Consider the following 63,326-nt stretch of genomic DNA (forward strand, 5'->3'; position numbering starts at 1 on the left):
ATACTTTTAACAAACAATAATCTAATCAAAAAAATATACATACACATCTTATTACACTTTTATGAAACCCTAAGTGCTACTAACAACCTTAATGCAAAATATGTTTACATTGTGCTGCACACAGCCACTTACCATGGCACGTCTCTCCAAAATGGTGCCTGCTACGGTTACCGCTGTGCATTTATACTGCACCTGAGAGAGGGCGCTATTGAGCCAATAATAACAAAAAAATAAACAATCACACAAGCAAGTGGAATAACAATAAAAACTCCGTTACATTCCCCCCTGCTAAATTCCACTTGCAAAATAAAAAAAATGACCATCAAAAACACCAGGTACATATATTCAACTCAAAACCCACACAACCATTATTCCACACATGTCTGGCTCCCAGATGCTGTCCACATAGTGAGATTCTTAAACTAAAATTCACAGTCAAAATACCCAGTAAAAAAAACTACTCTCCAACGAGTCAGTGGAAGAAGAAGTTGGCCAGACCTCATCAACACACACAGGGAATAATATGCCTGTAACATATTACATAAACATAATGACTGCAAACTGTACCCCACACAAAAATCAACATCGAGAGACATGATGTAAAACCCACCACACACAGACAGGAATATGGAAATAGAACAAAAACATTACCCCTAAGAAAGAGAAAAAAAAAACCTTCACAAATGAGATAAACCACCCCCTATCCTACAGATAATCCCTAAGCTCTAATCCCTAGTCACTGTTTTCTGTTGCATGATCTCAATCAACCTAGAAACCGGTTTAAACAACCTCCCCGCTCTGGACCTAAAATGACCGCTAGCTCCCCCATTCCCCGCTGTAGCTACCGAACAATGTGAAGCAGCGTCAGATAAACTTCGGGTCTCAATGCATGCAAGGGAGTCTAAAGAGTCAGTAACAACGGTCGGTCTGAGTACAGAATCAGTCGGACAACCACTTTGTGTCAGTGGTGCACCGTTAGACGAAACGGTTCGTAAAGATCCATGAGACTGCTCAACATCATGCGTCTCAAGGTCGGTGATGGACCCGAGAAAGATGGGAGGCACATCAGGCTGGTGGACAGTCACGGTTTCCCCAGGACGAGTAGACACCTCCACATCTGCCTGACTGGAGACTTCAGATGGAATGATGGACACCCACATCCTGGTCCTATACTCCACAGAGTCCACAGAAACACCAGTAACATCCTCAGGTCCCTCAGCTGTGTCAGCAGAACTTGACAGTGACGAAACGTCCATGTCGCACTGAGGCGCAATGTCAGGAAAAGGCAGGAAATTTACTGGCATAATGAGGTTACGATGGACAACCTTCTCCTGACCAGTAGAGGTATGTTGGATCTTGAAGGTGTGGCTCTCGGCATGTTTTCCAATCACAACATAGATGGCATCCTCCCAGCGGTCTGCAACCTTTCTTTTACCACGCTCCCCTTTGTTCGACAGCAACACACGATCGCCGACTTCCACAGGAGCTCCACGAACCTTTCTGTTGTAGAGGTCAGTGTGCCGCTGCAACTGTTTGGAGGCTGTAGCCTGAGCAATGGCCATGGCATCCATTAAATCCTTGCGCAGAGACAAGACATATCGGTCGTAGTCCGCAACCTCAGGGTTGTCAAGGACTGAACTGAAGATGGTGTCCACAGGAAGTCTCGGCACTCTGCCAAACATCAACAGAAAAGGTGCATAGCCGGTAGTTTCATGAACTGTACAGTTGTATGCAAATGTGAGAGACTTGAGCGCTGCAGGCCACCTTTGCTTTGCTCTGCGAGGAAGAGCACGGATCATGTTGCCCAAAGTCCGGTTCATACGCTCACAAGAGCCATTACCCATTGGGTGATAAGGCGTCGTATGGGACTTTTGTACACCTGCCACACTCAGCAACTCAGCAATCAAAGCACTCTCGAAATTCTTCCCCTGGTCTGAATGCAAGCGCTTGGGAAATCCGTAGATTGAGAAATAGTTATGCCACAGTTGATGTGCAACAGCTTTTGCAGTCTGATTCGGACACAAGAAAGCTTGAGCCATCTTCGTGAAATGATCCGTGATGACAAGCACATCCAAAGACCTATTGTCAGAGTCCTCAGCCGTCCAGAAATCGATACATACAAGCTCAAGGGGCTCCGATGTTCTGATGTTTTCCAATGGTGCTCTGGCTTCAGGTTCAGGTGATTTGCTCACGACACAACGTCGGCAACACTTCACATACTCTGCCACGTCCTTACTCAGTCCCAGCCAGTGGAATCTCTGTTTTGCAAGATACAGTGTACGTCGTTGCCCCTGGTGGCCGGCTTCATCATGGACACCACTCAACACCTTGGAGCGCAGCGAAGATGGAACGACGTACAAGTAAGACTTGTTTCTAGTCACAGTGTTCTTTACCACACGATACAACACACCATTCCTTATTGTGAGTTTGTCCCAACCTTTCAACAGCTTGATGGCCTCAATCGGCTCATTAGCACGTTCCCTCCTTGACGGTCTACGTCCTCTCTCCACATAGAACAACACTCGTCCAAGAACACCGTCCTTCCGCTGCTCTTCCGCCAAAACATCCACTGAGAGCACACCAGCGCTGGCACATTCAGATGTCAAGACAGACTGAGAAAACTGAGGTAACAAGAGAGCATGGGGACAAACACTGGAGTCTTGCTGGCGACAGGCCTGGAGAACAGCTGCTACCTCCTGTGAAGACAAAACACCTGCCCGAGCAACCACTGCAGACTGAGAGGCAACAGCCTGGCACTCCTCAGTTGGTCTGTCAATTGGTTGCACAGACCAACGGAAAGCCTCCTGTACCCCGTCAGTGCACACCGCAGCAGCTTCGGCCAGCAAGTCTGCATAAGGCACTCTAGTTAGTCGATGTGAAGCGCTGGTCTGCACAAAGGGTTCCCTGCTCAAAGCGTCAGCAACCACGTTCTTGGGTCCAGGTATGTACTTGATGCCAAACTGGAAGGGAGCCAACTTAGCAATCCACCGCTGCTCGCATGCATCCATTCTAGCCTTAGAAAGTATATATGTCAGGGGATTATTATCTGTCCAGACCGTAAATTGATTACCCCTAAGCCAATGATGAAACTTATCACACACTGCCCACTTTAAGGCGAAAAACTCTAACCTATGTGCAGGATATCTGGACTGTGCGTAACTGAGCGACTTACTAGCGAAGGCAATCGGTCTGGCAGTCGACCCTCCAGCAGGAACCTGTGACAGCACAGCACCTAGACCATTACTTGACGCATCCACCGACAGCAGAAAGGGCTCGTTGAAGTCTGGGTGAGCTAAGGGGACTTGTTCCAACAAGGCTAATTTCAACAGCTGGAAAGCCTGTCTGCACTCATCTGTCCAATCAGACGCACTGAGCTTCCTCTGAACTTGGCGATGCTTTCTACCTGACCCACGAGGACGTTTGTTCCCTGAAGTGAGCCCGAACAAAGGTTTAGCTACAGAAGAACAGTTCTCGATGAATTGTTGGTAGAAAACTACCATGCCAAGGAAGGACCGGATCTTTCTCGGAGAAGGAATGTCTGTGCCTTGCTCCATAAGGTCGGCTTCAGTCAAGGAGGTGATGGCCGCCACCTTATCCGGATCAGTCTTTATTCCATCAGCACTAACAACATGCCCAAGGAATCTCACAGATCTCTGCAGGAAGTGACACTTTTTCGGGGCCAACTTGAGGTTATGAGCTTTGAGTCGATGAAAGACCATCTCCAGCCGTTCCAGAGCCAACTCTTCTGTGGGGGCAAACACCAGCACATCATCCAGATAGCACAGCAAACTGAGAAAGTTCTGGTCTCCAAAGATCCCCAGCATCATCCTCATAAAGGTCGCAGGGCTATTGCATAACCCTTGGGGCATCCGATTGTATTCATACAATCCAAAAGGCGACGTAAAAGCGGTGTACTTCCGGTCATCTTCGTGCACCTCCACGTTGTAGTAACCGGAAGTGAGGTCCATTGTCGAGAAGAAGGCGTTGCCTCCCAGGGCAGCCAAAGCATCAGCCGGATGAGGGAGTGGGTGAGCATCCTTGATTGTTCGTGCATTGAGCCAGCGAAAGTCATTGCAGATACGCATATCACCAGACTTCTTCCAAACCAACACCAAGGGTGATGCAAACTCACTGCTGGATTTCCTGATTATTTCTCTTTCCTCCATTTCATCCAACACTTGTCTGAGTTTTTCATACTGAGTCGGTGGCACTCGTCGACATGGCAGCCGAAAAGGTTTGTCATCCACAACCCTGATACGATGCAAATGGCCTGTAACTTTGCCACAATCCAACTTCGCTCTTGAGAAGACTGACTGAAACTTGGCAACAAGATTCACCAACCTCTCTTTGCAGGCAGGAGAAACTGCACAATCATCAATGTTAATGTCAGACAACCCTAAATCATCCAGAATTGAATGAAGTGGATCAATAGAACAACTAGGCTTTATCTGAGGTGGGTGGTCAGGCAGGCTGGACACATCCGTTGTTAGACTGTGGATCTCGTGGCCAGAAGCTGCGTCGCTCATCGACAATTGCACATTCTGTCGTACACCAGACCAGATGTCACTGTTATCATTAGCTTCACTGAAGGTTTCTACTGCCACACATGAATACACATCAGCAAGTTTGGCATTTCGTCTCACTGTCACAGTTTTGTCAGACGGATTAATCACCTTCAGAGGCAACCAGCCATCCTCTCTTAGCAACGCTACAGTCCGTCCCACTATAACTGATCTTGGTCTTGCTCTCGAGCTTGTAGGCTCCAGCATGACTGTACTGCCAACTGTTGATGCACTCACTTGCTGCAGCTTGCCCCAGACCAGATGCTCAGTCATGGGTTCAAGCGTGACAGCTCTCTTCACTTTCACAGTGCCAATTTTATCAACAATGTCCACCGTCTGATCCACAACCTCGGTCATTAAACTCAACAGATGTTCCTCTGAACTGCTGTTTGCACCTGTTGTTGCAGAGCTGAAGCCCAAAAGACCCTTCTCCATCTTCAGATGCTTGGCCAGATACCTCATGAGATTGCTGCCGATAATGAAATCGTCACTTTGACCATCGACTACCAGTGTTGGCACAATTACTTGACAGCCATAAGCCTCCACTTCCAGGTCACACAAACCAGATGGCACTGTCTTTGAGCCACCACAACCAATTAGAACAACATCGGTTGGCTTCAAGGTTGGTGTCTTCAACACATCTCGCTGCAGTAATAGAGGCATCACACCAGAGCTCAGCGTGCAAGCCATTGAACCACTATCAAGCATAGCTCTGACTGTCACTTTCCCACCCAAGGATACATTCTCATAGAACAGTTCATCGTGTGGTTTCAATCTTTGAATGTTTTGGAGGACAGGTGTGCGTCCGAGCTCTCTCTCTTCACACACACTCTGGTAAACCGACTCCAAATCATCCTCATCAATCTCTGGGGGATCACATCCAGGCCTAACATTTGCCCCCTCCACATGCAGGCCATCTAGTTTCCCATTTGCTGAGCTGCAGGATTCAAGACCCCGTCCTTTGAGATCGTAGCTCTGGGACATCCAACACGAGTGTGACCAGGCGCATAGCAGACAAAGCACAGTCGATCGGACCTACAATGGTAATGAGTAGTGTGTCCAGTATCTCCACAAACGTCACAAGGCGAAAACACTCTTGCTTTAGCCTTTTGATCCTGATGAGGTCGTCCATCCACCCTTCTGAATGACCTTGTATGTTGTGGCTGCTGCTCCAGAACACGCTCCAGCCTGGCTACGAGTCGGTCGAGACGATCAGCAGAGGACTCAGTCTGACGCTCTGGAGGTGGGGCTGAAACAGGTGTTGCCTGGACAAACTCGTTAATGTCAAGTTTTGTCGTATGTTGCACACAGGAGCTCACTTCATGCTGCAGAGGAGTCATGGTCGTCATCACTCTCAACTGTGGAGTCTGTTTCCTGTCCCTGTTATGTTCAACTAGTCGTTCATGCACTTCAGCCACCGTCCATTGCTGTATTGGTTTGCATTTAAACATGAGCGACAACTCTTGGTCAGGACAATTACGTATGAACATGGTCGTCAAGTCACGTGACAGACTATCAAATGTCTTATTCTGTCTCCTCAGACAGTCCTCAGTCATCTCCATAGCTCTGTTTAACCTTAGCCAGTAGTCAAAGGGGCATTCACCTGGGCCGGGCAACGTTGCATAGAAGTCAGCAAGGGGCATACCAGAAGAGACTGTGTCACTGAAGTGCTGCTTGAGTATTTCAAACACTGGGTCAGGCCCACCCGCTAAGGACAATGATGGCTTACTACGTATGCCCACCTTCACGACCTCGCGCGCCCTCCCCATGAGCTTACTCAGCACCTCCTCCGCCTGCGCTGTCACTGGGATCCCCTTCTTCTTCATGTACGTCACCATCATAGCTTCCCACTCTCGAACTGCGTGAGCGTCATGTCCGTCCCCCTTAAAACTAACAGGTTCTTTGATCTCAGATCTGACTACAACGTTCAATAGCGACGAGTCCGCCACTGCATTCCCCGCAGTCCCACTAATACTAGGCCCCAACCCATAGCCTAAGCGTGACTCAATTGAAGATGCTATACTTTCACCTATAGAAAGTCCAATCTGGGCAGCCATGCCTGCCAAAAAGTTTTCATTTGTACTCCCTTCCTCTAATGTTGGCATTTGGGAGCCATTCTGGAAGGCCTCACCAGTCGTGTCATCAACAGTCACTAAATCCTCAAAAATAGGTTTAGGAGTAGAAGAATGGGGGGTAAACAAAACTCTGCTCCTACCCCTCCCAAATGCTGGTATTGGAGTAAAAGTAACCGACCCTCTCCCCCTACCAAACACATTACTACCCTCCATGACCTCGGAAGAATAAAACAAAACAAATCACTGCAAAAAAAATATAGTGACCAAAAGACAGGTGAAACTTGACAAAAAAAAATCGAGAAAAAAATAAATAAATAAATGCAATACAAAATCGAGCCAATAGCAGCTTAATTACAGAGACACTCTAAATTAACCACTAAACTCAGTAAGTGAATAAACTCAACACTTACTCTATTAAATATTCACCCATTCTACACCCTGCATAACACAGAGCGCACATTCATTAAACCAAACAAAATAAACAAACACCTTAGCGTCTCTACAGCCAAACCTGACTCAATACCACCATCTCCTGGCCAAAGGAGGCAGGCGCAGGTCAGTTCACTGCCACTGTCACTCCGCGTCGACGGCTCTGTCGCGTGACGATCGAAATCCAGGTGATAGACGGAGCCCTCCCGCCGCGATGAAGTAGAAGCTCGGGTCACGGCACCAATGTAACCGCATTCATTTGGCTGGTTCAATAAACCCCTCGACTCTGCGTTGTGTAAAAAGTAAGGAGCGGGAGGCTTGCTGGTCTTTTCACGTGGCTATTTATTATCACGGCAAGTCCGTCTGAACGGGAACAGAATAAATGCTGGTCATTCGTTTGGCTCGCACACAGACAGCACACATGGCACGTCTCTCCAAAATGGTTACAAGTTTATAAAAACATTTGTACAAAAATATAATGTACCTGAACGGGAACAGAATAAATGCTGGTCATTCGTTTGGCTCGCACACAGACAGCACACTATAAAACAAAATCAACACGAGGCGAGTTAGCTAGCTCGTTGCCATGGTAACTCGACATCTCAAAGAAAATACTTTTAACAAACAATAATCTAATCAAAAAAATATACATACACATCTTATTACACTTTTATGAAACCCTAAGTGCTACTAACAACCTTAATGCAAAATATGTTTACATTGTGCTGCACACAGCCACTTACCATGGCACGTCTCTCCAAAATGGTGCCTGCTACGGTTACCGCTGTGCATTTATACTGCACCTGAGAGAGGGCGCTATTGAGCCAATAATAACAAAAAAATAAACAATCACACAAGCAAGTGGAATAACAATAAAAACTCCGTTACACTTAGGGGTCAGTACTTTATGTAAATGTCATTAAAATAACTTTTGTTGTTTGAACAAATACGAGAGGGTCGATTTGTCCCGTAGAGAGTGGTTCACACGAAACACATAATCAACTACTGAATTTACAACATGAACCGTTACACTGTCCCCCCCTTACTGAATCCCTCGCCCCGAGGGATCACAAACAAAGTCCCTGAGGCGACCCGGGGGCCTTTTCCGTCTCCAGGGCCGAGTCGTCACCCCTGGCTATGCGCTGGGTCTCCGCCAGTGTAACAGGGACATGGCAGAAGTTGTCCCGAGTGAGTCCAGCCCACCACCCTTGCAGACTCAATGGTGTCATCTGCTTTTGGAGGGAGTGGAGCCAGGTTCCCCCGTCTGTGTTGCTGGGCTCCGCCGTCCGTACACGGGGCAATGCGGGACACAGGGGCAAGGGTCTGCATCGTCCCGTCTACGCAGACCCTGGGCCGTTTCCCTGATCATCAGCCCGCCTAGGGCACCTCACGCTGATGTGGCCAACCTGGATTCACTTGAACCGCAGATCTCACAGCAGGTCCACCGCCATTGTGGTCACATCCTGCGGGCCCTCCAATAATCTCCCTCTCCAACGCCAGCTCCAGCGCCTCCTGCAGAGTGCGGGGGTGCGCCAGCTGGGTCTGAACACGCAGCTCCCTGGGTGTTATGGCACGAACACCACCGCACCACCTCCGCACCACCCAGCCAGCCCTTTGGGTTTGGGTGCGCGTGCGTGCGTGTGCATGCTGCTATGTTGGTGTCAGACGGATGGACCACTCGGACCATCCAACCAACTCGCCCTCCTATCTAAAGTGCATGTTTTGATGATTGTGGGAGGAAGCCGGATTACCCGTGAACCCACACCTCAAGGGAAGAACATGCAAACTCCCCATAGAGGCCCCCCTGGAACACAAGGCCCCAGAGAGTTCTTTTAAATTTTTGGTTTGAAAGAGCCTCTACTTATAACCTAGGTTGGCTTGTTCTGTGACGTCAAGAGTCACGTCATTAATCAGCCTGCAGAAAGCCTCTGTACAGTCTTAACACGTTGTGACGTCACGCTCCGGCTCCAGTATGGTCTAAAACCGATGGGAGGTGGTGCACACATAAAGGTGCTCCTAAGTTGTGACATCACTAAAGCAGTCCACATTTCAATGCTTTAATGAGCCAAACTTAAAGAAAGCTTGTGGTGAACGATCAGCTACTTAGAGGAGCTTACCCATATTATAGAAGATTATTATTAATACTGTGAGCCATATCGATAAGTGAGATGCTATTATTTGACGGCATCTTATAATGATGTGTCTGAACCTAATGATGTTTCTCACAGACTGGGAGGGGCTAAGAGAGTTTAGTGCAAATCAAATAAATGTCTTTAAAATAATAAACAACAACATAACATCAAACACGACTGCAAGATGTGCTCCAAATTATTTAGACTGGCTGTGAATCATATTTTGTTGAGCATGAATGGGTGACCTGTGTATAGTCACTGAACTATTTCACAGTGAGGGCAATAAACTGATGAAGTAAATAAACAAAGTATAGAGAATAAATTCATGTGTAACCTCCTGCCTGATAAGAGGGGGACACGTTCTGTCCTTAACAATGTCCGAACATCAACAGAACTTTCCATATCTTTCATTATTCATACATTGGCACACCTGGCTCCACCTAGTGTTACATTTCTGAATTACAAACAAAATATTCAAAGCAAACAGATTTCTCAAACCGAGATAAATGAACAAGTAAAGCCCAATTAGCTCCAAACAGTATTATCTATCTATCTGTAAATATCTCTTTAGCCTATGTTTCTATAGGCTATATGTTGGTTTGCATATTTTGTACCTGTGCTTCCATGCGCGTGTATCTGTGCTTACACGTACAGCTATTTGGTTGGATGGTCGGATTCGTCCGTGCGCGCGCACGCACACACACACGCACACACACACACACGCACACACACACGCACGCACACGCTGCACTCTATGTTGGTGTCCGATAGACGGACGAATCCAACCACCCAACCAGCCCTGTGTGTTTGGGTGCGCGTGTGTGTTTCGTCTGGTTGGTTACATGGTCGGATTCGTTTGTCCGCCTACACACACAAGCTGCAGGCTGCAAGTTATGTTGGTGTCAGACAGATGGACCACTCGGACCATCCAACCAACAAGCCCTGTGTGTGTGTTTGTGCAGGCTGGTTGGTCTGACGGTCGGATTCATCTGTCCGTCGCACACCAACATAGCCTGCAGCCTGCAGCGTGTGTGTAGGCTCCAGGCTGCAGGTTATGTTGGTGTCAGAGGGACGAACTACTCCGACCATCCAACCAACTAGCCCTCCTATCTAAAGTGCATGTTTTGATGATTGTGGGAGGAAACCCACGCCTCAAGGGAAGAACATGCAAACTCCCCATAGAGGCCCTGACCCCCTGCAACTCAAGGCCCCAGAGAGTTCTTTTTAATTTTTGGTTTGAAAGAGCCTCTACTTATAACCTCGGTTGGCTCGTTGTCAAGAGTCACGTAATTAATTAGCTGCGCGTGCAGAAAGCCTCTGTACAGTCTAAACACGTTGTGACGTCACGCTCCGGCTCCAATATGGTCTAAAACCGATGGGAGGTGGTGAAGTAAACAAACAAAGTATAGATAATAAATACATGTGTAACCTCCTGCCTGATAAGAGGGGGACACGTTCTGTCCTTAACAATGTCCGAACATCAACAGAACTTTCCATATCTTTCATTATTCATACATTGGCACACCTGGCTCCACCTACTGTTAAAGTTCTGAATTACAAACAAAATATTCAAAGCAAACAGATTTCTCAAACCGAGATAAATGAACAAGTAAAGCCCAATTAGCTCCAAACAGTATTATCTATCTATCTTTGTAAATATCTCTTTAGTCTATGTTTCTATAGGCTATATGTTGGTTTGCATATTTTGCCCATGTGCTTGCGTGCGCGTGTATCTGTGCTTACACGTGTATTTGGTTGGATGGTCGGATTCGTCCGTGCGCGCGCGCAGACACGCACACGCTGCACGCTGTGTTGGACTTGCGGTCAACGACAGATGAACGAATCCAGACATGCGTGAAGTTGGCCCCCACCCCACGCAAAACTTCGGGGTCAGGTACCTGATTTTTGTCGTCTCCTTGGTTTGACTTGTCAGTTAACAGGTGGACGGAACAGGACGGGCTTTCTTGTAGTCGTGATGCAATGATGGAAATAAAACTGTTTTAATAACAATAATAATATTAAAATAAAGATACGGTGAAAAACCAATTCAGTATACATAAATAATTATTTTTTTAAAAATAAATAAAATATAAATAGAACTACAAAAGGTTTTGAACTCACAGTGACAAAAATAAAATAAAAAAGCTGGAAAAAAAACTTTGAATAAGAAATGATGAGTTAAAAAAGTAAAATGACGTGATGAAATCAAAAATAAATATACGGAATTTATTATTAATGTATAAAAGAATAAAAGGAAACTAAAATAGTCAATAAAAGGATAAACTCAAACGGAAATCAAAGTGTGCCAATGTCACTACTTGTACGAATTCTTTTCTGACTTAAGGGGGTTCTGGTCCTCAACTGGTGAGTGGGGCCCGAAAGTGGCTCATGACCATGGACTCTAAAATGACCCATGAGTGGATGGCAGGAATGTCCATATCGCGAGTGGCTCCTGTTTTCTTTCATTAACGAGTTAATTTCTTGAGGAAAAAAACCCAGATTTGACTTAATGCATGAAAGCCGGAGTGTCAACCCAGAGATAAATTATAATAATAATAAAAACAGGAATGTAGCGGTCACAGGAGAACACTGTACGTTTGTCTGCTTAGGGGTCAGTACTTTATGTAAATGTCATTAAAATAACTTTTGTTGTTTGAACAAATACGAGAGGGTCGATTTGTCCCGTAGAGAGTGGTTCACACGAAACACATAATCAACTACTGAATTTACAACATGAACCGTTACACTGTCCCCCCCTTACTGAATCCCTCGCCCCGAGGGATCACAAACAAAGTCCCTGAGGCGACCCGGGGGCCTTTTCCGTCTCCAGGGCCGAGTCGTCACCCCTGGCTATGCGCTGGGTCTCCGCCAGTGTAACAGGGACATGGCAGAAGTTGTCCCGAGTGAGTCCAGCCCACCACCCTTGCAGACTCAATGGTGTCATCTGCTTTTGGAGGGAGTGGAGCCAGGTTCCCCCGTCTGTGTTGCTGGGCTCCGCCGTCCGTACACGGGGCAATGCGGGACACAGGGGCAAGGGTCTGCATCGTCCCGTCTACGCAGACCCTGGGCCGTTTCCCTGATCATCAGCCCGCCTAGGGCACCTCACGCTGATGTGGCCAACCTGGATTCACTTGAACCGCAGATCTCACAGCAGGTCCACCGCCATTGTGGTCACATCCTGCGGGCCCTCCAATAATCTCCCTCTCCAACGCCAGCTCCAGCGCCTCCTGCAGAGTGCGGGGGTGCGCCAGCTGGGTCTGAACACGCAGCTCCCTGGGTGTTATGGCACGAACACCACCGCACCACCTCCGCACCACCCAGCCAGCCCTTTGGGTTTGGGTGCGCGTGCGTGCGTGTGCATGCTGCTATGTTGGTGTCAGACGGATGGACCACTCGGACCATCCAACCAACTCGCCCTCCTATCTAAAGTGCATGTTTTGATGATTGTGGGAGGAAGCCGGATTACCCGTGAACCCACACCTCAAGGGAAGAACATGCAAACTCCCCATAGAGGCCCCCCTGGAACACAAGGCCCCAGAGAGTTCTTTTAAATTTTTGGTTTGAAAGAGCCTCTACTTATAACCTAGGTTGGCTTGTTCTGTGACGTCAAGAGTCACGTCATTAATCAGCCTGCAGAAAGCCTCTGTACAGTCTCAACACGTTGTGACGTCACGCTCCGGCTCCAGTATGGTCTAAAACCGATGGGAGGTGGTGCACACATAAAGGTGCTCCTAAGTTGTGACATCACTAAAGCAGTCCACATTTCAATGCTTTAATGAGCCAAACTTAAAGAAAGCTTGTGGTGAACGATCAGCTACTTAGAGGAGCTTACCCATATTATAGAAGATTATTATTAATACTGTGAGCCATATCGATAAGTGAGATGCTATTATTTGACGGCATCTTATAATGATGTGTCTGAACCTAATGATGTTTCTCACAGACTGGGAGGGGCTAAGAGAGTTTAGTGCAAATCAAATAAATGTCTTTAAAATAATAAACAACAACATAACATCAAACACGACTGCAAGATGTGCTCCAAATTATTTAGACTGGCTGTGAATCATATTTTGTTGAGCATGAATGGGTGACCTGTGTATAGTCACTGAACTATTTCACAGTGAGGGCAATAAACTGATGAAGTAAACAAACAAAGTATAGATAATAAATACATGTGTAACCTCCTGCCTGATAAGAGGGGGACACGTTCTGTCCTTAACAATGTCCGAACATCAACAGAACTTTCCATATCTTTCATTATTCATACATTGGCACACCTGGCTCCACCTAGTGTTAAATTTCTGAATTACAAAGAAAATATTCAAAGCAAACAGATTTCTCAAACCGAGATAAATGAACAAGTAAAGCCCAATTAGCTCCAAACAGTATTATCTATCTATCTTTGTAAATATCTCTTTAGCCTATGTTTCTATAGGCTATATGTTGGTTTGCATATTTTGTACCTGTGCTTGCGTGCGCGTGTATCTGTGCTTACACGTACATTTATTTGGTTGGATGTTCGGATTCGTCCGTGCGCGCGCGCGCACACGCACACGCTGCACGCTGTGTTGGACTTGCGGTCAACGACAGATGAACGAATCCAACCATCCAACCAGACATGCGTGAAGTTGGCCCCCACCCCACGCAAAACTTCGGGGTCAGGTACCTGATTTTTGTCGTCTCCTTGGTTTGACTTGTCAGTTAACAGGTGGACGGAACAGGACGGGCTTTCTTGTAGTCGTGATGCAATGATGGAAATAAAACTGTTTTAATAACAATAATAATATTAAAATAAAGATACGGTGAAAAACCAATTCAGTATACATAAATAATTATTTTTTTAAAATTAAATATAATATAAATAGAACTACAAAAGGTTTTGAACTCACAGTGACAAAAATAAAATAAAAAAGCTGGAAAAAAAACTTTGAATAAGAAATGATGAGTTAAAAAAGTAAAATGACGTGATGAAATAAAAAATAAATATACGGAATTTATTATTAATGTATAAAAGAATATAAGGAAACTAAAATAGTCAATAAAAGGATAAACTCAAACGGAAATCAAAGTGTGCCAATGTCACTACTTGTACGAATTCTTTTCTGACTTAAGGGGGTTCTGGTCCTCAACTGGTGAGTGGGGCCCGAAAGTGGCTCATGACCATGGACTGTAAAATGACCCATGAGTGGATGGCAGGAATGTCCATATCGCGAGTGGCTCCTGTTTTCTTTCATTAACGAGTTAATTTCTTGAGGAAAAAAACCCAGATTTGACTTAATGCATGAAAGCCGGAGTGTCAACCCAGAGATAAATTATAATAATAATAAAAACAGGAATGTAGCGGTCACAGGAGAACACTGTACGTTTGTCTGCTTAGGGGTCAGTACTTTATGTAAATGTCATTAAAATAACTTTTGTTGTTTGAACAAATACGAGAGGGTCGATTTGTCCCGTAGAGAGTGGTTCACATGAAGCACATAATCAACTACTGACTTTACAACATGAACCGTTACACTGTCCCCCCCTTACTGAATCCCTCGCCCCGAGGGATCACAAACAAAGTCCCTGAGGCGACCCGGGGGCCTTTTCCGTCTCCAGGGCCGAGTCGTCACCCCTGGCTATGTGCTGGGTCTCCGCCAGTGTAACAGGGACATGGCAGAAGTTGTCCCGAGTGAGTCCAGCCCACCAACCTTGCAGACTCAATGGTGTCATCTGCTTTTGGAGGGAGTGGAGCCAGGTTCCCCCGTCTGTGTTGCTGGGCTCCGCCGTCCGTACACGGGGCAATGCGGGACACAGGGGCAAGGGTCTGCATCGTCCCGTCTACGCAGACCCTGGGCCGTTTCCCTGATCATCAGCCCGCCTAGGGCACCTCACGCTGATGTGGCCAACCTGGATTCACTTGAACCGCAGATCTCACAGCAGGTCCACCGCCATTGTGGTCACATCCTGCGGGCCCTCCAATAATCTCCCTCTCCAACGCCAGCTCCAGCGCCTCCTGCAGAGTGCGGGGGTGCGCCAGCTGGGTCTGAACACGCAGCTCCCTGGGTGTTATGGCACGAACACCACCGCACCACCTCCGCACCACCCAGCCAGCCCTTTGGGTTTGGGTGCGCGTGCGTGCGTGTGCATGCTGCTATGTTGGTGTCAGACGGATGGACCACTCGGACCATCCAACCAACTCGCCCTCCTATCTAAAGTGCATGTTTTGATGATTGTGGGAGGAAGCCGGATTACCCGTGAACCCACACCTCAAGGGAAGAACATGCAAACTCCCCATAGAGGCCCCCCTGGAACACAAGGCCCCACAGAGTTATTTTAAATATTTGGTTTGAAAGAGCCTCTACTTATAACCTAGGTTGGCTTGTTCTGTGACGTCAAGAGTCACGTCATTAATCAGCCTGCAGAAAGCCTCTGTACAGTCTCAACACGTTGTGACGTCACGCTCCGGCTCCAGTATGGTCTAAAACCGATGGGAGGTGGTGCACACATAAAGGTGCTCCTAAGTTGTGACATCACTAAAGCAGTCCACATTTCAATGCTTTAATGAGCCAAACTTAAAGAAAGCTTGTGGTGAACGATCAGCTACTTAGAGGAGCTTACCCATATTATAGAAGATTATTATTAATACTGTGAGCCATATCGATAAGTGAGATGCTATTATTTGACGGCATCTTATAATGATGTGTCTGAACCTAATGATGTTTCTCACAGACTGGGAGGGGCTAAGAGAGTTTAGTGCAAATCAAATAAATGTCTTTAAAATAATAAACAACAACATAACATCAAACACGACTGCAAGATGTGCTCCAAATTATTTAGACTGGCTGTGAATCATATTTTGTTGAGCATGAATGGGTGACCTGTGTATAGTCACTGAACTATTTCACAGTGAGGGCAATAAACTGATGAAGTAAACAAACAAAGTATAGATAATAAATACATGTGTAACCTCCTGCCTGATAAGAGGGGGACACGTTCTGTCCTTAACAATGTCCGAACATCAACAGAACTTTCCATATCTTTCATTATTCATACATTGGCACACCTGGCTCCACCTAGTGTTACATTTCTGAATTACAAACAAAATATTCAAAGCAAACAGATTTCTCAAACCGAGATAAATGAACAAGTAAAGCCCAATTAGCTCCAAACAGTATTATCTATCTATCTTTGTAAATATCTCTTTAGCCTATGTTTCTATAGGCTATATGTTGGTTTGCATATTTTGTACCTGTGCTTGCGTGCGCGTGTATCTGTGCTTACACGTACATTTATTTGGTTGGATGTTCGGATTCGTCCGTGCGCGCGCGCGCACACGCACACGCTGCACGCTGTGTTGGACTTGCGGTCAACGACAGATGAACGAATCCAACCATCCAACCAGACATGCGTGAAGTTGGCCCCCACCCCACGCAAAACTTCGGGGTCAGGTACCTGATTTTTGTCGTCTCCTTGGTTTGACTTGTCAGTTAACAGGTGGACGGAACAGGACGGGCTTTCTTGTAGTCGTGATGCAATGATGGAAATAAGACTGTTTTAATAACAATAATAATATTAAAATAAAGATACGGTGAAAAACCAATTCAGTATACATAAATAATTATTTTTTTAAAATTAAATAAAATATAAATAGAACTACAAAAGGTTTTGAACTCACAGTGACAAAAATAAAATAAAAAAGCTAGAAAAAAAACTTTGAATAAGAAATGATGAGTTAAAAAAGTAAAATGACGTGATGAAATAAAAAATAAATATACGGAATTTATTATTAATGTATAAAAGAATATAAGGAAACTAAAATAGTCAATAAAAGGATAAACTCAAACGGAAATCAAAGTGTGCCAATGTCACTACTTGTACGAATTCTTTTCTGACTTAAGGGGGTTCTGGTCCTCAACTGGTGAGTGGGGCCCGAAAGTGGCTCATGACCATGGACTGTAAAATGACCCATGAGTGGATGGCAGGAATGTCCATATCGCGAGTGGCTCCTGTTTTCTTTCATTAACGAGTTAATTTCTTGAGGAAAAAAACCCAGATTTGACTTAATGCATGAAAGCCGGAGTGTCAACCCAGAGATAAATTATAATAATAATAAAAACAGGAATGTAGCGGTCACAGGAGAACACTGTACGTTTGTCTGCTTAGGGGTCAGTACTTTATGTAAATGTCATTAAAATAACTTTTGTTGTTTGAACAAATACGAGAGGGTCGATTTGTCCCGTAGAGAGTGGTTCACATGAAGCACATAATCAACTACTGACTTTACAACATGAACCGTTACACTGTCCCCCCCTTACTGAATCCCTCGCCCCGAGGGATCACAAACAAAGTCCCTGAGGCGACCCGGGGGCCTTTTCCGTCTCCAGGGCCGAGTCGTCACCCCTGGCTATGTGCTGGGTCTCCGCCAGTGTAACAGGGACATGGCAGAAGTTGTCCCGAGTGAGTCCAGCCCACCAACCTTGCAGACTCAATGGTGTCATCTGCTTTTGGAGGGAGTGGAGCCAGGTTCCCCCGTCTGTGTTGCTGGGCTCCGCCGTCCGTACACGGGGCAATGCGGGACACAGGGGCAAGGGTCTGCATCGTCCCGTCTACGCAGACCCTGGGCCGTTTCCCTGATCATCAGCCCGCCTAGGGCACCTCACGCTGATGTGGCCAACCTGGATTCACTTGAACCGCAGATCTCACAGCAGGTCCACCGCCATTGTGGTCACATCCTGCGGGCCCTCCAATAATCTCCCTCTCCAACGCCAGCTCCAGCGCCTCCTGCAGAGTGCGGGGGTGCGCCAGCTGGGTCTGAACACGCAGCTCCCTGGGTGTTATGGCACGAACACCACCGCACCACCTCCGCACCACCCAGCCAGCCCTTTGGGTTTGGGTGCGCGTGCGTGCGTGTGCATGCTGCTATGTTGGTGTCAGACGGATGGACCACTCGGACCATCCAACCAACTCGCCCTCCTATCTAAAGTGCATGTTTTGATGATTGTGGGAGGAAGCCGGATTACCCGTGAACCCACACCTCAAGGGAAGAACATGCAAACTCCCCATAGAGGCCCCCCTGGAACACAAGGCCCCACAGAGTTATTTTAAATATTTGGTTTGAAAGAGCCTCTACTTATAACCTAGGTTGGCTTGTTCTGTGACGTCAAGAGTCACGTCATTAATCAGCCTGCAGAAAGCCTCTGTACAGTCTCAACACGTTGTGACGTCACGCTCCGGCTCCAGTATGGTCTAAAACCGATGGGAGGTGGTGCACACATAAAGGTGCTCCTAAGTTGTGACATCACTAAAGCAGTCCACATTTCAATGCTTTAATGAGCCAAACTTAAAGAAAGATTGTGGTGAACGATCAGCTACTTAGAGGAGCTTACCCATATTATAGAAGATTATTATTAATACTGTGAGCCATATCGATAAGTGAGATGCTATTATTTGACGGCATCTTATAATGATGTGTCTGAACCTAATGATGTTTCTCACAGACTGGGAGGGGCTAAGAGAGTTTAGTGCAAATCAAATAAATGTCTTTAAAATAATAAACAACAACATAACATCAAACACGACTGCAAGATGTGCTCCAAATTATTTAGACTGGCTGTGAATCATATTTTGTTGAGCATGAATGGGTGACCTGTGTATAGTCACTGAACTATTTCACAGTGAGGGCAATAAACTGATGAAGTAAACAAACAAAGTATAGATAATAAATACATGTGTAACCTCCTGCCTGATAAGAGGGGGACACGTTCTGTCCTTAACAATGTCCGAACATCAACAGAACTTTCCATATCTTTCATTATTCATACATTGGCACACCTGGCTCCACCTAGTGTTACATTTCTGAATTACAAACAAAATATTCAAAGCAAACAGATTTCTCAAACCGAGATAAATGAACAAGTAAAGCCCAATTAGCTCCAAACAGTATTATCTATCTATCTTTGTAAATATCTCTTTAGCCTATGTTTCTATAGGCTATATGTTGGTTTGCATATTTTGTACCTGTGCTTGCGTGCGCGTGTATCTGTGCTTACACGTACATTTATTTGGTTGGATGTTCGGATTCGTCCGTGCGCGCGCGCGCACACGCACACGCTGCACGCTGTGTTGGACTTGCGGTCAACGACAGATGAACGAATCCAACCATCCAACCAGACATGCGTGAAGTTGGCCCCCACCCCACGCAAAACTTCGGGGTCAGGTACCTGATTTTTGTCGTCTCCTTGGTTTGACTTGTCAGTTAACAGGTGGACGGAACAGGACGGGCTTTCTTGTAGTCGTGATGCAATGATGGAAATAAAACTGTTTTAATAACAATAATAATATTAAAATAAAGATACGGTGAAAAACCAATTCAGTATACATAAATAATTATTTTTTTAAAATTAAATAAAATATAAATAGAACTACAAAAGGTTTTGAACTCACAGTGACAAAAATAAAATAAAAAAGCTGGAAAAAAAACTTTGAATAAGAAATGATGAGTTAAAAAAGTAAAATGACGTGATGAAATAAAAAATAAATATACGGAATTTATTATTAATGTATAAAAGAATATAAGGAAACTAAAATAGTCAATAAAAGGATAAACTCAAACGGAAATCAAAGTGTGCCAATGTCACTACTTGTACGAATTCTTTTCTGACTTAAGGGGGTTCTGGTCCTCAACTGGTGAGTGGGGCCCGAAAGTGGCTCATGACCATGGACTGTAAAATGACCCATGAGTGGATGGCAGGAATGTCCATATCGCGAGTGGCTCCTGTTTTCTTTCATTAACGAGTTAATTTCTTGAGGAAAAAAACCCAGATTTGACTTAATGCATGAAAGCCGGAGTGTCAACCCAGAGATAAATTATAATAATAATAAAAACAGGAATGTAGCGGTCACAGGAGAACACTGTACGTTTGTCTGCTTAGGGGTCAGTACTTTATGTAAATGTCATTAAAATAACTTTTGTTGTTTGAACAAATACGAGAGGGTCGATTTGTCCCGTAGAGAGTGGTTCACACGAAACACATAATCAACTACTGACTTTACAACATGAACCGTTACACTGTCCCCCCCTTACTGAATCCCTCGCCCCGAGGGATCACAAACAAAGTCCCTGAGGCGACCCGGGGGCCTTTTCCGTCTCCAGGGCCGAGTCGTCACCCCTGGCTATGCGCTGGGTCTCCGCCAGTGTAACAGGGACATGGCAGAAGTTGTCCCGAGTGAGTCCAGCCCACCACCCTTGCAGACTCAATGGTGTCATCTGCTTTTGGAGGGAGTGGAGCCAGGTTCCCCCGTCTGTGTTGCTGGGCTCCGCCGTCCGTACACGGGGCAATGCGGGACACAGGGGCAAGGGTCTGCATCGTCCCGTCTACGCAGACCCTGGGCCGTTTCCCTGATCATCAGCCCGCCTAGGGCACCTCACGCTGATGTGGCCAACCTGGATTCACTTGAACCGCAGATCTCACAGCAGGTCCACCGCCATTGTGGTCACATCCTGCGGGCCCTCCAATAATCTCCCTCTCCAACGCCAGCTCCAGCGCCTCCTGCAGAGTGCGGGGGTGCGCCAGCTGGGTCTGAACACGCAGCTCCCTGGGTGTAATGGCACGAACACCACCGCACCACCTCCGCACCACCCAGCCAGCCCTTTGGGTTTGGGTGCGCGTGCGTGCGTGTGCATGCTGCTATGTTGGTGTCAGACGGATGGACCACTCGGACCATCCAACCAACTCGCCCTCCTATCTAAAGTGCATGTTTTGATGATTGTGGGAGGAAGCCGGATTACCCGTGAACCCACACCTCAAGGGAAGAACATGCAAACTCCCCATAGAGGCCCCCCTGGAACACAAGGCCCCAGAGAGTTCTTTTAAATTTTTGGTTTGAAAGAGCCTCTACTTATAACCTCGGTTGGCTTGTTCTGTGACGTCAAGAGTCACGTCATTAATCAGCCTGCAGTACAGTCTCAACACGTTGTGACGTCACGCTCCGGCTCCAGTATGGTCTAAAACCGATGGGAGGTGGTGCACACATAAAGGTGCTCCTAAGTTGTGACATCACTAAAGCAGTCCACATTTCAATGCTTTAATGAGCCAAACTTAAAGAAAGATTGTGGTGAACGATCAGCTACTTAGAGGAGCTTACCCATATTATAGAAGATTATTATTAATACTGTGAGCCATATCGATAAGTGAGATGCTATTATTTGACGGCATCTTATAATGATGTGTCTGAACCTAATGATGTTTCTCACAGACTGGGAGGGGCTAAGAGAGTTTAGTGCAAATCAAATAAATGTCTTTAAAATAATAAACAACAACATAACATCAAACACGACTGCAAGATGTGCTCCAAATTATTTAGACTGGCTGTGAATCATATTTTGTTGAGCATGAATGGGTGACCTGTGTATAGTCACTGAACTATTTCACAGTGAGGGCAATAAACTGATGAAGTAAACAAACAAAGTATAGATAATAAATACATGTGTAACCTCCTGCCTGATAAGAGGGGGACACGTTCTGTCCTTAACAATGTCCGAACATCAACAGAACTTTCCATATCTTTCATTATTCATACATTGGCACACCTGGCTCCACCTAGTGTTACATTTCTAATTACAAACAAAATATTCAAAGCAAACAGATTTCTCAAACCGAGATAAATGAACAAGTAAAGCCCAATTAGCTCCAAACAGTATTATCTATCTATCTTTGTAAATATCTCTTTAGCCTATGTTTCTATAGGCTATATGTTGGTTTGCATATTTTGTACCTGTGCTTGCGTGCGCGTGTATCTGTGCTTACACGTACATTTATTTGGTTGGATGTTCGGATTCGTCCGTGCGCGCGCGCGCACACGCACACGCTGCACGCTGTGTTGGACTTGCGGTCAACGACAGATGAACGAATCCAACCATCCAACCAGACATGCGTGAAGTTGGCCCCCACCCCACGCAAAACTTCGGGGTCAGGTACCTGATTTTTGTCGTCTCCTTGGTTTGACTTGTCAGTTAACAGGTGGACGGAACAGGACGGGCTTTCTTGTAGTCGTGATGCAATGATGGAAATAAAACTGTTTTAATAACAATAATAATATCAAAATAAAGATACGGTGAAAAACCAATTCAGTATACATAAATAATTATTTTTTTTAAATTAAATAAAATATAAATAGAACTACAAAAGGTTTTGAACTCACAGTGACAAAAATAAAATAAAAAAGCTGGAAAAAAAACTTTGAATAAGAAATGATGAGTTAAAAAAGTAAAATGACGTGATGAAATAAAAAATAAATATACGGAATTTATTATTAATGTATAAAAGAATATAAGGAAACTAAAATAGTCAATAAAAGGATAAACTCAAACGGAAATCAAAGTGTGCCAATGTCACTACTTGTACGAATTCTTTTCTGACTTAAGGGGTTTCTGGTCCTCAACTGGTGAGTGGGGCCCGAAAGTGGCTCATGACCATGGACTGTAAAATGACCCATGAGTGGATGGCAGGAATGTCCATATCGCGAGTGGCTCCTGTTTTCTTTCATTAACGAGTTAATTTCTTGAGGAAAAAAACCCAGATTTGACTTAATGCATGAAAGCCGGAGTGTCAACCCAGAGATAAATTATAATAATAATAAAAACAGGAATGTAGCGGTCACAGGAGAACACTGTACGTTTGTCTGCTTAGGGGTCAGTACTTTATGTAAATGTCATTAAAATAACTTTTGTTGTTTGAACAAATACGAGAGGGTCGATTTGTCCCGTAGAGAGTGGTTCACACGAAACACATAATCAACTACTGACTTTACAACATGAACCGTTACACTGTCCCCCCCTTACTGAATCCCTCGCCCCGAGGGATCACAAACAAAGTCCCTGAGGCGACCCGGGGGCCTTTTCCGTCTCCAGGGCCGAGTCGTCACCCCTGGCTATGCGCTGGGTCTCCGCCAGTGTAACAGGGACATGGCAGAAGTTGTCCCGAGTGAGTCCAGCCCACCACCCTTGCAGACTCAATGGTGTCATCTGCTTTTGGAGGGAGTGGAGCCAGGTTCCCCCGTCTGTGTTGCTGGGCTCCGCCGTCCGTACACGGGGCAATGCGGGACACAGGGGCAAGGGTCTGCATCGTCCCGTCTACGCAGACCCTGGGCCGTTTCCCTGATCATCAGCCCGCCTAGGGCACCTCACGCTGATGTGGCCAACCTGGATTCACTTGAACCGCAGATCTCACAGCAGGTCCACCGCCATTGTGGTCACATCCTGCGGGCCCTCCAATAATCTCCCTCTCCAACGCCAGCTCCAGCGCCTCCTGCAGAGTGCGGGGGTGCGCCAGCTGGGTCTGAACACGCAGCTCCCTGGGTGTAATGGCACGAACACCACCGCACCACCTCCGCACCACCCAGCCAGCCCTTTGGGTTTGGGTGCGCGTGCGTGCGTGTGCATGCTGCTATGTTGGTGTCAGACGGATGGACCACTCGGACCATCCAACCAACTCGCCCTCCTATCTAAAGTGCATGTTTTGATGATTGTGGGAGGAAGCCGGATTACCCGTGAACCCACACCTCAAGGGAAGAACATGCAAACTCCCCATAGAGGCCCCCCTGGAACACAAGGCCCCAGAGAGTTCTTTTAAATTTTTGGTTTGAAAGAGCCTCTACTTATAACCTCGGTTGGCTTGTTCTGTGACGTCAAGAGTCACGTCATTAATCAGCCTGCAGTACAGTCTCAACACGTTGTGACGTCACGCTCCGGCTCCAGTATGGTCTAAAACCGATGGGAGGTGGTGCACACATAAAGGTGCTCCTAAGTTGTGACATCACTAAAGCAGTCCACATTTCAATGCTTTAATGAGCCAAACTTAAAGAAAGCTTGTGGTGAACGATCAGCTACTTAGAGGAGCTTACCCATATTATAGAAGATTATTATTAATACTGTGAGCCATATCGATAAGTGAGATGCTATTATTTGACGGCATCTTATAATGATGTGTCTGAACCTAATGATGTTTCTCACAGACTGGGAGGGGCTAAGAGAGTTTAGTGCAAATCAAATAAATGTCTTTAAAATAATAAACAACAACATAACATCAAACACGACTGCAAGATGTGCTCCAAATTATTTAGACTGGCTGTGAATCATATTTTGTTGAGCATGAATGGGTGACCTGTGTATAGTCACTGAACTATTTCACAGTGAGGGCAATAAACTGATGAAGTAAACAAACAAAGTATAGATAATAAATACATGTGTAACCTCCTGCCTGATAAGAGGGGGACACGTTCTGTCCTTAACAATGTCCGAACATCAACAGAACTTTCCATATCTTTCATTATTCATACATTGGCACACCTGGCTCCACCTAGTGTTACATTTCTGAATTACAAACAAAATATTCAAAGCAAACAGATTTCTCAAACCGAGATAAATGAACAAGTAAAGCCCAATTAGCTCCAAACAGTATTATCTATCTATCTGTAAATATCTCTTTAGCCTATGTTTCTATAGGCTATATGTTGGTTTGCATATTTTGTACCTGTGCTTGCGTGCGCGTGTATCTGTGCTTACACGTGTATTTGGTTGGATGGTCGGATTCGTCCGTGCGCGCGCGCAGACACGTACACGCTGCACGCTGTGTTGGACTTGCGGTCAACGACAGATGAACGAATCCAACCATCCAACCAGACCTGCGTGAAGTTGGCCCCCCACCCCACGCAAAACTTCGGGGTCAGGTACCTGATTTTTGTCGTCTCCTTGGTTTGACTTGTCAGTTAACAGGTCGACGGAACAGGACGGGCTTTCTTGTAGTCGTGATCCAATGATAAAGTTGAGACTGTACAGAGGCTTTCTGCAGGCTGATTAATGACGTGACTCTTGACGTCACAGAACAAGCCAACCGAGGTTATAAGTAGAGGCTCTTTCAAACCAAACATTTAAAAGAACTCTCTGGGGCCTTGTGTTCCAGGGGGGCCTCTATGGGGAGTTTGCATGTTCTTCCCTTGAGGTGTGGGTTCACGGGTAATCCGGCTTCCTCCCACAATCATCAAAACATGCACTTTAGATAGGAGGGCTAGTTGGTTGGATGGTCCAAGTGGTTCGTCCCTCTGACACCAACATAGTGCAGCCTCCAGCATGTGTGTGTGCGTGCTGGGTGCAGGCTGCCTGCACACTATGTTGGTGTCCGATCGACGGACGAATCCGACCAACCAGCCTGCAAACACTTACGAACTCTCTGGGACCTTGTGTTCCAGGGGGGTCGGGGCCTCTGTGGGGAGTTTGCATGTTCTTCCCTTGAGGCGTGGGTTTCCCCCCACAATCATCAAAACATGCACTTTAGATAGGAGGGCTAGTTGGTTGGATGGTCGAAGTGGTTCGTCCCTCTGACACCAACATAGCCTGCAGCCTGGAGCCTACACACACGCTGCAGGCTGCAGGCTATGTTGGTGTGCGACGGACAGATGAATCCGACCGTCAGACCAACCAGCCTGCACAAACACACACCCGCACGCACACCCTAACACACACAGGGCTTGTTGGTTGGATGGTCCGAGTGGTCCATCTGTCTGACACCAACATAACCTGCAGCCTGCAGCGTGTGTGTGTGTGTGTAAACGGACAGACGCACGCACGCACGCACGCGCACCCAAACACAAAGGGCTGGTTGGGTGGTTGGATTCGTCCGTCCATCGGACACCAACACAGCGTGCAGCGTGTGCGTGTGTGTCTGCGCGCGCGCACGGACGAATCCGACCATCCAACCATATACACGTGTAAGCACAGATACACGCGCACGGAAGCACACGGACAAAATATGCAAACCAACATATAGCCTATAGAAACATAGACTAAATAGATATTTACAGAGATAGATAATACCGTTTGGAGCTAATTGGGCTTTACTTGTTCATTTATCTCGGTTTGAGAAATCTCTGTTTGCTTTGAGTAGATAGATAGATAGATAGATAGATAGATAGATAGATACTTTATTGATCCCGAGGGAAATTCAGAGTATTTTGTATGTAATTCAGAAATGTAACACTAGGTGGAGTCCTGGTTTCATGCTGGTTATAAAGCCAAGGCTCCAGGTGGTTGGAGCCAGGTGTGCCAATGCATAGATAACAAAAGATTTGGAAAGGTCTGTTGATGTTCGGTCTGTTATTGTGTGTTAGCACGCTAATGCACCTTTAGGTGTTCACTCCCTATCTTACTAAATCTATCTGCATACACTACCAAGCTCCCCACCTATCTATCATATACAGAGCTGTACTTGAGATGGACATGAAATATTCAAGCTGACCCCACTTCATTCGTTTGTTGGACTTCAGAGATAAGTTTTAAGGCTACACGTTTCCCATTTGTCCATCTAATGCAGGGGAGTCAAACTCCAGTCCTGGAGGGCCGGCTTCCTCAGACTGTTAGATTTCTCCCTGCTCGGACGCAGCTGAATCCAATGAGTGACTCGTTATCAGGCTTCTGCAGAGCTTGATGACAACACATTGGTTTAAAGCAGGTGTGTTAGAGCAGGGAGATATCTAAAAGTCAGAGGAAGCCGGCCCTCCAGGACTGGAGTTTGACACCTGTGATCTAATGCTTGTCTTCTCACCACTTCCACAATGGTAGGTAGGTAGGTAGGTAGGTACACAGGTTGTGGGTTAGATGTAGTCTAGAAAAGTGAATGGATGGACAGGGCTGTAGATGAAATGGCTTTTCACTGCTAAACAGCGAACAGAGAATTGTTTCATCATCACTTCTCTCTGGGTCTTAAAATCCATTTGACCTACTCTGGACTTTGTGTAACTTCATTCTATTTTTTCTGACCCTCTACCTGCATGTTTGTTTGTCACCCCTGGACACATCAGCTCTTTTAATGTCAATCCACTTACAGCGAGACAACAATTATCTGTTCATTTAACATTAAATGTTTTGAGAGATAAAATGAAGACACGATTCTCAGCCAGTTTTAATCTCTTATCTCTTTATTCATTGGTGCCGTGGTGCATTCAGGGACCCGGAGCAGCCACCAGAACCTCCCCCAGCAGGATCAACAGAGCTTTTTACAGGAACAAAAAATAGATATTCAACAGAACTTCAAGAGATGGAAACAGAGGGCGTTGTCAGCTAAGTATTTAAACGTCAAAGTGAAGATCGTCACTCGTCACTCAGTGTGCACCTCTCTGGCGACCTCACCTGGTGTCAGGACGTCTCCACCTCCCAGGGAGACTGATGGAGACTCATCCTCTCCAGCTCACAGAGGCTCAGTGGACAGAGTCCTGGCCAGTTGTATCACAGTGTGGTTCAGGTCCTGCAAGACAAACCTGTGTACAACGCACCATGAGAGATGATCCAGATCATCCAGTTTCACAGTGTACCCAGAGCCTCTTTGAAGGACCGTTTTTTAACCCTCACACAGAACGTGTCCCCCTCTTATCAGGCAGGAGGTTACACATGTATTTATTATCTATACTTTGTTTGTATACTTTGTTCGTACTTCCGCCGGACACCAACATAGCCTGCAGCGTGTGCGTGCGTGCGTGCTTTACTAAACTTTACTTTACGTGGGCTTTACTTGTTCATTTATCTCTGTTTGAGAAATCTCTGTTTGCTTTGAGTATTTTGTTTGTAATTCAGAAATTTAACACTAGGTGGAGCCAGGTGTGCCAATGTATGAATAATGAACGATATGGAAAGTTCTGTTGACGTTTACTTCACCACCTCCCATCGGTTTTAGACCATATTGGAGCCGGAGCGTGACGTCACAACGTGTTTAGACTGTACAGAGGCTTTCTGCACGCGCAGCTAATTAATGACGTGACTCTTGACGTCACAGAACGAGCCAACCGAGGTTATAAGTAGAGGCTCTTTCAAACCAAAAATTAAAAAGAACTCTCTGGGGCCTTGAGTTGCAGGGGGTCAGGGCCTCTATGGGGAGTTTGCATGTTCTTCCCTTGAGGCGTGGGTTTCCTCCCACAATCATCAAAACATGCACTTTAGATAGGAGGGCGAGTTGGTTGGATGGTCGGAGTAGTTCGTCCCTCTGACACCAACATAACCTGCAGCCTGGAGCCTACACACACGCTGCAGGCTGCAGGCTATGTTGGTGTGCGACGGACAGATGAATCCGACCGTCAGACCAACCAGCCTGCACAAACACACACACAGGGCTTGTTGGTTGGATGGTCCGAGTGGTCCATCTGTCTGACACCAACATAACTTGCAGCCTGCAGCTTGTGTGTGTAGGCGGACAAACGAATCCGACCATGTAACCAACCAGACGAAACACACACGCGCACCCAAACACACAGGGCTGGCTGGGTGGTGCGGAGGTGGTGCGGTGGTGTTCGTGCCATAACACCCAGGGAGCTGCGTGTTCAGACCCAGCTGGCGCACCCCCGCACTCTGCAGGAGGCGCTGGAGCTGGCGTTGGAGAGGGAGATTATTGGAGGGCCCGCAGGATGTGACCACAATGGCGGTGGACCTGCTGTGAGATCTGCGGTTCAAGTGAATCCAGGTTGGCCACATCAGCGTGAGGTGCCCTAGGCGGGCTGATGATCAGGGAAACGGCCCAGGGTCTGCGTAGACGGGACGATGCAGACCCTTGCCCCTGTGTCCCGCATTGCCCCGTGTACGGACGGCGGAGCCCAGCAACACAGACGGGGGAACCTGGCTCCACTCCCTCCAAAAGCAGATGACACCATTGAGTCTGCAAGGGTGGTGGGCTGGACTCACTCGGGACAACTTCTGCCATGTCCCTGTTACACTGGCGGAGACCCAGCGCATAGCCAGGGGTGACGACTCGATTGACTCGTTATCAGGCTTCTGCAGAGCTTGATGACAACACATTGGTTTAAAGCAGGTGTGTTAGAGCAGGGAGACACATAAAAGTCAGAGGAAGCCGGCCCTCCAGGACTGGAGTTTGACACCTGTGATCCAATGCTTGTCTACTCACCACTTCCACAATGGTTGGTAGGTAGGTAGGTACACAGGTTGTGAGTTAGATGTAGTCTAGAAAAGTGAATGGATGGACAGGGCTGTAGATGAAATGGCTTTTGACTGATAAACAGCGACCAGAGAATTGTTTCATCACCACTCCTCTCTGGGTCTTAAAATCCATTTGACCTACTCTGGACTTTGTGTAACTTCATTCTATTTTTTCTGACCCTCTACCTGCATGTTTGTTTGTCACCCCTGGACACATCAGCTCTTTTAATGTCAATCCACTTACAGCGAGACAACAATTATCTGTTCATCTAACATTAAATGTTTTGAGAGATAAAATGAAGACATGATTCTCAGCCAGTTTTAATCTCTTATCTCTTTATTCATTGGTGCCGTGGTGCATTCAGGGACCCGGAGCAGCCACCAGAACCTCCCCCAGCAGGATCAACAGAGCTTTTTACAGGAACAAAAAATAGATATTCAACAGAACTTCAAGAGATGGAAACAGAGGGCGTTGTCAGCTAAGTATTTAAACGTCAAAGTGAAGATCGTCACTCGTCACATTTCTGTTTCTCAGCTTAGAATATTTCAATTCACTCGAGGTTGTTCTATTACATTTAAATACCACGACTCTGAGTGACGTTGGATCTTTAGCAGAGTGCTGTTCTTCAGTCAAACCTGGATGTTAAAGCAGGAGTAGAAGGCCCTGATTGGACCAAAAGTACTGGAGGTCCTGCAGGATTGTCGACCCTTTTTTTTTAGGTAAACAGTAACAGACTATAAAGATTAACTCAGCGTATTAAGAGCTGATTAAGTAACTAAGGAGTTTGTTTGTTTGGCTTCTTAACAAACCATAAATCAGCACGTTGAAGTCAAGACTTCTGCAGAAGGAATAAAACACTTAACCACCTGCAGAAGGAAATTAAATTATTTTGGTTATTAAGCTAAATTGATTTACATCATGCCCAACTCAAATTTGATTGGAAATTGAGCAAGCTAAAAAGTGTTCCAGATCGTCAAGACTCTCGGTCCGATGGGAGAAGGGGACCAGGCTCGACCCAAGTTCGGGGATGAAGACAGTTGCTTTGAGTACATCAGTAATTTCATGTGCAGTAAGCCCTTGTTAGAATCCGAGGATCAGGGTTTGTCACAATGAATTTGAAAGATGTAGTGGATGAAGTCATTCAAAGTCGTGTATCTGAGCCACTATTACAAATAGCAGCCAAAGTAAATTCAGATGATCAGTTTAATGCTGATGGTATTGCACAGTCAAGCTAAGGGTAATGTCAAGTTAGCTTTACATGTAGATGATGAAGATGAGAGACAGCCTGTTTTTGGTAGGGCAACTCACCATGCAGATGTTAATCGTACAGTTGCGAATGACACAGAGCTGCAGAAATTACTTAAGAGCTCAATCAGAAAATTATGCAGTACATGCCCACATCCGTTGATCAGTCTGCATGTCAGCCACCTGTAATGACACAGTCCAGGTCACAAAGTAGAAATGTATCACAACATTCAGCTAAAAGTCCTGTTGAGCACTCAAAACATGTAACACATGACAATGGGTTTTCCTTAAGAGACCTGTCTTATCTCCATCGTAGAGAGTTTAAGATTCAAGGGGGTCAGATTGGAGACCAGGGGTCAGACATTAGTTACAACAACATTTGTCGCCAGATAAAAGAAGCTTTTAAAGAACAGTTTAGTGATGCTGAAATTGTCAGAGCTGTCCTCCAAGTCATCAAGCCTGGAAATGTCAAGGACATGCTAATGAACAAAGATGAACTTACAGTAGAGGAGCTTAAAGACTTCCTACACTCTCACCTTGGTGAACAAAACAACACAGAGCTTTTCCAAGAGTTAATGTGCACCAAACAAAATGACAATGAGACACCCCAACAGTTCTTATATAGAGTCATAGGACTGAAACAGAAGATCTTGCTTGCTTCGAAACACACAGACACAGACATAAAATACTCTGCCAGCACGGTCCAAGATGTTTTTCTCCACACTGTATATCAAGGTCTAGGGCACAGACATGGTGACATTCAAAGGGAGCTAAAACCACTGCTTGAAGATACTACAGTCACTGATGAAGCTATCCTGAAACAACTGAAAAAGGTGATGAGTGATGAAAGTGAAAGACAGCGTCGCCATGGTCCAGTCACTCGTCAAAAGCACACAAATGTGCACAGTACTCAGGTTGAGATAAATGCAACTCAGTGTCCTAGCGTGAAGGAGGAAAGCACAGGAAGAAAACCTAAAATGGACACAATACAGCAGTTAACAGAAAAGGTTGAAAAGCTGACAAGTATTGTTGAGTTAATGAAACAGTCGTTACAAAAGCCATTAGCCTTAATGTACTAGAGATAAAGAAAAGAAAACAAGGCAAAAACTAAATTCCCATGGATCAAATTGGCAACAAACAAAAATAAGAAAATTAACATTCACAGACCAGGAATCTGATATTAATGGGATGCTAGTAGAAAATGTCCTTTGAATGTAAGCCAGTAAAAACAAAACATGAAACGAACTCCATTTATCCTGACATGAGTGATGGAGGAGACAATGGATGTGAGAAGTGTGGAGGGTAGTCACACTCAGAGATAAAATGTGGAGGTAAAGTGAGCAAACTGTTCATCCAGTCTAAACCCCCGTAATCTCTCTCCACTCCCCATGACTGCATATGATGTTGATCGTGTACTTCCAGCAGTTCAATAAACAGCCTCTTCTTCCCTGTAACTTAAGTCAATTCTGAGTCAATTCTCAAGTCCAAAATGTTGTAGGTCATAGAGTGTCTTTATATGGGGTGAAAATGAAGGCAAGAACAATACAACCAAAAATAAAGATCCGATGATGAACTTTGCCAACAAGTGTTCACCTCATTTTTCAGCTGCTGTATCTTTGTGTTCAGCTTGTGCCCATCCAGGTTCATTAGGATCTTCTAGAAAAACTCAAATGTGTACTTGAGGTTGTCTGGAAAGTTTAGATCCAGGGCATAAATGAGCCCAAACATCATTATGACCCCCATGATGACACTGTCCACGTTGCTCAGGACTTTGATGCCTTCGATAACAACTCCCACATCCTCTGGCTGCCTCTCGCCATCTCCACGGATTATGTATATCCCCATGACCGTGAGGATCAATGTCCCTTTCTGCATCCTCAGTGGCGGAGGCCTGAACAACAACACAAAAACATAACACTTGTATTAGATAAAAGGCTGAACACCACTAACAGAAAATCAACTGTTTTGTGGCATGCATCTGTAATGTGTTATATATGAATTTGAATTTTTTTTTTAAGTCCTCATTGCTTGTCAAATCAATCATGTATCTATCATGAGTTAAATGTGATTGGAAAGTTAACCATATATATATATATATATATATAAAATAATATGTTTGACATTGGGCCAGTAAATAACTTCAGCAAGCAGCCATGAACATAATGCAATTGCTGCTAAATGATCCTTTAGGCAACCACATCCCTATAGAGATGGACCTGTGGGACAGAAATAGCTGTTTTACTCCACAGGGCCTCCGACCATTTGCCACTATCAGCTTAGGAGACTCTGACTCTGTCTTTTCTTGCACCTACCAGTGATTTCAAACCAAAATAAAAATTCAAAGAGCCACATTGTTTACAAAATGCCAAAAAGTTGTAGTGTGTTGAGCTCAAAGGACCACAATATATGTAAATATGAATCTGTAACACTATTTCATGCTACTGTGTAAGACGAACTATTGACTTACCAGATATTCCTCGAAGAAAGTGTCTGGATCTTCATTGAGGTAGATAACAAGGCTTCTCAGGATGCACTCCCTCCTGGTGTCAATGTCGTCACACTAAAGCAGGGGTGAAAAATCAAAACAGAATTTGGCTAAATATTGGTGCAACAGTGGCACAGGGAGGGGGGCAAGTTGACTAGAGGGTGTGAAAAAACAAGATAAACTAACACACACACACATACATATATATATATATATATATATATAAACGGTTCGAGTATTTCTACTTACCAAATCTATTTTTGCCAGAACGTCTTTGATTTGTTGCCCCTTCACTCCTTTGCTTTTGAAGATCTGCATCAACTTGAGTGAAAAGTGGTCCAGTTGTGACATAAACTTTGACTTCAGTGGCTTTGTAGTGATCCGCAAGAACTCCTCATTAATCTGAAAAATATATTTTTAAAAATCTTTAGAAAAAATTACCATTTTCTTACAGTTAAATATCAATACAAGTTACAAGTTAACTTACTTCACTCTGCTGGAATTCCTCAATCATGGGCCTCTGTTCATGACACTTGAATGTAGCTACTTCTGCTGTTTTGGGAGTTTGCTGTTTACCATGAACTTTGTATGTATGATTTAGTAGCTTACTCCATGTACTAAAACCTGCATGGGCAATCTGCATATGGACATGGATAGCGATAACTGCCCCTTAAATGCCCGTGAGTCTGCCTAAAATGCTGCAACAACAAATACCTGCTAGATAGTTCCAAACTGCATTCTTTACACTGCCACGTTCATAGTCCTGAAATAGAGAATAAAGAGAATTAGCATATATAACATCACATCAAAAGGATGACAATGATAGAGATCAGCTTGTACCAGCATTAAACACATAACCTATTACTTACAATCACTAAGAGGCTGCCACATGAAGCTTGAAAAAAAAGATCAATCTGCAAAAGATGATAACATTAAGTTGTGAGTGCAAGTACCAGAATACCCAGAAATGCAGACAAGTTGCAATTGAATTAAAGCTCTGACCAATAAAACAAGATAACATTTAGAATAGGCTACCCATTATTTGACAAACAATTAAGTTTCAATAATTAAATTCAAGACATGAGATTATTTTAAATTCTGCCATTTTATTAAAATAAACACAGGAACAATATTAACCTTCCTGCATGTATTCACTGACCATCTATAACCTAGAATCTACATTTACTGCTTAATCGACAGCTTTACTGAAGGAGAGAGGGTGTAAAAGAGGCAGAGACCGGCGGAGATGATGGAGTTCAACAAAACAGGGCAAGCTCAACACCAACAGGATCTGGTGCCTGAACTTCAACCAGAGTCACTCGCGATAGCGCGAGATAATACTCTTTATGAGGTATAAAACACTATATAATCCTTATAAACACGCATTCAAACACACATACAGGCAGTCTCCGGAGTGCCGGAGCTGACACGCAACGCAGCGGACCCAGCGGAAGCACACACATTGAATAAAGTAAAACTACATGGGCAGACATTACATGCATTTATCTCCGACTGTCGAGTCAATAATCTTACCCGCTCACGCTGGTCCTCACGTTCATCCCGGCCTGACTTATGTTATATAATAAGTGAGGGCAAATTCGTTCACCTCACAATCATCGTGCAGTTTTCCGACTGCCGTGTTCATTTCTGGACTATTAAACTAGCGGCCATGTTGGAGGTTACCAAGCTAGCACGCAAACTCGGACTTTAAAAGTAAAGTTCACCCCCACAAACATTACACGAATTGTGGTATATAGCACTGAATACACCAGCGGTACAGTCTACAGTATTACAGTTATAAAAAACAATTAATACTTACCAAAGACCGAGCTCCAACCTGCTGCAGGTTTCCCGATTACGGTTGATGTGGTCTAATCCAGCCGAAAGACGTTATGTCCGCGAAGATTATGCGCATGCGCAAAGGGCGGCTCCAAATTCTGAACTCATTTATTTTGCGTTAATCAACATCAAATCAATCCCACAGGATCAATTATGAGAAAGTTTATGTTTCACTGACTAAATATATCTGTCTATATTTTAAAACTCGATATTTTTTAATAAATTCAACAATACTTAAGTGTGTCACATCTAAGAAGGGCTTGAATCAGTTTTTTGAGTGTATTAATAATAATCTTCTATAATATGCTTTTGTCCAACCAGACGAAACACACACGCGCACCCAAACACACAGGGCTGGTTGGGTGGTTGGATTCGTCCGTCTATCGGACACCAACATAGAGTGCAGCGTGTGTGCGTGTGTGTGTGTGCGCGTGTGCGTGTGTGTGCATGTGCATGTGCGTCTGCGCGCGCAGGGACGAATCCGACCATCCAACCAAATAGCTGTACGTGTAAGCACAGATACACGCGCACGCAAGCACAGGTACAAAATATGCAAACCAACATATAGCCTATAGAAACATAGGCTAAAGAGATATTTACAGATAGATAGATAATACTGTTTGGAGCTAATTGGGCTTTACTTGTTCATTTATCTCTGTTTGAGAAATCTCTGTTTGCTTTCAGTATTTTGTTTGTAATTCAGAAATGTAACACTAGGTGGAGCCAGGTGTGCCAATGTATGAATAATGAAAGATATGGAAAGTTCTGTTGATGTTCGGACATTGTTAAGGACAGAACGTGTCCCCCTCTTATCAGGCAGGAGGTTACACATGTATTTATTATCTATACTTTGTTTGTTTACTTCACCACCTCCCATCGGTTTTAGACCATATTGGAGCCGGAGCGTGACGTCACAACGTGTTTAGACTGTACAGAGGCTTTCTGCACGCGCAGTTAATTAATGACGTGACTCTTGACGTCACAGAACAAGCCAACCGAGGTTATAAGTAGAGGCTCTTTCAAACTAAACATTAAAAAGAACTCTCTGGGACCTTGTGTTCCAGGGGGGCCTCTATGGGGAGTTTGCATGTTCTTCCCTTGAGGTGTGGGTTCACGGGTAATCCGGCTTCCTCCCACAATCATCAAAACATGCACTTTAGATAGGAGGGCTAGTTGGTTGGATGGTCCAAGTGGTTCGTCCCTCTGACACCAACATAGTGCAGCCTCCAGCATGTGTGTGTGCGTGCTGGGTGCAGGCTGCCTGCACACTATGTTGGTGTCCGATCGACGGACGAATCCGACCAACCAGCCTGCAAACACTTACGAGCTCTCTGGGACCTTGTGTTCCAGGGGGGTCGGGGCCTCTGTGGGGAGTTTGCATGTTCTTCCCTTGAGGCGTGGGTTTCCCCCCACAATCATCAAAACATGCACTTTAGATAGGAGGGCTAGTTGGTTGGATGGTCGAAGTGGTTCGTCCGTCTGACACCAACATAGCCTGCAGCCTGGAGCCTACACACACGCTGCAGGCTGCAGACTACGTTGGTGTGACGGACAGATGAATCCGACCGTCAGACCAACCAGCCTGCACAAACACACACCCGCACGCACACCCTAACACACACAGGGCTTGTTGGTTGGATGGTCCGAGTGGTCCTTCTGTCTGACACCAACATAACCTGCAGCCTGCAGCGTGTGTGTGTGTGTGTAAACGGACAGACGCACGCACGCACGCACGCGCACCCAAACACAAAGGGCTGGTTGGGTGGTTGGATTCGTCCGTCCATCGGACACCAACACAGCGTGCAACGTGTGCGTGTGTGTCTGCGCGCGCGCACGGACGAATCCGACCATCCAACCATATACACGTGTAAGCACAGATACACGCGCACGGAAGCACACGGACAAAATATGCAAACCAACATATAGCCTATAGAAACATAGACTAAATAGATATTTACAGAGATAGATAATACCGTTTGGAGCTAATTGGGCTTTACTTGTTCATTTATCTCTGTTTGAGAAATCTGTTTGCTTTCAGTATTTTGTTTGTAATTCAGAAATTTAACACTAGGTGGAGCCAGGTGTGCCAATGTATGAATAATGAAAGATATGGAAAGTTCTGTTGACGTTCGGACATTGTTAAGGACAGAACGTGTCCCCCTCTTATCAGGCAGGAGGTTACACATGTTTTTATTATCTATACTTTGTTTGTTTACTTCACCACCTCCCATCGGGTTTAGACCATATTGGAGCCGGAGCGTGACGTCACAACGTGTTTAGACTGTACAGAGGCTTTCTGCAGGCTGATTAATGACGTGACTCTTGACGTCACAGAACAAGCCAACCGAGGTTATAAGTAGAGGCTCTTTCAAACCAAACATTTAAAAGAACTCTCTGGGGCCTTGTGTTCCAGGGGGGCCTCTATGGGGAGTTTGCATGTTCTTCCCTTGAGGTGTGGGTTCACGGGTAATCCGGCTTCCTCCCACAATCATCAAAACATGCACTTTAGATAGGAGGGCGAGTTGGTTGGATGGTCCGAGTGGTCCATCCGTCTGACACCAACATAGCAGCATGCACACGCACGCACGCGCACCCAAACCCAAAGGGCTGGCTGGGTGGTGCGGAGGTGGTGCGGTGGTGTTCGTGCCATAACACCCAGGGAGCTGCGTGTTCAGACCCAGCTGGCGCACCCCCGCACTCTGCAGGAGGTGCTGGAGCTGGCGTTGGAGAGGGAGATTATTGGAGGGCCCGCAGGATGTGACCACAATGGCGGTGGACCTGCTGTGAGATCTGCGGTTCAAGTGAATCCAGGTTGGCCACATCAGCGTGAGGTGCCCTAGGCGGGCTGATGATCAGGGAAACGGCCCAGGGTCTGCGTAGACGGGACGATGCAGACCCTTGCCCCTGTGTCCCGCATTGCCCCGTGTACGGACGGCGGAGCCCAGCAACACAGACGGGGGAACCTGGCTCCACTCCCTCCAAAAGCAGATGACACCATTGAGTCTGCAAGGTTGGTGGGCTGGACTCACTCGGGACAACTTCTGCCATGTCCCTGTTACACTGGCCGAGACCCAACGCATAGCCAGGGGTGACGACTCGGCCCTGGAGACGGAAAAGGCCCCCCGGGTCGCCTCAGGGACTTTGTTTGTGATCCCTCGGGGCGAGGGATTCAGTAAGGGGGGGACAGTGTAACGGTTCATGTTGTAAAGTCAGTAGTTGATTATGTGTTTCGTGTGAACCACTCTCTACGGGACAAATCGACCCTCTCGTATTTGTTCAAACAACAAAAGTTATTTTAATGACATTTACATAAAGTACTGACCCCTAAGCAGACAAACGTACAGTGTTCTCCTGTGACCGCTACATTCCTGTTTTTATTATTATTATAATTTATCTCTGGGTTGACACTCCGGCTTTCATGCATTAAGTCAAATCTGGGTTTTTTTCCTCAAGAAATTAACTCGTTAATGAAAGAAAACAGGAGCCACTCGCGATATGGACATTCCTGCCATCCACTCATGGGTCATTTTACAGTCCACGGTCATGAGCCACTTTCGGGCCCCACTCACCAGTTGAGGACCAGAACCCCCTTAAGTCAGAAAAGAATTCGTACAAGTAGTGACATTGGCACACTTTGATTTCCGTTTGAGTTTATCCTTTTATTGACTATTTTAGTTTCCTTTTATTCTTTTATACATTAATAATAATTTCCGTATATTTATTTTTTATTTCATCACGTCATTTTAATTTTTTAACTCATCATTTCTTATTCAAAGTTTTTTTTCCAGCTTTTTTATTTTATTTTTGTCACTGTGAGTTCAAAACCTTTTGTAGTTCTATTTATATTTTATTTATTTTTAAAAAAAAAATTATTTATGTATACTGAATTGGTTTTTCACCGTATCTTTATTTTAATATTATTATTGTTATTAAAACAGTTTTATTTCCATCATTGCATCACGACTACAAGAAAGCCCGTCCTGTTCCGTCCACCTGTTAACTGACAAGTCAAACCAAGGAGACGACAAAAATCAGGTACCTGACCCCGAAGTTTTGCGTGGGGTGGGGGGCCAACTTCACGCAGGTCTGGTTGGATGGTTGGATTCGTTCATCTGTCGTTGACCGCAAGTCCAACACAGCGTGCAGCGTGTGCGTGTCTGCGCGCGCGCACGGACGAATCCGACCATCCAACCAAATACACGTGTAAGCACAGATACACGCGCACGCAAGCACATGGGCAAAATATGCAAACCAACATATAGCCTATAGAAACATAGACTAAAGAGATATTTACAAAGGTAGATAGATAATACTGTTTGGAGCTAATTGGGCTTTACTTGTTCATTTATCTCGGTTTGAGAAATCTGTTTGCTTTGAATATTTTGTTTGTAATTCAGAAATTTAACACTATAGGTGGAGCCAGGTGTGCCAATGTATGAATAATGAAAGATATGGAAAGTTCTGTTGACGTTCGGACATTGTTAAGGACAGAACGTGTCCCCCTCTTATCAGGCAGGAGGTTACACATGTATTTATTATCTATACTTTGTTTGTTTACTTCACCACCTCCCATCGGGTTTAGACCATATTGGAGCCGGAGCGTGACGTCACAACGTGTTTAGACTGTACAGAGGCTTTCTGCACGCCCAGCTAATTAATGACGTGACTCTTGACGTCACAGAACGAGCCAACCGAGGTTATAAGTAGAGGCTCTTTCAAACCAAAAATTAAAAAGAACTCTCTGGGGCCTTGAGTTGCAGGGGGTCAGGGCCTCTATGGGGAGTTTGCATGTTCTTCCCTTGAGGCGTGGGTTTCCTCCCACAATCATCAAAACATGCACTTTAGATAGGAGGGCTAGTTGGTTGGATGGTCGGAGTAGTTCGTCCCTCTGACACCAACATAACCTGCAGCCTGGAGCCTACACACACGCTGCAGGCTGCAGGCTATGTTGGTGTGCGACGGACAGATGAATCCGACCGTCAGACCAACCAGCCTGCACAAACACACACACAGGGCTTGTTGGTTGGATGGTCCGAGTGGTCCATCTGTCTGACACCAACATAACTTGCAGCCTGCAGCTTGTGTGTGTAGGCGGACAAACGAATCCGACCATGTAACCAACCAGACGAAACACACACGCGCACCCAAACACACAGGGCTGGTTGGGTGGTTGGATTCGTCCGTCTATCGGACACCAACATAGAGTGCAGCGTGTGTGCGTGTGTGTGTGTGCGCGTGTGCGTGTGTGTGCATGTGCATGTGCGTCTGCGCGCGCAGGGACGAATCCGACCATCCAACCAAATAGCTGTACGTGTAAGCACAGATACACGCGCACGCAAGCACAGGTACAAAATATGCAAACCAACATATAGCCTATAGAAACATAGGCTAAAGAGATATTTACAGATAGATAGATAATACTGTTTGGAGCTAATTGGGCTTTACTTGTTCATTTATCTCGGTTTGAGAAATCTCTATTTGCTTTGAATATTTTGTTTGTAATTCAGAAATTTAACACTAGGTGGAGCCAGGTGTGCCAATGTATGAATAATGAAAGATATGGAAAGTTCTGTTGATGTTCGGACATTGTTAAGGACAGAACGTGTCCCCCTCTTATCAGGCAGGAGGTTACACATGTATTTATTATCTATACTTTGTTTGTTTACTTCATCAGTTTATTGCCCTCACTGTGAAATAGTTCAGTGACTATACACAGGTCACCCATTCATGCTCAACAAAATATGATTCACAGCCAGTCTAAATAATTTGGAGCACATCTTGCAGTCGTGTTTGATGTTATGTTGTTGTTTATTATTTTAAAGACATTTATTTGATTTGCACTAAACTCTCTTAGCCCCTCCCAATCTGTGAGAAACATCATTAGGTTCAGACACATCATTATAAGATGCCGTCAAATAATAGCATCTCACTTATCGATATGGCTCACAGTATTAATAATAATCTTCTATAATATGGGTAAGCTCCTCTAAGTAGCTGATCGTTCACCACAAGCTTTCTTTAAGTTTGGCTCATTAAAGCATTGAAATGTGGACTGCTTTAGTGATGTCACAACTTAGGAGCACCTTTATGTGTGCACCACCTCCCATCGGTTTTAGACCATATTGGAGCCGGAGCGTGACGTCACAACGTGGTTAGACTGTACAGAGGCTTTCTGCACGTGCAGCTAATTAATGACGTGACTCTTGACGTCACAGAACGAGCCAACCGAGGTTATAAGTAGAGGCTCTTTCAAACCAAAAATTAAAAAGAACTCTCTGGGGCCTTGAGTTGCAGGGGGTCAGGGCCTCTATGGGGAGTTTGCATGTTCTTCCCTTGAGGCGTGGGTTTCCTCCCACAATCATCAAAACATGCACTTTAGATAGGAGGGCTAGTTGGTTGGATGGTCGGAGTAGTTCGTCCCTCTGACACCAACATAACCTGCAGCCTGGAGCCTACACACACGCTGCAGGCTGCAGGCTATGTTGGTGTGCGACGGACAGATGAATCCGACCGTCAGACCAACCAGCCTGCACAAACACACACACACAGGGCTTGTTGGTTGGATGGTCCGAGTGGTCCATCTGTCTGACACCAACATAACTTGCAGCCTGCAGCTTGTGTGTGTAGGCGGACAAACGAATCCGACCATGTAACCAACCAGACGAAACACACACGCGCACCCAAACACACAGGGCTGGTTGGGTGGTTGGATTCGTCCGTCTATCGGACACCAACATAGAGTGCAGCGTGTGCGTGCGTGTGTGTGTGTGTGTGTGCGCGCGCGCACGGACGAATCCGACCACCCAACCAAATAGCTGTACGTGTAAGCACAGATACACGCGCACGGAAGCACAGGTACAAAATATGCAAACCAACATATAGCCTATAGAAACATAGGCTAAAGAGATATTTACAGATAGATAGATAATACTGTTTGGAGCTAATTGGGCTTTACTTGTTCATTTATCTCGGTTTGAGAAATCTCTGTTTGCTTTGAATATTTTGTTTGTAATTCAGAAATGTAACACTAGGTGGAGCCAGGTGTGCCAATGTATGAATAATGAAAGATATGGAAAGTTCTGTTGATGTTCGGACATTGTTAAGGACAGAACGTGTCCCCCTCTTATCAGGCAGGAGGTTACACATGTATTTATTCTCTATACTTTGTTTGTTTACTTCATCAGTTTATTGCCCTCACTGTGAAATAGTTCAGTGACTATACACAGGTCACCCATTCATGCTCAACAAAATATGATTCACAGCCAGTCTAAATAATTTGGAGCACATCTTGCAGTCGTGTTTGATGTTATGTTGTTGTTTATTATTTTAAAGACATTTATTTGATTTGCACTAAACTCTCTTAGCCCCTCCCAGTCTGTGAGAAACATCATTAGGTTCAGACACATCATTATAAGATGCCGTCAAATAATAGCATCTCACTTATCGATATGGCTCACAGTATTAATAATAATCTTCTATAATATGGGTAAGCTCCTCTAAGTAGCTGATCGTTCACCACAAGCTTTCTTTAAGTTTGGCTCATTAAAGCATTGAAATGTGGACTGCTTTAGTGATGTCACAACTTAGGAGCACCTTTATGTGTGCACCACCTCCCATCGGTTTTAGACCATACTGGAGCCGGAGCGTGACGTCACAACGTGTTGAGACTGTACAGAGGCTTTCTGCAGGCTGATTAATGACGTGACTCTTGACGTCACAGAACAAGCCAACCGAGGTTATAAGTAGAGGCTCTTTCAAACCAAACATTTAAAAGAACTCTCTGGGGCCTTGTGTTCCAGGGGGGCCTCTATGGGGAGTTTGCATGTTCTTCCCTTGAGGTGTGGGTTCACGGGTAATCCGGCTTCCTCCCACAATCATCAAAACATGCACTTTAGATAGGAGGGCGAGTTGGTTGGATGGTCCGAGTGGTCCATCCGTCTGACACCAACATAGCAGCATGCACACGCACGCACGCGCACCCAAACCCAAAGGGCTGGCTGGGTGGTGCGGAGGTGGTGCGGTGGTGTTCGTGCCATAACACCCAGGGAGCTGCGTGTTCAGACCCAGCTGGCGCACCCCCGCACTCTGCAGGAGGCGCTGGAGCTGGCGTTGGAGAGGGAGATTATTGGAGGGCCCGCAGGATGTGACCACAATGGCGGTGGACCTGCTGTGAGATCTGCGGTTCAAGTGAATCCAGGTTGGCCACATCAGCGTGAGGTGCCCTAGGCGGGCTGATGATCAGGGAAACGGCCCAGGGTCTGCGTAGACGGGACGATGCAGACCCTTGCCCCTGTGTCCCGCATTGCCCCGTGTACGGACGGCGGAGCCCAGCAACACAGACGGGGGAACCTGGCTCCACTCCCTCCAAAAGCAGATGACACCATTGAGTCTGCAAGGGTGGTGGGCTGGACTCACTCGGGACAACTTCTGCCATGTCCCTGTTACACTGGCGGAGACCCAGCGCATAGCCAGGGGTGACGACTCGATTGACTCGTTATCAGGCTTCTGCAGAGCTTGATGACAACACATTGGTTTAAAGCAGGTGTGTTAGAGCAGGGAGACACATAAAAGTCAGAGGAAGCCGGCCCTCCAGGACTGGAGTTTGACACCTGTGATCCAATGCTTGTCTACTCACCACTTCCACAATGGTTGGTAGGTAGGTAGGTACACAGGTTGTGGGTTAGATGTAGTCTAGAAAAGTGAATGGATGGACAGGGCTGTAGATGAAATGGCCTTTGACTGATAAACAGCGACTGGAGAATTGTTTCATCACCACTCCTCTCTGGGTCTTAAAATCCATTTGACTCTGGACTTTGTGTAACTTCATTCTATTTTTCTGACCCTTTACCTGCATGTTTGTTTGTCACCCCTGGACACATCAGCTCTTTTAATGTCAATCCACTTACAGCGAGACAACAATTATCTGTTCATCTAACATTAAATGTTTTGAGAGATAAAATGAAGACATGATTCTCAGCCAGTTTTAATCTCTTATCTCTTTATTCATTGGTGCCGTGGTGCATTCAGGGACCCGGAGCAGCCACCAGAACCTCCCCCAGCAGGATCAACAGAGCTTTTTACAGGAACAAAAAATAGATATTCAACAGAACTTCAAGAGATGGAAACAGAGGGCGTTGTCAGCTAAGTATTTAAACGTCAAAGTGAAGATCGTCACTCGTCACATTTCTGTTTCTCAGCTTAGAATATTTCAATTTACTCGAGGTTGTTCTATTACATTTAAATACCACGACTCTGAGTGACGTCTGATCTTTAGCAGAGTGCTGTTCTTCAGTCAAACCTGGATGTTAAAGCAGGAGTAGAAGGCCCTGATTGGACCAAAAGTACTGGAGGTCCTGCAGGATTGTCGACCCTTTTTTTTTTAGGTAAACAGTAACAGACTATAAAGATTAACTCAGCGTATTAAGAGCTGATGAAGTAACTAAGGAGTTTGTTTGTTTGGCTTCTTAACAAACCATAAATCAGCATGTTGAAGTCAAGACTTCTGCAGAAGGAATAAAACACTTAACCACCTGCAGAAGGAAATGAAATTATTTTGGTTATTAAGCTAAATTGATTTACATCATGCCCAACTCAAATTTGATTGGAAATTGAGCAAGCTAAAAAGTGTTCCAGATCGTCAAGACTCTCGGTCCGATGGGAGAAGGGGACCAGGCTCGACCCAAGTTCGGGGATGAAGACAGTTGCTTTGAGTACATCAGTAATTTCATGTGCAGTAAGCCCTTGTTAGAATCCGAGGATCAGGGTTTGTAACAATGAATTTGAAAGATGTAGTGGATGAAGTCATTCAAAGTCGTGTATCTGAGCCACTATTACAAATAGCAGCCAAAGTAAATTCAGATGATCAGTTTAATGCTGATGGTATTGCACAGAGTCAAGCTAAGGGTAATGTCAAGTTAGCTTTACATGTAGATGATGAAGATGAGAGACAGCCTGTTTTTGGTAGGGCAACTCACCATGCAGATGTTAATCGTACAGTTGCGAATGACACAGAGCTGCAGAAATTACTTAAGAGCTCAATCAGAAAATTATGCAGTACATGCCCACATCCGTTGATCAGTCTGCATGTCAGCCACCTGTAATGACACAGTCCAGGTCACAAAGTAGAAATGTATCACAACATTCAGCTAAAAGTCCTGTTGAGCACTCAAAACATGTAACACATGACAATGGGTTTTCCTTAAGAGACCTGTCTTATCTCCATCGTAGAGAGTTTAAGATTCAAGGGGGTCAGATTGGAGACCAGGGGTCAGACATTAGTTACAACAACATTTGTCGCCAGATAAAAGAAGCTTTTAAAGAACAGTTTAGTGATGCTGAAATTGTCAGAGCTGTCCTCCAAGTCATCAAGCCTGGAAATGTCAAGGACATGCTAATGAACAAAGATGAACTTACAGTAGAGGAGCTTAAAGACTTCCTACACTCTCACCTTGGTGAACAAAACAACACAGAGCTTTTCCAAGAGTTAATGTGCACCAAACAAAATGACAATGAGACACCCCAACAGTTCTTATATAGAGTCATAGGACTGAAACAGAAGATCTTGCTTGCTTCGAAACACACAGACACAGACATAAAATACTCTGCCAGCACGGTCCAAGATGTTTTTCTCCACACTGTATATCAAGGTCTAGGGCACAGACATGGTGACATTCAAAGGGAGCTAAAACCACTGCTTGAAGATACTACAGTCACTGATGAAGCTATCCTGAAACAACTGAAAAAGGTGATGAGTGATGAAAGTGAAAGACAGCGTCGCCATGGTCCAGTCACTCGTCAAAAGCACACAAATGTGCACAGTACTCAGGTTGAGATAAATGCAACTCAGTGTCCTAGCGTGAAGGAGGAAAGCACAGGAAGAAAACCTAAAATGGACACAATACAGCAGTTAACAGAAAAGGTTGAAAAGCTGACAAGTATTGTTGAGTTAATGAAACAGTCGTTACAAAAGCCATTAGCCTTAATGTACTAGAGATAAAGAAAAGAAAACAAGGCAAAAACTAAATTCCCATGGATCAAATTGGCAACAAACAAAAATAAGAAAATTAACATTCACAGACCAGGAATCTGATATTAATGGGATGCTAGTAGAAAATGTCCTTTGAATGTAAGCCAGTAAAAACAAAACATGAAACGAACTCCATTTATCCTGACATGAGTGATGGAGGAGACAATGGATGTGAGAAGTGTGGAGGGTAGTCACACTCAGAGATAAAATGTGGAGGTAAAGTGAGCAAACTGTTCATCCAGTCTAAACCCCCGTAATCTCTCTCCACTCCCCATGACTGCATATGATGTTGATCGTGTACTTCCAGCAGTTCAATAAACAGCCTCTTCTTCCCTGTAACTTAAGTCAATTCTGAGTCAATTCTCAAGTCCAAAATGTTGTAGGTCATAGATTGTCTTTATATGGGGTGAAAATGAAGGCAAGAACAATACAACCAAAAATAAAGATCCGATGATGAACTTTGCCAACAAGTGTTCACCTCATTTTTCAGCTGCTGTATCTTTGTGTTCAGCTTGTGCCCATCCAGGTTCATTAGGATCTTCTAGAAAAACTCAAATGTGTACTTGAGGTTGTCTGGAAAGTTTAGATCCAGGGCATAAATGAGCCCAAACATCATTATGACCCCCATGATGACACTGTCCACGTTGCTCAGGACTTTGATGCCTTCGATAACAACTCCCACATCCTCTGGCTGCCTCTCGCCATCTCCACGGATTATGTATATCCCCATGACCATGAGGATCAATGTCCCTTTCTGCATCCTCAGTGGCGGAGGCCTGAACAACAACACAAAAACATAACACTTGTATTAGATAAAAGGCTGAACACCACTAACAGAAAATCAACTGTTTTGTTTTATATATATATATATATATAAAATAATATGTTTGACATTGGGCCAGTAAATAACTTCAGCAAGCAGCCATGAACATAATGCAATTGCTGCTAAATGATCCTTTAGGCAACCACATCCCTATAGAGATGGACCTGTGGGACAGAAATAGCTGTTTTACTCCACAGGGCCTCCGACCATTTGCCACTATCAGCTTAGGAGACTCTAACTCTGTCTTTTCTTGCACCTACCAGTGATTTCAAACCAAAATAAAAATTCAAAGAGCCACATTGTTTACAAAATGCCAAAAAGTTGTAGTGTGTTGAGCTCAAAGGACCACAATATATGTAAATATGAATCTGTAACACTATTTCATGCTACTGTGTAAGACGAACTATTGACTTACCAGATATTCCTCGAAGAAAGTGTCTGGATCTTCATTGAGGTAGATAACAAGGCTTCTCAGGATGCACTCCCTCCTGGTGTCAATGTCGTCACACTAAAGCAGGGGTGAAAAATCAAAACAGAATTTGGCTAAATATTGGTGCAACAGTGGCACAGGGAGGGGGGCAAGTTGACTAGAGGGTGTGAAAAAACAAGATAAACTAACACACACACACATACATATATATATATATATATATATATATATATATATAAAAACGGTTCGAGTATTTCTACTTACCAAATCTATTTTTGCCAGAACGTCTTTGATTTGTTGCCCCTTCACTCCTTTGCTTTTGAAGATCTGCATCAACTTGAGTGAAAAGTGGTCCAGTTGTGACATAAACTTTGACTTCAGTGGCTTTGTAGTGATCCGCAAGAACTCCTCATTAATCTGAAAAATATATTTTTAAAAATCTTTAGAAAAAATTACCATTTTCTTACAGTTAAATATCAATACAAGTTACAAGTTAACTTACTTCACTCTGCTGGAATTCCTCAATCATGGGCCTCTGTTCATGACACTTGAATGTAGCTACTTCTGCTGTTTTGGGAGTTTGCTGTTTACCATGAACTTTGTATGTATGATTTAGTAGCTTACTCCATGTACTAAAACCTGCATGGGCAATCTGCATATGGACATGGATAGCGATAACTGCCCCTTAAATGCCCGTGAGTCTGCCTAAAATGCTGCAACAACAAATACCTGCTAGATAGTTCCAAACTGCATTCTTTACACTGCCACGTTCATAGTCCTGAAATAGAGAATAAAGAGAATTAGCATATATAACATCACATCAAAAGGATGACAATGATAGAGATCAGCTTGTACCAGCATTAAACACATAACCTATTACTTACAATCACTAAGAGGCTGCCACATGAAGCTTGAAAAAAAAGATCAATCTGCAAAAGATGATAACATTAAGTTGTGAGTGCAAGTACCAGAATACCCAGAAATGCAGACAAGTTGCAATTGAATTAAAGCTCTGACCAATAAAACAAGATAACATTTAGAATAGGCTACCCATTATTTGACAAACAATTAAGTTTCAATAATTAAATTCAAGACATGAGATTATTTTAAATTCTGCCATTTTATTAAAATAAACACAGGAACAATATTAACCTTCCTGCATGTATTCACTGACCATCTATAACCTAGAATCTACATTTACTGCTTAATCGACAGCTTTACTGAAGGAGAGAGGGTGTGAAAGAGGCAGAGACCGGCGGAGATGATGGAGTTCAACAAAACAGGGCAAGCTCAACACCAACAGGATCTGGTGCCTGAACTTCAACCAGAGTCACTCGCGATAGCGCGAGATAATACTCTTTATGAGGTATAAAACACTATATAATCCTTATAAACACGCATTCAAACACACATACAGGCAGTCTCCGGAGTGCCGGAGCTGACACGCAACGCAGCGGACCCAGCGGAAGCACACACATTGAATAAAGTAAAACTACATGGGCAGACATTACATGCATTTATCTCCGACTGTCGAGTCAATAATCTTACCCGCTCACGCTGGTCCTCACGTTCATCCCGGCCTGACTTATGTTATATAATAAGTGAGGGCAAATTCGTTCACCTCACAATCATCGTGCAGTTTTCCGACTGCCGTGTTCATTTCTGGACTATTAAACTAGCGGCCATGTTGGAGGTTACCAAGCTAGCACGCAAACTCGGACTTTAAAAGTAAAGTTCACCCCCACAAACATTACACGAATTGTGGTATATAGCACTGAATACACCAGCGGTACAGTCTACAGTATTACAGTTATAAAAAACAATTAATACTTACCAAAGACCGAGCTCCAACCTGCTGCAGGTTTCCCGATTACGGTTGATGTGGTCTAATCCAGCCGAAAGACGTTATGTCCGCGAAGATTATGCGCATGCGCAAAGGGCGGCTCCAAATTCTGAACTCATTTATTTTGCGTTAATCAACATCAAATCAATCCCACAGGATCAATTATGAGAAAGTTTATGTTTCACTGACTAAATATATCTGTCTATATTTTAAAACCCGATATTTTTTAATAAATTCAACAATACTTAAGTGTGTCACATCTAAGAAGGGCTTGAATCAGTTTTTTGAGTGTATTAATAATAATCTTCTATAATATGCTTTTGTCCAACCAGACGAAACACACACGCGCACCCAAACACACAGGGCTGGTTGGGTGGTTGGATTCGTCCGTCTATCGGACACCAACATAGAGTGCAGCGTGTGTGCGTGTGTGTGTGTGCGCATGTGCGTGTGTGTGCATGTGCATGTGCGTCTGCGCGCGCACGGACGAATCCGACCATCCAACCAAATAGCTGTACGTGTAAGCACAGATACACGCGCACGCAAGCACAGGTACAAAATATGCAAACCAACATATAGCCTATAGAAACATAGGCTAAAGAGATATTTACAGATAGATAGATAATACTGTTTGGAGCTAATTGGGCTTTACTTGTTCATTTATCTCGGTTTGAGAAATCTGTTTGCTTTGAATATTTTGTTTGTAATTCAGAAATGTAACACTAGGTGGAGCCAGGTGTGCCAATGTATGAATAATGAAAGATATGGAAAGTTCTGTTGATGTTCGGACATTGTTAAGGACAGAACGTGTCCCCCTCTTATCAGGCAGGAGGTTACACATGTATTTATTATCTATACTTTGTTTGTTTACTTCATCAGTTTATTGCCCTCACTGTGAAATAGTTCAGTGACTATACACAGGTCACCCATTCATGCTCAACAAAATATGATTCACAGCCAGTCTAAATAATTTGGAGCACATCTTGCAGTCGTGTTTGATGTTATGTTGTTGTTTATTATTTTAAAGACATTTATTTGATTTGCACTAAACTCTCTTAGCCCCTCCCAGTCTGTGAGAAACATCATTAGGTTCAGACACATCATTATAAGATGCCGTCAAATAATAGCATCTCACTTATCGATATGGCTCACAGTATTAATAATAATCTTCTATAATATGGGTAAGCTCCTCTAAGTAGCTGATCGTTCACCACAAGCTTTCTTTAAGTTTGGCTCATTAAAGCATTGAAATGTGGACTGCTTTAGTGATGTCACAACTTAGGAGCACCTTTATGTGTGCACCACCTCCCATCGGTTTTAGACCATACTGGAGCCGGAGCGTGACGTCACAACGTGTTGAGACTGTACAGAGGCTTTCTGCAGGCTGATTAATGACGTGACTCTTGACGTCACAGAACAAGCCAACCGAGGTTATAAGTAGAGGCTCTTTCAAACCAAACATTTAAAAGAACTCTCTGGGGCCTTGTGTTCCAGGGGGGCCTCTATGGGGAGTTTGCATGTTCTTCCCTTGAGGTGTGGGTTCACGGGTAATCCGGCTTCCTCCCACAATCATCAAAACATGCACTTTAGATAGGAGGGCTAGTTGGTTGGATGGTCCAAGTGGTTCGTCCCTCTGACACCAACATAGTGCAGCCTCCAGCATGTGTGTGTGCGTGCTGGGTGCAGGCTGCCTGCACACTATGTTGGTGTCCGATATTTTGGTTATTAAGCTAAATTGATTTACATCATGCCCAACTCAAATTTGATTGGAAATTGAGCAAGCTAAAAAGTGTTCCAGATCGTCAAGACTCTCGGTCCGATGGGAGAAGGGGACCAGGCTCGACCCAAGACTTCACGTTGAAGTCAAGACTTCTGCAGAAGGAATAAAACAAGCTGAGAACGTTTGATTCAGACGAGGCGTCACCACACGCTGAGAGGGGGAAGAGGAACATCAGAGGAGGGATCTTTATATTAGCATCTTATTAACAATCAAATCACACTTCACTCGAAACAAACAAACATTTTTCTATCTGGGTGAATATGACAGATAATCGTCTACTGAGCAACATTCATACATGTGATTTCCACTCTAAGCAGAGGCTACAGAGATGACGACATGCAGAGGGAGGGAGGAAAGAGAAGAAGTCGGAATAAAAACAGAAATATGAAAATGGAAAGATGAAGATGTGAAAAACAAATATAAGTTGACGAACATTGACAGAGTGAGACACGGGGATTCAAGACATTAGTTCTAGGTTTTCTTGATACATGTAAATTTTTTTTGTTTTTTTTTACATTTCTGTAATATTGTTTTTGTGTTGAACAAATATAATTATTAAGATAGTAGCAGCAGCACGTTTTTTAGTTTTTAAATGTTTAAACTTTTTTTGGGCTCTGTTTTTCCCGGCTGAGGGGACGATGGCGGCTGACCTCGGGACGACTGAGCAGCTCGGGGTCGTTTGTACTGAAACCAAAACCGTCTTCACCACTGAAACCGTCTTTATCAGCGTCCACTTTGTGTGACCAACGTGAACGTTCTCTTGGCGTGCCACGCTTTTCTCTGATGAGCAACCTTTCCACAGGAGCTGCCTTTATATTGCTTTAATGCAAATGAGAACCTTGAGTACAAGTCGTCTCTTTCATTGTTGCTGGGGCAGTTGCCCATCGCTGCTGCCTCATTTGTGGACTTGAATTTGAAAAATAAAGATGGCGAGCGCGTGAAGGCGGTTTTGGTTCCTGTTTGGTCTCTAGGAGGCACTGACTGGCTGCAGAGGCGGGCAGGGGGAACGGCTGCCTTCCTGTCTGGATAACAGGACACTGCAGACACCCAGACCTCCTCCTCCTCCTTCTGTTGCTGGCGCCCCCGCTGCAGGTGTCGCCCCCTCTTGGACGGCTGTGGAAGTAACGTCTTCGTTGTAGAGTCGTTTGATGCCGTCGAAGAACTCATCTACCTCCATCTCCTCCACCTGGACACACAGACGGTTATGTAGCGACGGGCTTTTGAAGATGGGACTTAAATGGGGACAATTTATCGGCTTTTTGCATCAAGCCTCAAGTGGACACTTGAGGTATTGCAGTCTGCAAGTGTGGAAGAGAGAAAGAGAGAGATGGTGGTACCTTGCGTTTGGAGGAGGATTTGCAGCGCAGTGTGACCTTCTGCAGGTGGTTAAGTTGGTGGAAGTTTTTGGGTGGAGAGAGCAGCTCTGGGATGTCAGTGGAGGAGCCAGGTGTTATTTGCTCCTGTGGAGCAGCGGTGATGACGGCGTGGTCCCTAGAAGACTCGGCGGTGGAGTTTCTGATCCCTGGAGAAGATACAGAAATGCTTGAATAGTTAAAGGACCGACTCCAGACACACACATGTTCACACCTGGGACTAGACTTTGATGTGGAAAACCTCGGGCAGCGTCCCTTTAACGTACCCAGTGTGCAGCAGCGGAGTGTGGGGTCCTGGTCCGGAGGCTGCAGGCTGGTCGGGCTCTGCAGGGGTTGGTAGATGTAGACAGTGTTGGGAGGCAGGGAAGCCTTAAGTGTGGACAGACTACGAGCCACCAGCTCTCGGCTTCGAATCAACTCGGAGCTGTCGATCTGAGAGACAAGAAGAGGAGGGAGGGATAACAGACGAGACTTATTCAGATAAAAAGTTTTGGTTTTTATGCTCATCCAGAGAAGCTGGTGGATTCATATCTAAATCAGCGTGCTCTAAATTAAAGCTCAAAGAGATAAACTGAAGAATCAACAATCACTGAAATGATGAGTCTCGTTGTTAAGATCAACAACCACGATGTCAGCGCTCCTGACCTTCCTGTGTACAATAAACAGCAAACATTCATCTCCCCAAGATGACAAACAGCTTGAGGACAAATATGCAAGTATCATTTATTGACTTTTGGATCTAAAGAAGGAGCAGGGAAGGCAAACACAGGAGATCACCGAAAAAAAACAAACTCTTTGTAGTTTCAGTTTGTTCAAGCGCTGTGTAAATATGACCTCCTCTGTTCTGACTCTGAATCACTTCGACTGCCTGTTTAGCGCCCTCTGCTGGGCTGACCCCGCACTGCATTAGTCTTCTCATTCAGCGACTCGTACTAAATACGTTTACCTGAGCGGATGAGTTAAAGCGGAGTAAAAAGAGATTTTGAAGCTCAGTGTGCTGTTGGTTTTGGACAGCTGAAGAGACAGGAAACGTCGGGAGGAGAGAGAGAGCGGAGGACGACATGCAAGAAGGGGCAGAGGTCAGATTCAAACCCAATGAGGACTACAGCCTCTTTACATGGGGCGTGCAACATGACCCCCTTTAGTTTCCTTTACAAGTTTCTGAAGTTTTTTTTTAAGATTTTATTTTCAAGTTGACGTCTTTTCTTGATCTTTCTTTGAGCCTTCTGTGCTGCTGCTGATCCAAACGGAACACTTGCAGATTGACTTGGGTACCTGTGCCTTCTTCAGCAGCTCGATGGTGAGAGCCAGCCAGTCAGGACAGCAGGTCTCCAGCTCCAGAGTGATGAGGGCCAAGGCCAGCATGGATCCTCTCAGCTACGGGAGCACATGAGGGTCAAACTTGGTCAGTTTTCAGGCAGGTGGAAAAAAAGCAGCTTTGCTTTTAGTTGACAGCAGCAGAGCAGAGATTTCCACAGGGATGAAGTGAAGGTGTGTGTGTGTGTACCTGTACGAGTGTGTGGTCAGACAGACACTGGTAGAGCCGTCGAGTGAGCATGGACAGGTGCTGAGAGCGGTTCAGTCCCAACATGGAGTCCAAAAACCCAGAACGACACGACAACACCATCGCATGGAACTGTGAGGAAGAAACGCCATTACTACAAGGTACTGAGTCTATTTCATACAGTCTGAACGTTTGGGGCTGGACATGTGCTGCCATGAATCCATGACTGAGTCGCATGCTGCGTTTGAGCTCGTGTCTCATTGTGTTAAGATTGCACTTCACCTCCGCTGGTCACTCGTTGACTTCGAGGACTCTTTCAGTGAACAGAGCGCTCCACGAGCTCTCTTTACTGAACTGTATATCACCGCTTCTTTAAACGCATGACTACGACCTGATGAGGGAGAGAAGCTGCCAGTCTGATCTGTGTCGTGTCCCAGCACAGCTCAACATTTCCATACACATGAGGGTGATGGTGGCTGCTTCTGCACTTCCAGTCATGGCGCTGCTTGTGTCAGCGGTTTATTCTGGCTTATTGATCACACCAGTTTATGTGTAGTCAACTTTTTAAATGGAGAAAAAAAAAGTGTGTTCGATGGAGGGAATTTTATGGTAGTTGCTCATGATAATAGCAGGGAAAAAGGCAGACGTGTTGAGAACGTCTAAGGAAAGGCTGAAATCCCAAAAAGAAGCTACAACTGTCTGAAAATTAACTGATTTACATTCGACTCCTGAACATGACATCGTTCCACTCATTGCTTATTCTGGAGGGGAGCTCCTTTAATAACAAACAAAATATCATGCAGAGAGAGGTACAAAGTCAGGTGCAGTAACATCTCTTTACCACCAGGTGGCACATGCTGCACTGAATGAATAAGGCTCAAACACAAACAAGAGAAAGCTAGAGAATAATATCAGATAATATGAGACACAGTGAAGGTTGCATATGTGTGTGTGTGTGTGTGTGTGTGTGTGTGTGTGTGTGTAAAAGACGTACAATGTGCAGGAAGTCCAGTGCTGTGGCGGTGTGCAGATCCCAGTTCAGTTTGTCCAGGATGAGACGCTCCATCCTCAGGATCTCTGCAGAGGAGCAGCCACAGCTGCTGGAGTCAACCAGCTCCTTCAGAGAGGGCACACACTGACACACTGACACACACACACACACACACACACACGCAGTGAGAATTCAGTTAACGTCACATGATTGATCCTCTGTGATCTAAAATAACCAGAAACACTTGAAAGAGCGACTGATCCAAGCTGTTTTGTGCTTCGATTTGAAGTTTTAAAAAGTATGAATAAGAAAAGAAAATCAGTTCATTTTTTACGCTCCTCCCCTCGATATTTCCCTCTCTCTGTGTCGTGCACTGTCATTGGCTTTCAGCTGTTGCTGCAGTCAAAACAAATGTCTCTGTACCAGATTTAGGTGTTTTTAACTGCAACATATCTCTCAGGTGTTTGTGAAGCTTCAATGGATCACTCGATTCCTGTGTGTGAAATTTACTCAACAAAAACTGCTGATCAGAGCAGTTCACCTCTCATCCGAGGCTTTGTATCAAACATGCGGCTTACACGAAGCTCTACTTTCTGATGTGTGTGTGTGTGTGTGTGTGTGTGTGTGTGTGTGTGTGTGTGTGTGTGTGTGTGTGTGTGTGTGTGTGTGTGTGTGTGTGTGTGTGTGTGTGTGTGTGTGTGCGTGCGTGCGTGCTCACCTCGTCTTCCTCGCAGGTCTTGGCAGCCAGGAAGAAGGCGGCGATGGCGATGCAGCGGAGGTACTTTGGACGAGCCTGAAGACAAACAGTCAGGTTAACACCACAGATCTGATCCATGAACACTTGAGCTGCTGAATGTGATTCAGTTGTCGGGATGCTGAGAGACATTTTCATTCAGCATGGCCGTTTTGGACGCCCCTGGGTTTGCCAGATATGAGAGCAGTTATCAGGTCAACAGGTGTTGCAGCGATGGAAGCGGGCAGTGGAACTGCTTCAGATAGAAGTGATTGGACCAGATAAAAACCAAACAAGAATTTCCCCCTCAGGAATTAAAAAAAGCATTTAAAATAAATCAAAAAGATCGAGTCAGTCGATGTTTGGTCCTCCTTAACTTGAGATGTGCTGCCTTCATATTGTTTTTGAACATTACATCATATCCCCTTACTTTACTTTTTCATCTCAGTGCTATCGTTTAATCTTCCTGATGTTGTGTGCTGTGTTTCTGTTCAGAAAAATAAAAAGTCATGGTAGCAGTTTTTATCACTGATGTAGGTCGGGATCACTAAATCATAGGACAGTCTAAACTGTATAAGACGTCCGTGATGAACTTCAGTCTGAAGTGAGTCTTTATCAGGAGCACACAGAGTCCAGGGCCCTGATAGTCTCACAGCGTTTCACTCCACAGCTACAAACATGAACTTTCTGTCTGTGGAGTGCAGCACACTTTGTCTAACTACCCTTTTTTTCCCGTCTTTAAAGATTTATTTTGGGCTTTTTATGTCTTTATTAAAGATCTAGGACACACAAGATAAGAGACCGAACTCAGGCAGGAAGAGAAAGAGAGAAAAATGATGTGTCAGGAAAACAGGCACAGGCCTGATTTGAACCCGCACTGGCACAAGAGAGCATGAAGGTAGCTCAACAAAACCAGAAAACATGGTATGATCGTAAAGCCAGAGAGCGAAGCTTCAAACCAGGCCAAAAGGTTCTCCTACTCCTCCCCACATCTGACAGCAAACTCCTCTCCAAGTGGTACGGTCCCTATGAAATCACCAGAAAAGTGGGTAAGCTCACATATGAACTGTTTATGCCTGACAGAACCAAAAAGCACCAGACATTTCATGTGAACTTGTTAAAAGAATTTCAGTCTCGCCAGGAAGCTGTCCCTCAACTGTTGATCCGGGCAGTACAGGATGAAGACATGCCAGAGAAATTCATACCGGGAAGCCTGGGTGAGTCATCTGTGATCGACACATCACACCTTTCTATTTCTCAGCAGAAAGAGGTGACTCCACTTATTGACCCAGAGCTCTTCAAAGACACCCCGGGCTACACTGACCTGGTACAGCACAACATCCGGCTGAAGGTGGAGGCGCCACCACGTCAGAAGAGCTACAGAATCCCAGAGCGACTGGTGTCGGTGCTGAAGAAGGAGATCAAATTGATGCTTGAACTCGGTATAATTGAGGTATCCAGTAGTGACTGGTGCAGTCCAGTGGTTCTAGTACCAAAGAAAGATGGCTCACTGAGATTTTGCATAGACTTTCGTTACTTGAATGCTGTGTCATTGTGTGACCCGTACCCCATGCCCAGGATTGATGAGCTGGTGGAGCGAGTGGGACGAGCCGAATACATCTCCACCTTAGACCTGAGCAAGGGCTACTGGCAAGTGGCACTGGCATCTGAGGCCCGTGAACTGACAGCATTCAAAACTCCATTTGGTATGTACCAATTTCGGGTTATGCCATTTGGGCTCCAGGGGGCGCCCGCTACGTTTCAAAGGCTAATGGACTATGTGCTGAGAGATGTTTCAGAGTTTGCAGCTGCATATCTGGACGACGTGGTGATCTACAGCCAAACCTGGGAAGAACACATGTATCATCTTCAACGAGTCCTGCAGTGCATCAAAGCAGCTGGCCTAACCATCAACCCACAGAAATGCTGTCTGGCTCAGAGCGAAGTGGAGTACCTCGGGTTCGTGATTGGCCATGGAAAGCTCAGACCTCAGGTGGGAAAAATGGAGGCAATCCATTCTTTCCCCATCCCAACCACAAAGAAGAAAGTGAAGAGTTTCATTGGTCTGGTGGGCTGGTACAGGAAATTCCTTCCTCGCTTTTCAGATCGTGCAGCTGTTCTCCACGATCTCACCAAAGATGTATCACCAAGAAAGGTAAAATGGAGTGATCAATGTGACCTTGCTTTCAGGGATCTCAAGGAAGCCATAAATGTATACACAGCGCTGCAGACCCCTGATTTCAACCAACCGTTTATTCTGCAAACGGATGCATCAGGTGTGGGCCTTGGTGGAGTTCTGTTGCAGGAGGTGGATGGAGAGGAGGCCTGTTGCCTTTTTGAGCCGAAAACTTCTTGACAGAGAGACCAGATATTCAACCGTGGAGAAAGAGTGCTTGGCCATGAAGTGGGCAATCGAGTCACTGAGGTACTATTTGTTGGGGCGACACTTCAGCTTGGAAACTGACCATCGTGCGCTTCAGTGGCTCCACAAAATGAAAGACTCCAACACTAGAATCGCTGGTTGGTACCTGGCTCTACAACCTTACAGCTTCACTGTCTTCTACAAGGCGGGCAAGTCCAATACGGTGGCTGACTCTCTCTCTAGGGTTCATGAAAGTTAGAGGTGCGTGGCCCTAAAAGAGGGGGGAGGAAATGTAATGGAGCTATGTCCATTACCAGGGATAAAAGGTGTTCCAGCCAAAAGAGTCCCTGGGGAAAGAGAAGAAGAGAGAAGGTTCCGGCCTAACGAGGACCAGCTGGTATAAAAGCAGCACACTCACTCTGCCAGGGGGAGGCTAGGGTGAGGTTCTGCGGGGCATGCTGCCAGACATGTTGTTTTTAAAATTGTTTGTTTTGTTATTTTGTAAATAAATGTCACCTAGGTGCACATGAAGAAGCCTCAGCTCTACTTTGTCCTCCAGAAACGCAGTATAGGCTATCCGTGACCTGACGAATGTCACAGTTCCCAACAGTATTTTTTGAGGCTCTACGTATTTAAACATCTTTTTGAATGTCTGCCCTTGCAGTTTTAAGTCAAATAAACACACATTCCTAAGAAAGGTCTCACTGAAGTTCTGTGGCAGATCAGTGTTTTCATTCATTGGTGTTTCGTTTGGACTCTGGGGAGCATCTTCACGTGCACCGACAACAGAAGACTGAGAAATGTTTTTTCTGAATGTCACTTATGCTTTCAATGGAGCATGCTCTATGTTTCCTGGACATATGAGCAGTGAATGACGATTTCACAGTAAATGTATTTTTACAACCAGTTACTGAGAAGACAATGGGGTTCATTTCTATGAACTCTACAATGCAGCACGTAGCCCCTCGTTGTCTCTAGTGTTTTGCTGCAAAACCCGCAAGTAATCATTTTTAGCAAACTAAACTGACAAATAACATGGACTAATGTTGGAGAAAATGGCACTTTTTCCCTCCCATACAAATTTAATTAACGGAGAAAAAAATGGACAATATAGTGTTTTACAGTGAAAACGAAAGCTAATCCTACAGAGGCACAAAACCAGATATTTAATTATTTCCTCTAATAAGCACTACCCCGACAAAGCACTAGAAAAAAAGCTCAGTTAAGTTCGCCATGAAAACTCACATGATGCCCGTCTGCTGTAAGCGCGAAATACACGTAGAAAAAAAACGTCGACTTCTCTTGCTAGCTTGCCGGTACACACAAGAACGCCTATTGCACAATTGCAAAGCAAAGCCCCATGAAAAATCCGAACATAAGGATTTTAGCAACAAACACGCTGAATAACAAAATGCTAGCTTAGAGTCAGCGCCAATTTACATTACGTGTGTGTGTTTTGGTGCCAAAGAATCAGCTAATTTTACCTCAAAACTGCCCAGTCGAGTTAGCCCCGCCAGTCAGTGTTTTAACTGCGCTCACAAACAGAGGTAGTATTTTATTTATCTTACAGGTGACTTTAGTAATTGAGCAGAACAATTTTATACAACGTCAATGTTATACTTACAAGTATTACGTCATCGCAGCTCCAAGTGTTGTTTTTCTTTCGCAGCTCCAAGTTGTAGCAGCATGAGGCCGTGACGCACAGAGCAGTAGACACAGACCTGCATGAAATGCCAGGCTGGGCACGAGCTACTTTGAAAAGCGAGTACCGCATCCTCTCGCGATGGTTCAGTGGTGCAATGAAATAAATGTTTTTCCCATAGACTGTTTTTCCACAGTGGATGTTATTAGCCATAATTTCATAACCATCTATGGTGCACTTACCTGGAGAAAACAACATTGATGACAACATTAAACTTAATTTAAATACAGTCTTTTACATTGTTATTCAGTAATTCAGGAATATTTTAGTTTAACACTGTGGTGATGTTTGAAACACTTCTAAGTTATTTTGTCACTTAGGGACAAAATTGTTAAATTGTTTAAAAATATAAACTACAAGCCTCTTTATATATTTTATGAAATGCAGAGTGACGAATCACAAATGGTCAAAGCTGGCCTGCCATAAGGTTCTGTTTTTCGAATAAATAAATCACGTAATGAAAATAAGAAATTATAATGATGTATGCTGTTTGTTGTTGTTGTTGTAGTTCTTTTTAACAAGACAAAGTGAAAGGGAATTTGGTATAGTTATCATTTTGCATCTAAACAATGCAACACAACACTGGCCCATGGCTCCAAATGACAATCTCCATTTGTAATCCTTCAACTTTACAGCTCTAACCTATTTATTTTCCCTTTAAAGTAGTTTGCAATGTGCATTATACAAATGATCATGCTAAACAGTTTCTTTCTGTAAAAAAGAAATAACTTGACCAAAAAAAAAGCATTTTAACACTCTCATGTTGTAGTTTTAACTGTACTGTATTGTTTTTTGTATTACAGGTCTTCTTAGTTAAAGTTACATTAGTATGTAGATTCTACAAAGAAATGTGATTATGTTCACATATTTTTGCTTTAAAATTAACAGTTGGGTTTAGTTCTGTATTTCACAAAATATTTCAGTCAGTTGAACATTGTTTTGTTGTTTTCCTGTTTACATGTTTTTGCTGTCATGATTTTACAGCACTTTACTGTCAATTTTACAATCTTTTTTACAAGGCCCGAAAGTGGCTCATGACCATGGACTGTAAAATGACCCATGAGTGGATGGCAGGAATGTCCATATCGCGAGTGGCTCCTGTTTTCTTTCATTAACGAATTAATTTCTTGAGGAAAAAAACCCAGATTTGACTTAATGCATGAAAGCCGGAGTGTCAACCCAGAGATAAATTATAATAATAATAAAAACAGGAATGTAGCGGTCACAGGAGAACACTGTACGTTTGTCTGCTTAGGGGTCAGTACTTTATGTAAATGTCATTAAAATAACTTTTGTTGTTTGAACAAATACGAGAGGGTCGATTTGTCCCGTAGAGAGTGGTTCACACGAAACACATAATCAACTACTGACTTTACAACATGAACCGTTACACTGTCCCCCCCTTACTGAATCCCTCGCCCCGAGGGATCACAAACAAAGTCCCTGAGGCGACCCGGGGGCCTTTTCCGTCTCCAGGGCCGAGTCGTCACCCCTGGCTATGCGCTGGGTCTCCGCCAGTGTAACAGGGACATGGCAGAAGTTGTCCCGAGTGAGTCCAGCCCACCACCCTTGCAGACTCAATGGTGTCATCTGCTTTTGGAGGGAGTGGAGCCAGGTTCCCCCGTCTGTGTTGCTGGGCTCCGCCGTCCGTACACGGGGCAATGCGGGACACAGGGGCAAGGGTCTGCATCGTCCCGTCTACGCAGACCCTGGGCCGTTTCCCTGATCATCAGCCCGCCTAGGGCACCTCACGCTGATGTGGCCAACCTGGATTCACTTGAACCGCAGATCTCACAGCAGGTCCACCGCCATTGTGGTCACATCCTGCGGGCCCTCCAATAATCTCCCTCTCCAACGCCAGCTCCAGCGCCTCCTGCAGAGTGCGGGGTGCGCCAGCTGGGTCTGAACACGCAGCTCCCTGGGTGTTATGGCACGAACACCACCGCACCACCTCCGCACCACCCAGCCAGCCCTTTGGGTTTGGGTGCGCGTGCGTGCGTGTGCATGCTGCTATGTTGGTGTCAGACGGATGGACCACTCGGACCATCCAACCAACTCGCCCTCCTATCTAAAGTGCATGTTTTGATGATTGTGGGAGGAAGCCGGATTACCCGTGAACCCACACCTCAAGGGAAGAACATGCAAACTCCCCATAGAGGCCCCCCTGGAACACAAGGCCCCAGAGAGTTCTTTTAAATATTTGGTTTGAAAGAGCCTCTACTTATAACCTCGGTTGGCTTGTTCTGTGACGTCAAGAGTCACGTCATTAATCAGCCTGCAGAAAGCCTCTGTACAGTCTAAACACGTTGTGACGTCACGCTCCGGCTCCAGTATGGTCTAAAACCGATGGGAGGTGGTGCACACATAAAGGTGCTCCTAAGTTGTGACATCACTAAAGCAGTCCACATTTCAATGCTTTAATGAGCCAAACTTAAAGAAAGCTTGCGGTGAACGATCAGCTACTTAGAGGAGCTTACCCATATTATAGAAGATTATTATTAATACTGTGAGCCATATCGATAAGTGAGATGCTATTATTTGACGGCATCTTATAATGATGTGTCTGAACCTAATGATGTTTCTCACAGACTGGGAGGGGCTAAGAGAGTTTAGTGCAAATCAAATAAATGTCTTTAAAATAACAAACAACAACATAACATCAAACACGACTGCAAGATGTGCTCCAAATTATTTAGACTGGCTGTGAATCATATTTTGTTGAGCATGAATGGGTGACCTGTGTATAGTCACTGAACTATTTCACAGTGAGGGCAATAAACTGATGAAGTAAACAAACAAAGTATAGAGAATAAATACATGTGTAACCTCCTGCCTGATAAGAGTGGGACACGTTCTGTCCTTAACAATGTCCGAACATCAACAGAACTTTCCATATCTTTCATTATTCATACATTGGCACACCTGGCTCCACCTAGTGTTACATTTCTGAATTACAAACAAAATATTCAAAGCAAACAGATTTCTCAAACAGAGATAAATGAACAAGTAAAGCCCAACATAAAAACAAAGTGGAAAAAAATAAATTTTTGCCAACTCATTTTTTCGTAAAATCTCATAAATATCATTGAACTTCTAACACATACCATACAACACCATACTTTTTATAGGAGGCTGATAACATAGTTATTTTACTTTAAAATACTAGGAACTGGAACTTATGCTGGAGAAGACGTCAGCTTGTGGATATTTCATGTATTTTAATTTTCGATGTGCAGTTTTGAAGTGGTTTCGGTGTGTACTAAAGAGGTTCATTAGGCCTACTGATGATATCATATAATGTTTGTTTTTAAAGGCCAGGAAGGTGAAATTGTTTTACCTGACCAGTTTCGGCTAGTGCAGCCTGCATCGGGTGTCACGTGATGTTGTTGTGACCTCGTCTGTGCTGATTTATGTAGATTTTTCCATCCCACCTGACATGATCATGATGGGATGGCAGGGGGGGGGGGGGGTGCCCCCCTGCTGTCTGATGGTTTGTTAGACAGCTGGGGGTGGCTCTGCAGGACTGTGTCGCAGGTGTGGGGAAAGTTGCTATGATCTTTCATCCCGGTTTGCAGTCCTTGGTGCACGTTACCAACTTTCCCACACCTGTCCTGCAGAGCCACCCCCAGCTATCTAACAAACCATCTGACAGCCTCTCCTTACGAGACATTCAAGGAATTCTTTGACTTTATACTCTACAACAGGGGTATCCAACCCTGGTCCTCGAGGGCTACTATCCTGCATGTTTTAGATGTCTCCCTCTTCCAACACACCTGATTCAAATGATCAGGATCGTTATCAGACTTCTGCAGAGCTTGATGATGGAAGAGGGAGACATCTAAAACATGCAGAATAGTAGCCCTCGAGGACCAGGGTTGGCTACCCCTGCTCTACAAGAACATTATGTACAAAAAATATATATTAAAAATTGCATAATTATGAATAACTGAACCGTGGCATCAAGCTACAAGTGCTTTTTCTTTATATTCTAACACCTAAGACCTTTAAATTAAATACATGATATATGTTCAAATAAC

At 44.8% G+C, this 63,326-nt stretch overlaps 2 protein-coding genes and 4 long non-coding RNA genes across 6 annotated transcripts; 1 reads left to right on the forward strand and 5 right to left on the reverse strand.

Annotated features, from left to right (window-relative positions):
- Nucleotides 1-32,012: 32,012 nt before the first annotated feature.
- LOC306837372 lies at nt 32,013-33,379 on the reverse strand. Its single transcript, XR_013780922.1, has 3 exons — nt 33,133-33,379; nt 32,866-32,958; nt 32,013-32,289 (listed from the first exon to the last, which is right to left on the reverse strand). It is a non-coding gene; the product is annotated as an uncharacterized lncRNA (long non-coding RNA).
- A 3-nt stretch (nt 33,380-33,382) lies between these two features.
- Nucleotides 33,383-34,768, reverse strand: LOC306837373. Its single transcript, XR_013780923.1, has 3 exons — nt 34,703-34,768; nt 33,753-33,797; nt 33,383-33,646 (listed from the first exon to the last, which is right to left on the reverse strand). It is a non-coding gene; the product is annotated as an uncharacterized lncRNA (long non-coding RNA).
- An 11,722-nt stretch (nt 34,769-46,490) lies between these two features.
- LOC306837078 lies at nt 46,491-47,512 on the reverse strand. Its single transcript, XR_013780864.1, has 3 exons — nt 47,266-47,512; nt 46,987-47,079; nt 46,491-46,524 (listed from the first exon to the last, which is right to left on the reverse strand). It is a non-coding gene; the product is annotated as an uncharacterized lncRNA (long non-coding RNA).
- Nucleotides 47,513-47,515: 3 nt separating this feature from the next.
- LOC306837079 lies at nt 47,516-48,901 on the reverse strand. Its single transcript, XR_013780865.1, has 3 exons — nt 48,836-48,901; nt 47,886-47,930; nt 47,516-47,779 (listed from the first exon to the last, which is right to left on the reverse strand). It is a non-coding gene; the product is annotated as an uncharacterized lncRNA (long non-coding RNA).
- Nucleotides 48,902-50,788: 1,887 nt separating this feature from the next.
- Nucleotides 50,789-55,342, reverse strand: LOC306837516 (cyclin-I-like). Its single transcript, XM_079365248.1, has 7 exons — nt 55,211-55,342; nt 54,496-54,636; nt 53,505-53,633; nt 53,273-53,374; nt 52,264-52,429; nt 51,962-52,146; nt 50,789-51,810 (listed from the first exon to the last, which is right to left on the reverse strand). Exons 1-7 carry the CDS (start codon nt 55,325-55,327, stop codon nt 51,592-51,594), a joined length of 1,059 nt encoding a protein of 352 aa, XP_079221374.1. The 5' UTR covers nt 55,328-55,342; the 3' UTR covers nt 50,789-51,591.
- A 785-nt stretch (nt 55,343-56,127) lies between these two features.
- LOC306837165 (uncharacterized protein) lies at nt 56,128-56,958 on the forward strand. The gene is made up of 3 exons (XM_079364717.1): nt 56,128-56,274; nt 56,358-56,678; nt 56,804-56,958. Exons 1-3 carry the CDS (start codon nt 56,152-56,154, stop codon nt 56,807-56,809), a joined length of 450 nt encoding a protein of 149 aa, XP_079220843.1. The 5' UTR covers nt 56,128-56,151; the 3' UTR covers nt 56,810-56,958.
- Nucleotides 56,959-63,326: the final 6,368 nt, after the last annotated feature.

This window comes from Symphodus melops (assembly GCF_947650265.1).
Source record: "Symphodus melops genome assembly, chromosome: 16".
Classification (NCBI taxonomy): domain Eukaryota; kingdom Metazoa; phylum Chordata; class Actinopteri; order Labriformes; family Labridae; genus Symphodus; species Symphodus melops.

Bases quoted from the DNA above. Each gene is read 5' to 3' on its own strand.
- LOC306837165 (XM_079364717.1), top strand. From the start codon at position 56,152: ATGATCGTAAAGCCAGAGAGCGAAGCTTCAAACCAGGCCAAAAGGTTC. The intron at 56,275-56,357 runs GTAAGCTCACAT...AAAGAATTTCAG, and splicing joins TGAAATCACCAGAAAAGTGG to TCTCGCCAGGAAGCTGTCCC.
- LOC306837516 (XM_079365248.1), bottom strand. From the start codon at position 55,327: ATGGATCAGATCTGTGGTGTTAACCTGACTGTTTGTCTTCAGGCTCGT. The intron at 53,634-54,495 runs GTACGTCTTTTA...TCTTCCTCACAG, and splicing joins CACTGGACTTCCTGCACATT to TTCCATGCGATGGTGTTGTC. The intron at 51,811-51,961 runs GTACCACCATCT...CTGTGTGTCCAG, and splicing joins AATCCTCCTCCAAACGCAAG to GTGGAGGAGATGGAGGTAGA.